Here is a 72,089-nt window from a genome sequence, read left to right as displayed (position 1 = left end):
GAAGCTAGAAGGTGGTTTTCCTCAATAAAAGCCGTGAGGCAGGTAGTGATGTGGCTTTCCAGTATCTTACCCAGGTAGGGGAGTAAAGAAATAGGATGAAAATTGAAAAGGGAAGTGAAATCGGCGCCAGGTTTTTTCAAAATGGGAATGACTTTGGCTGATTTAAATGAATCAGGGACAATTCCCTGGATAATAGAAGTGTTGAGGAGAGTTAACGGTGGATCGAAGCAAATGGTGAAAATCTCCCTCAGAATGTGGACAGTACAACAATCGGAGGGGGACCCCGACTTTACCTTCTTGAGCAAGATGTAGAAAGCTTCCTCGGAAATCAAGGGAAATTGGTCAAAAAGAGGAGGGGTAGATGGTGGTTGTGGGCAAGAAAAGGAGAGGGAAGGCAAGGGGATATTGTGTTTAATGTTTGCAATTTTCTCAATGAAATATTCATTGAGGGAATTGCAAAGAATTTGTGAGGGGACGGGCTTGGGGGTGGCTCTGTCAGAGGTTGCTAGTTCCTGGACAACAGTAAAGATTTCCTTGGGTTTGTTTGCCGCAAGGAGAATCTTAGCAGAAAAATATTCTTATTTTGCTTGAAGGATAGCCTTTTCATACTCCCGCAGGAGGGTCGTGTATTGCATTTTTAGTGCAGGGCAGTATGCGCGCCTCCAGTGGCGTTCAGCCTGCCTGAGTGTAAGTTTTTGAGCCTTGAGTTTGGAAGTGAACCATCTATTGGCCTCATGGGGGCGACATAGTCTGACCAATTTAAGAGGAGCCACTCAATCGCAGAATGCAGAGAGCCAGCTATTAATGGCAGCCACCTGAGAGTGAAGGGGGGCATCAACCAGACTGGGGGATGAGGCTGCAAGGGAAGAGCAAAGTGTAGCAAGATCCACATGTTTCCAATTCTGAGCCCAAACATTTTTGGGTGGGGGGGGGTTTATTATCAGCCCCAAGTTCGAGAGAAAAAGAGATCAAAGAGTGATCAGACCAAGAGCAGGGAGAGACTAGGGGGGAAGAGATTGATAGATTGGTTGACCAGATCGGATCAAGGATGTGGCCATGTATATGGGTGTTTCTGTGGGGTGAAGTTTAGGCTAAGGAGTGAATCTGTAAAATCTTTGGACATATGATCCTCTCGAGGGTCACTGGGCCAGTAATTAAAATCGCCCAGTACCAAAACGGAGGAATTGTTGACCCCCAAAGTGGCCAATAGTTCCTGCATTGCAGGAATAAAAAGAGACATGGGTTGGGGAGGGCGGTAGAAGAGCGTGCATGTGAGGGGAACCGCAAGAGAGACAGAGCGAGCAACTAAATAATCAACAGCGGTGATAGAGGGATAGGAAAGGAGTTGGAACTGAAGGTTGGAGCAGGCTATCAGGGCTACTCCTCCTCCGGCCTTCCCCTCCGGGTGATCAGCTCGGAGAGCATAGTATGGGTCAGGAAGAGCCGCTAAGATGTCAGGTAGGGAGTCAGGGGTGAACCACGTTTCAGTGAGAAACAGAATGTCTGGCTTGACTGTATCCAGGATGTAGAATGATTCCAATTGGTGTTTAACTGCGGAGCGGGTGTTAAGAAGATAGACTGTTGCCGCAGCCGGGGGACTAAGGGGAGACTGAGGGGAAACCTCCAGTTTAACATTCGGCGGGGGGGGCCTCAGTGGTCCGAGCGTCTGGGAAGATGAAATGGCATGGTTTGACTGAAGGATACCAAGATTTTCAATATGGGCCAGAGCGGAGGTACTATGGGGCCAATTGCCCTGAAGTGCTTGGAGTTGTGTGGAGGAATAACATAAAAATTGGGCATAGTGACAGGCCCCAGGCCCCGGTCGGCCGCGGACAGGCGCAGACGGGCTTGCCTTTGGCGCGCGGGCGCATAGGCCCTGGGCTAAGTAGGTCCAAGCATGTGAGTCTGGAGGGCTGAACTCACCCGGAAGTGTGGGGTAACCCCGAGAGCCCTCCGATCAAGCGGCACACAGCCGTGTCGGACCGGGGCTGGGGTGAACAGGCGGTTTGTAACAGTAAAAACACACAAAATGGTATTTAAAAGCAGTTATTTAAAAAATTGTCAGGAGAGCAGGAAGCGCACTGACGCAGCTAGCGAACACCCACTGCCACCTGGTGCTAGTCGCGTCGGCCGCTCATGCGCACAACCCCTGGGCTAAGTAGGTCCGAGCGCGAGAGTCTGGAGCGCTGACCTCACCCGGAAATGTGGGGTAACCCCGAGAGCCCACCGATCAAGCGGCACACAGCCGTGTCGGACTGAGGCTGGGGTGAACAGGTGGTGAGTAACAGTAAAAACACACAATGGTATTTAAAAGCAGTTATTTAAAAAATTGTCAGGAGAGCAGGAAGCGCACTTACGCAGCCAGCGACCACCCACTGCCACCGGTTGCTAGTCGCGTGCTGCTTGGACAGTTTGAAAAGATTTGCTTATATTTCCCACAATAGTCTTGGTGCCATTTTATGTGTATAAGTCACAGTTGATTGCACCATCCAAAACTCAAAGAGGTCATCATTGAGCAAATGTGGAACTGTGTGGACATCATGTGGGGATATCTGTAGTTTAATTGATTCTCCTAACTGCAAGGGAACTTAGGGCCTGATGTATGAATTGAACATTCACAAAAAGTGGTCAGAGTTTTGCAAACTGATCTATGTACTAAAAAGAATTGTCCTTTATTGACAGAAAACTTAAGTACAGGATTGTGAAGAACTCGGTATATGAACTGCAAGGCTTTGGTAATTCAGAGGGCCTATTAAGCCACAGGCAAACCTTTCATAGACTTCACACTGCGAACGGACAAGGATGGCCCAAGGTTTTTGCTTACATTGCCAAAGGGGAGCGGGTCTCCGGCGACTCCTTCCCATTTTCGAATGGCTTACCATCAATTTTGAATTGGTGATAAAATATTAAGGTTTTGCTGCTAGGTTTAGGTTGCAAAACATTAATACGTATCTTAAGGAATTGGTATTCATAGGGGACGTCCTTAACACGTCCCTTATGAATAGCGATTCCTTAATGATCCATTTAACAATTCAAAAAACCTTTTTTAAATTGTTAATTGGGTTTAATATGTTTTAGCAGTCGTAAAAGCTCAGCTTTACCGAGTCTTTCTACATCAGACCCTGGTCTTGAAGCAAATGTTGCTAGGGATTTTCCTTAGGGTTTCTTCAACTAAACAGATTTTCTTATGTGATTCCGTTATGATTTTTTTTAGAAGCATTTTACTCTTTTTATGCAGAGTGCCCACTTTCAGATGTTTGCGTCTTAGTCTTGTTACCTTTAAGTTCATTCTTTATTCCTAGACTTTCCTGTGAATTTCTAAAGAAAGCGAAAAAACTTTAGCCCAACAATTTCATGCGCGTGTTCTCTTGTGTTACCACCCCACGAAGTAACATTACATCAGAGAAAGGCAGGATGAATTAAAGGAAAGCATGTGCCTGCATAGAGTTTTTAGTCACACACAATGGAAATAATTGAAATGGAATGTCTTAATTGAAGTGGGAAACCGAAAAAGAACATTGTAATAGCAGATGGCCTTTTTTTCTCAAAACCAGCTCACTATGGTGTTTTTCTTAATTGGTACGTTGAGTCACGACACATTCTGAGATAAATGGATTGCACTTAAAAGCAACATCTTATCATAGAATGATCAAAAGTAACATGACTTGTGACCTCTCTACTTTTTTGTGACGTCGGGTTAGAAGGAGAGATTCCTTATTTCTTCGAACAGTGAGCCTCTATATGTATTATTGCAGAGCAAACGTTAGAATCTGCAAAAATATTTCAAATTAATGCCACTTCAGAATAAATTAGTATTACCCATGCATATAGCATGTACATGAGAGTGATTTGCTTCCTAGCCGGTATGTTACAAATGTTTAACTTTTCCAGCTCCGGAATGCTCTGGTGCCCAGACAGGTGTATTCAAGCTTCCTTTGCCAAACTGGACAACAAGATGACGTCCAAAGAGGTGTGGGCTGTCCACAGTTGTTCTCGTTATTTGCCAGCTGTCACCCAGAATGGTCCTATCGCAGGCACCCTTTAAACAAATAAGAATAGGGAAGTGATTTTAAAACAAAATTACAAAATCATCGTTACGAATACGATTTTCTGCAAGTGAGCCTTTATACCTCTAAAGAAATAGTCCATTTCTAATGTACTGCTTATAAAGCTGGTCGAGTATTTGTTAACTATTTACGAATTTAAAATGTCTTGAATCAGATCCACTCTATTCGTTACTCCAAAGGACAACTGTTACTATCCACCACAGAGATAGCTAAAGAATTTCAACATTTTTACTCAATTCTCTATAGCAAACCTAAGGATGCTCAAGATGCAACAATTGATCACTATCTTCACCATTGCAATATACCACCAGGTACGGAGGAGCTACGCTCTGCAATCAAATCCTTAAATTCCCCAAAATCCCCAGGACCTTATGCCAATCAAAGGAGAATTCTACAAAACTTTCACTGGTCAATTATCTCTGGGGCTTTTATCTATAGTCCGGTCCGGTATTGTGCTTCCTGTGCTTCTGCTGAAGGATCTTTTAAAGATGCAACAATTAATGTTCTCTCTAAACCAGATGAAGACCACAAACTACTTCCAAACAACCATCCCATTTGACTTATTAACCATGACTGTAATATACTAAATAATAATATTCAATGAGACCAAACAGGTTTTATGAAGGGAAGACTATCAGGGCACAATATTAAACTAGTTTGTCACGCTATTGCTTCCCTGCATAACATTAAAAATCCTAGTGGTCTGTTAGTATTAGATGCTGAGAAAGCACTTAATACATTTAATTGGAGGTTTTTGTTCAACACTATGGAAACGTTCTGTTTTGGTACTACATTTATTACAACGATTAGAGCATTATATTCCTCTCCCAGGGTAGCTATAAATGTTAATGGTATTAGCTCTGCATCTTTTCCTGTATATTAAGGGGCACGACAAGGTTGCCTTTTGTCCCCCTTATTATTTTTATTTGCTATCAAACCTTTATTATGTCACGTTTGTAACTCTGCAGAAAATAAAAGTTTTCCTGTTCACAGTGACTCCATCACCTCCATACTAATTATACTTAAACGTATTGAAGATAATGCCTTGGTTTACAGTTATACTTTCAATATTAATAAGACTGAATTTTTCACTCTTTATGATGGGCAGGTTGCCACCAACAGTCCATCGGTGATGGTCCATCCGACATCTGAGGCTGCGGTCTGACGTCACTTAATGATGTAGTCGGTCGGAGCGCAGGGATCAAAGGGAACGTCCAATTCCTCCCACAGGCTCAAGGAGCCCGTCGGAGCACTGGTCTGACCATAATCCCTACAACGGAGAGGTGTCTGTGGAGACACCACTAGAGGGATTGCGATGTACCTTTTCCCTCTGCCTTTACTTGGTGGTCCAACCACCACGTAAAGGGATTTTGCAAGCCCCTAGCAGGACCTACGTTCCCGTGGGCCTCTGCTGTGGGGCAAGGAGAGCAAATGTGCCCCCAAACATCCATGCCCCATGTGCCAGGCACCACATGTTGCCTGCCACATGGTGCATGGATGTTTGCAAAATGCCTTTTTCTGTTGCGGCTTGTGCTGTGGCCATTGTCGAGGCCGCAGCACAATCTGCAATGGAAAAAGGCATTTTCCTGAATGCTTACATTGCGATTGCATTGAAATTAGGCTGGTGGACAGTTCCATTCCTGTGGCAATGGTGTTCGGATGCTCATCCGACATCCATCGTAATCAGGCCTTTGATGTTTATTGTACAACTGACATCTTAAGTGGCACAAACTTCATATGGAACTCATCTGAGCTCAAGTATTTAGGAATTTATTTTCAAACTTCAGTAAAGGGTACTGTTCTCTAAAATGTCACAGAAATTAAGCAAATGGTTATCTTTACAAATGTCTTGGTGGGGCAAGATTAAAGCTATTACAATGTAATAACCCCATAAATAATATATGCACTGTCAATGTTACATGTGTCATTTTCAGTAACCTTTTTAAAATATATTAATACACTTCTCAATACATTTCTTTATGGGTCCCATATAAAATATCACAATTCTCTAAATTGGAAGGAGGTTTTGGAATCCCTAACTTTTGAGAAATATCACACCTCATTTTAACTTTACAGGGGGTTTGTTGGTTTTCAAAGCAAGGACCATATCTAATTCCCAAATTAGATCTAACTCTCCATTTCTCTGCAAAACTTGCCATAGCTTCTGTTGATACCCTATTTAACAATAAGATTGTGCCCCTTTAAAAGTATCATTGTGGTATAATTCTACAATCAAACTACATACACCAGTTGCTGACTGGATAGATGCAGGAATATTTTATATTTCTGACATTTGTTACAGCAATGTATTTCTATCCTTTTCAGATATACAAGGTAAATTTCACATTCCTAGTTCTGACTACCATAAATATGTTATATTATGCAATGCAATAGTATGGGGTGAATTCCGATGTCGGTTGGAAGGGCTCTGAATCGGATTTGGGTTTGCCGAATCCAATCCGGAACCCTTGTTTCCGACTGACTCGTTCCCATTTCCAAAGGACCAAGTAAGATGCCTGGAAAACGTTGTGGCTGACCGAATCGATTCTGAAAGGCAATCAGACAGGTCAAGCCTTTCCGGAGTGGATTCATACAGCTCTATGGACTTGGTTTCTGAATGAGCGAGTACGATGACCGATGCGAACAGCCTTTTCGATTTAGTTTGCCTGGAAGGAAAACGCTGCCGGAATCAGTATTTGGGGGCCTGTAGCAGGCCCCCCTTCACCCGGGGCCATCCGAATCTGGCCCGTGGGTGTACCCATGGGTCCCCTCTTCTCAACCATGCACAGTGTGACAGGCACAATGAGGTGCCCGACACTGGGTGCACAATTTTCCCCAGCCACCCCTTTCTTCAATGGGAGCCTGTGTTCATGTTCAGAACACAGGCTTACATTGAAGTCAATGACAGTCCGACCAGATTGTATCGGGGTGCATATGGATGCATCGTACTCGGTTGGTAGAACTCCCCTGATCTGGGTAGTACGGAAAGCATTCCGGAACCGATTCGGCAGGTATGCTTTCCGAACGAGATCAGAATCGAGCCCTACATGCTTATGACCCCACTATTCCTCACCCCACTGCTCAGATACAAGGCTTTTCTCTAATATTCAGAGCTTCTCTGGCCATATTGCCTCTAAAACGTATTGACCAAATGATATTTAATAACTCTTTTCATCTAATGAAATTGTGTAAATGTTTTAATCCTATTTTTGGTACTAAATATACTCAACAGCAAATCTTATTTAAAAAATATTGTTGCATATAATATCATTTACTTTAATATTGGTATATTTAATGTTGTTTAATCTACTTTTCTTTTTCCTTTGTGAAAAGAAAACAGCACTCGCGGGAGTAGGATCTACGTTTTTATTTTTTGATCCTGTGAGCACCAGACGCGTTTCGGCTCCTGCCTTTGTCAGTGGTACACTGACGCGCCATTTTTTTGAATTTTTTATACACCTCATGTGACACAATCTTACAGAAATAGAAATAGAAACAGGCCTGGCTTAGGCGCCATGTTCAAATGTATACATTGAACATATTCACGTTATATCAACGTTCAAACCATTATATATCTGGTCAATATTTGTCCATTCCGCCCTGAATGGGCTCACGCTTGCTCCTGTTTTGTATACACATTCGCAACTCATATCCGGTCAATATTTGTCCATTCCGCCCTGAATGGGCTCACGCTTGCTCCTGTTTTGTATACACATTCGCAACTCATATTATCAGATCTCTTGTCTACGTTTATCCATTACGCCCTGGATGGGCACACCTTGCGCCTGTATTCATCCTGCCCTATCCCGCTTACACACTATGCAACTTGTCCCCTTAACCACAATAAAATAATTTTAAAATTCACTCTATACTTTTACATTTACAGCATTTCCAAAATGTCAAACATTTTTAATTCTCACTGTATACAGTTCTCATTATATTTCCTTAGTACAATCATCCCAAGTGCACTGTCATTTCTTCATGACTATTAAGACCTCCTGGGGCCTTTGTTCCGATATCTATAATGTGCCTGGACTCTAGTCTCCTTAACTTTTTCAATCTGTCTCCCCCTCGAGGATTATTCGGTACTTGGTCCAGTGCAAAGTATACCAGATCATCGCTGTTACTGTTATGGTATTGTTTGTAATGCCTCGCCACTGGGTATGATGGGTCACAGTTGGTGATCGCTCTAGAGTGTTCTAAAATCCGCATTTTAGTGGGATTCACTGTGCTCCCTATATACCTCAGTCCACACGGACATACCAAACAATAGACTGTATAGGGCGTTGTACATGTTAGGAAAGACTTGATTTTACGTTGTTGCCCTCGAACCTGGTAAGATAACACTTTCTTACTGTTTCTACATGCTTTACAGCGTCCACAGGGGTAGAAGCCTGGTATTGATTTCCCAAAGGGTTCTACAGTTGGACGGGGGAGATAGCTGCTTGTTAGAGCATTTCTCAACGCTTTCGCTCTCCTATAAGTTATCATGGGTTGTGTGGGGATGTCTGTGCCTATTATTGGATCTGTGGTGAGCAGATTCCAATTCTTCCGCATTGCAGTTCGTAGCATCCCTGCCCCCTCTGAAAACACAGTAATTAATCTGAAGTTCCCCTCTTGTTCTGGTTTTCTTTCCCTGACCTGTAATGTATCCTTTCGTGGGATATTCTCCACTTTTATAAGGGCTTCTCTCAAACATTCCTCCCCATATCCTCGCAGTCTGAATCTTTCTATGCTCTGCCTAGCATTCTCCTGGAAATCTTCCTCTGATGTACAGTTACGTTTCATACGTAGGAGTTCTCCGTATGGTATGCTATGGATCAAGCTAGTAGGATGGCTTCTCATTGAGTGTAGGGTTGAATTCCCCGCTGTGGGTTTTCTGTACAGTTGTGTGTTAATCGTGCCTTGTTCTATTCTTATTTCTAGGTCTAGGAAGCTCACTTCGGTGTTACTTATTTCATGTGTAAAGCGCAAGTTATAACAGTTATCATTTAGTCTTTCTATGTATTCTTCCGCTTTGCTTTTAGATCCCCTCCATATAATCATCAGATCATCTATATACCTGTACCATACCAGTATATGTTGTGTCCACTCCTTATGTTTGGGATCCCATGCTTCATTTTCTTCCCACCACCCTACAAAGATATTTGCAAAGCTGGGAGAATAGCTTGTGCCCATGGCAACTCCCACTAGTTGTCTGTAGTACTGGTCTTGGTACAGAAAAATGTTATTATTTAGGCTAAATCGTAGAAAATCCAAAAGCATAGCATTGTGTTCTACATAGTTGGCTGCTCGTGTTTGCAGGATCTTATCCACTGCTTCTATACCATGTTCATGTCCTATGCTAGTGTATAAACTAGCGATGTCCATTGTTATCAATAAGTCCCCTTCTCTACAATCAAGCTGTTCCAACTTGCACAAAAGGTCTTTGGTATCTCTTATATAACTCCGCAACGTTTTAACATGGTTAATCAGAAAATAGTCAACATAAATGGAAATATGTTCCAAAAGGCTTCCTTGGGCACTTACAATTGGACGTCCAGGTGGCTTTCTTTTGTCCTTATGAACCTTCGGGAGGTGGTAAAAACAGGGTGTGTTTGGATTCAGGCATCTCAGATATAGAAACTCCTCCGTTTCTAATATTCCCTTTTCATGCCATTCCTTTAGCATCTCGTGGCACTTTGTGATGCTCTCTTGATAATCTTTCCTTCCCACTTTGCAATAGCAGGTTGTATCCTGTAGTTGTCTCAATGCTTCCTCATTATAGGATTCATATGTTTGAAGGACGACATTCCCTCCTTTATCAGAAGGTTTTATAATTAATTTTTTGTCACTTTGTAAGTTCTTTATTGCCTCTTGATGTTTCCGGGTAAGATTCCACTGTTTATTCGTGGGTCCTTTCTTCTCTATTTTCCTTAATTCTTTTGAGACTGAGTCTATGAAAAGATCTATATTGTCGTTTGGCATTTGTGGTACAAATGTTGATGCTGGCTTGAAGTTGGTGTCCCCTCCTTTTTGGAGTATATTCACTTGTGATAGATTCTCGAGCTGACTTGCCCCTTCCGCTCTTAATTCCTGCATGGCTTCAAGTGTCGGAATATCCTTTACACGAATTCCTTGTCTTTCTTCACTCATTTGGTTTTGAGTCGTTACTTTCTTTGGTCTCAGTTTATAGAATTTGTGTAATTTTAACTTTCTTGAGAATTTATACAAATCTATTTTTGTTTGTGTATATTCCAGCGGTTTAGACGGGCAAAAAGAAAGGCCTAATTTTAGCACGTGTTCCTCTTCTTTGGTGAGGATGCGGTTGCTCAGGTTCACAATAGTCAGATTATTAGATTCTTCCTGACTTCCATTTTCTACATGCGTCTTTTGTTGAATCTTGCACTGCGCGTTGTCGGTGGCGAGTAGTTGCTTTTTCCTCCACTCGCCGCTCCTCCGTGTGGGGCGTTTCTTTGTTGTTGGTCTGGGGGTTTTCCCCTGCCTCCTCTTTGTCGTGATTGTCTGAGGATTTGGAACTCGTCGTGAAAAGGGAGTTTTTTAGTTATTCCTGCGCCTCCCACCGCCTCATTATCTTTTCGTGCTTCTTCATTCTCAGACACTTCTGATTCTGTTGTGTCTCCTGATTCTTCCGTTCTTGTTGTATCGCCTTTCTTGTCTCTTGATCTCATAGCTTTCACCTGCGCGTCATATCGTTTAGCGAAGGTTAGTACCCTGCCCATTTCATAGTCTCCTTCGTCTCTCTCGAATTTCTCCTGTTTTCTTTTCCTGATTTTGTCTTCATATGTTTTCAACCGTTTCGTCATGGTACCTTTTAATTCGTCCAGTTTTTTCTTATCTTCCCCCAGCGCCTCTATTTCTTTCTCCAACCCTAATATTTCTTCGCGTGTTTTAGCATGATCACTCCATGCAAACTTGATCAGCAGTTTCAATAGTCCTTGGCAGAAGTCACTTGTATACTCCGCCCATTCCTCTAATAGCTGGGGGTCTGGATTTTCATAGGCGGGGACTGTGTAAAACCTTAATCCCCTTGGTACCCGTCTCACTTCCACATAATTCTGCAATGAAGTGGCTTCCCACCACTTTCTTATTTCTCTCTCAAACAGTCTTTCCATCTTACTGTATAGAGATATCGCTGTTCCTGTCGTTTCTTTTATTTCTTTTTGTTTCTTTTTGGTCGCACTCGTTTGTGTGCGTTTTTTGAATGCATTTTCTGCCGCCTCCTGGCGGTCTGTGTCGCTGTACATGGCACGTCAGGGTCTTATTAGTTGTATATGCACGGAGTTTGTTCTCTCCAGCTCATTCTCCCTCGTGCGCCGCTCCCAATAATTTTCGGGCTCCGGTTTTCGGTCCGTTGGTTCCCTCTCTTGTTTTTGGGAGCCGCGGTGCACGGCGTTTTGAATTATCGCTCCTCGTTGCGCCAAGTCGTGCACTCAAGCACGGGTGCGTGTTGCGAGCGGCGCGGCTCGCTATAATCTCCGCTACTTTCCTTTTTCCTTTGTGAAAAGAAAACAGCACTCGCGGGAGTAGGATCTACGTTTTTATTTTTTGATCCTGTGAGCACCAGACGCGTTTCGGCTCCTGCCTTTGTCAGTGGTACACTGACGCGCCATTTTTTTGAATTTTTTATACACCTCATGTGACACAATCTTACAGAAATAGAAATAGAAACAGGCCTGGCTTAGGCGCCATGTTTAAATGTATACATTGAACATATTCACGTTATATCAACGTTCAAACCATTATATATCTGGTCAATATTTGTCCATTCCGCCCTGAATGGGCTCACGCTTGCTCCTGTTTTGTATACACATTCGCAACTCATATCCGGTCAATATTTGTCCATTCCGCCCTGAATGGGCTCACGCTTGCTCCTGTTTTGTATACACATTCGCAACTCATATTATCAGATCTCTTGTCTACGTTTATCCATTACGCCCTGGATGGGCACACCTTGCGCCTGTATTCATCCTGCCCTATCCCGCTTACACACTATGCGACTTGTCCCCTTAACCACAATAAAATAATTTTAAAATTCACTCTATACTTTTACATTTACAGCATTTCCAAAATTTCAAACATTTTTAATTCTCACTGTATACAGTTCTCATTATTTTTCCTTAGTACAATCATCCCAAGTGCACTGTCATTTCTTCATGACTACTAAGACCTCCTGGGGCCTTTGTTCCGATATCTATAATGTGCCTGGACTCTAGTCTCCTTAACTTTTTCAATCTGTCTCCCCCTCGAGGATTATTCGGTACTTGGTCCAGTGCAAAGTATACCAGATCATCGCTGTTACTGTTATGGTATTGTTTGTAATGCCTCGCCACTGGGTATGATGGGTCACAGTTGGTGATCGCTCTAGAGTGTTCTAAAATCCGCATTTTAGTGGGATTCACTGTGCTCCCTATATACCTCAGTCCACACGGACATACCAAACAATAGACTGTGTAGGGCGTTGTACATGTTAGGAAAGACTTGATTTTACGTTGTTGCCCTCGAACCTGGTAAGATAACACTTTCTTACTGTTTCTACATCCTTTACAGCGTCCACAGGGGTAGAAGCCTGGTATTGATTTCCCAAAGGGTTCTACAGTTGGACGGGGGAGATAGCTGCTTGTTAGAGCATTTCTCAACGCTCTCGCTCTCCTATAAGTTATCATGGGTTGTGTGGGGATGTCTGTGCCTATTATTGGATCTGTGGTGAGCAGATTCCAATTCTTCCGCATTGCAGTTCGTAGCATCCCTGCCCCCTCTGAAAACACAGTAATTAATCTGAAGTTCCCCTCTTGTTCTGGTTTTCTTTCCCTGACCTGTAATGTATCCTTTCGTGGGATATTCTCCACTTTTATAAGGGCTTCTCTCAAACATTCCTCCCCATATCCTCGCAGTCTGAATCTTTCTATGCTCTGCCTAGCATTCTCCTGGAAATCTTCCTCTGATGTACAGTTACGTTTCATACGTAGGAGTTCTCCGTATGGTATGCTATGGATCAAGCTAGTAGGATGGCTTCTCATTGAGTGTAGGGTTGAATTCCCCGCTGTGGGTTTTCTGTACAGTTGTGTGTTAATCGTGCCTTGTTCTATTCTTATTTCTAGGTCTAGGAAGCTCACTTCGGTGTTACTTATTTCATGTGTAAAGCGCAAGTTATAACAGTTATCATTTAGTCTTTCTATGTATTCTTCCGCTTTGCTTTTAGATCCCCTCCATATAATCATCAGATCATCTATATACCTGTACCATACCAGTATATGTTGTGTCCACTCCTTATGTTTGGGATCCCATGCTTCATTTTCTTCCCACCACCCTACAAAGATATTTGCAAAGCTGGGAGAATAGCTTGTGCCCATGGCAACTCCCACTAGTTGTCTGTAGTACTGGTCTTGGTACAGAAAAATGTTATTATTTAGGCTAAATCGTAGAAAATCCAAAAGCATAGCATTGTGTTCTACATAGTTGGCTGCTCGTGTTTGCAGGATCTTATCCACTGCTTCTATACCATGTTCATGTCCTATGCTAGTGTATAAACTAGCGATGTCCATTGTTATCAATAAGTCCCCTTCTCTACAATCAAGCTGTTCCAACTTGCACAAAAGGTCTTTGGTATCTCTTATATAACTCCGCAACGTTTTAACATGGTTAATCAGAAAATAGTCAACATAAATGGAAATATGTTCCAAAAGGCTTCCTTGGGCACTTACAATTGGACGTCCAGGTGGCTTTCTTTTGTCCTTATGAACCTTCGGGAGGTGGTAAAAACAGGGTGTGTTTGGATTCAGGCATCTCAGATATAGAAACTCCTCCGTTTCTAATATTCCCTTTTCATGCCATTCCTTTAGCATCTCGTGGCACTTTGTGATGCTCTCTTGATAATCTTTCCTTCCCACTTTGCAATAGCAGGTTGTATCCTGTAGTTGTCTCAATGCTTCCTCATTATAGGATTCATATGTTTGAAGGACGACATTCCCTCCTTTATCAGAAGGTTTTATAATTAATTTTTTGTCACTTTGTAAGTTCTTTATTGCCTCTTGATGTTTCCGGGTAAGATTCCACTGTTTATTCGTGGGTCCTTTCTTCTCTATTTTCCTTAATTCTTTTGAGACTGAGTCTATGAAAAGATCTATATTGTCGTTTGGCATTTGTGGTACAAATGTTGATGCTGGCTTGAAGTTGGTGTCCCCTCCTTCTTGGAGTATATTCACTTGTGATAGATTCTCGAGCTGACTTGCCCCTTCCGCTCTTAATTCCTGCATGGCTTCAAGTGTCGGAATATCCTTTACACGAATTCCTTGTCTTTCTTCACTCATTTGGTTTTGAGTCGTTACTTTCTTTGGTCTCAGTTTATAGAATTTGTGTAATTTTAACTTTCTTGAGAATTTATACAAATCTATTTTTGTTTGTGTATATTCCAGCGGTTTAGACGGGCAAAAAGAAAGGCCTAATTTTAGCACGTGTTCCTCTTCTTTGGTGAGGATGCGGTTGCTCAGGTTCACAATAGTCAGATTATTAGATTCTTCCTGACTTCCATTTTCTACATGCGTCTTTTGTTGAATCTTGCACTGCGCGTTGTCGGTGGCGAGTAGTTGCTTTTTCCTCCACTCGCCGCTCCTCCGTGTGGGGCGTTTCTTTGTTGTTGGTCTGGGGGTTTTCCCCTGCCTCCTCTTTGTCGTGATTGTCTGAGGATTTGGAACTCGTCGTGAAAAGGGAGTTTTTTAGTTATTCCTGCGCCTCCCACCGCCTCATTATCTTTTCGTGCTTCTTCATTCTCAGACACTTCTGATTCTGTTGTGTCTCCTGATTCTTCCGTTCTTGTTGTATCGCCTTTCTTGTCTCTTGATCTCATAGCTTTCACCTGCGCGTCATATCGTTTAGCGAAGGTTAGTACCCTGCCCATTTCATAGTCTCCTTCGTCTCTCTCGAATTTCTCCTGTTTTCTTTTCCTGATTTTGTCTTCATATGTTTTCAACCGTTTCGTCATGGTACCTTTTAATTCGTCCAGTTTTTTCTTATCTTCCCCCAGCGCCTCTATTTCTTTCTCCAACCCTAATATTTCTTCGCGTGTTTTAGCATGATCACTCCATGCAAACTTGATCAGCAGTTTCAATAGTCCTTGGCAGAAGTCACTTGTATACTCCGCCCATTCCTCTAATAGCTGGGGGTCTGGATTTTCATAGGCGGGGACTGTGTAAAACCTTAATCCCCTTGGTACCCGTCTCACTTCCACATAATTCTGCAATGAAGTGGCTTCCCACCACTTTCTTATTTCTCTCTCAAACAGTCTTTCCATCTTACTGTATAGAGATATCGCTGTTCCTGTCGTTTCTTTTATTTCTTTTTGTTTCTTTTTGGTCGCACTCGTTTGTGTGCGTTTTTTGAATGCATTTTCTGCCGCCTCCTGGCGGTCTGTGTCGCTGTACATGGCACGTCAGGGTCTTATTAGTTGTATATGCACGGAGTTTGTTCTCTCCAGCTCATTCTCCCTCGTGCGCCGCTCCCAATAATTTTCGGGCTCCGGTTTTCGGTCCGTTGGTTCCCTCTCTTGTTTTTGGGAGCCGCGGTGCACGGCGTTTTGAATTATCGCTCCTCGTTGCGCCAAGTCGTGCACTCAAGCACGGGTGCGTGTTGCGAGCGGCGCGGCTCGCTATAATCTCCGCTACTTTCCTTTTTCCTTTGTGAAAAGAAAACAGCACTCGCGGGAGTAGGATCTACGTTTTTATTTTTTGATCCTGTGAGCACCAGACGCGTTTCGGCTCCTGCCTTTGTCAGTGGTACACTGACGCGCCATTTTTTTGAATTTTTTATACACCTCATGTGACACAATCTTACAGAAATAGAAATAGAAACAGGCCTGGCTTAGGCGCCATGTTTAAATGTATACATTGAACATATTCACGTTATATCAACGTTCAAACCATTATATATCTGGTCAATATTTGTCCATTCCGCCCTGAATGGGCTCACGCTTGCTCCTGTTTTGTATACACATTCGCAACTCATATCCGGTCAATATTTGTCCATTCCGCCCTGAATGGGCTCACGCTTGCTCCTGTTTTGTATACACATTCGCAACTCATATTATCAGATCTCTTGTCTACGTTTATCCATTACGCCCTGGATGGGCACACCTTGCGCCTGTATTCATCCTGCCCTATCCCGCTTACACACTATGCGACTTGTCCCCTTAACCACAATAAAATAATTTTAAAATTCACTCTATACTTTTACATTTACAGCATTTCCAAAATTTCAAACATTTTTAATTCTCACTGTATACAGTTCTCATTATTTTTCCTTAGTACAATCATCCCAAGTGCACTGTCATTTCTTCATGACTACTAAGACCTCCTGGGGCCTTTGTTCCGATATCTATAATGTGCCTGGACTCTAGTCTCCTTAACTTTTTCAATCTGTCTCCCCCTCGAGGATTATTCGGTACTTGGTCCAGTGCAAAGTATACCAGATCATCGCTGTTACTGTTATGGTATTGTTTGTAATGCCTCGCCACTGGGTATGATGGGTCACAGTTGGTGATCGCTCTAGAGTGTTCTAAAATCCGCATTTTAGTGGGATTCACTGTGCTCCCTATATACCTCAGTCCACACGGACATACCAAACAATAGACTGTGTAGGGCGTTGTACATGTTAGGAAAGACTTGATTTTACGTTGTTGCCCTCGAACCTGGTAAGATAACACTTTCTTACTGTTTCTACATGCTTTACAGCGTCCACAGGGGTAGAAGCCTGGTATTGATTTCCCAAAGGGTTCTACAGTTGGACGGGGGAGATAGCTGCTTGTTAGAGCATTTCTCAACGCTCTCGCTCTCCTATAAGTTATCATGGGTTGTGTGGGGATGTCTGTGCCTATTATTGGATCTGTGGTGAGCAGATTCCAATTCTTCCGCATTGCAGTTCGTAGCACCCCTGCCCCCTCTGAAAACACAGTAATTAATCTGAAGTTCCCCTCTTGTTCTGGTTTTCTTTCCCTGACCTGTAATGTATCCTTTCGTGGGATATTCTCCACTTTTATAAGGGCTTCTCTCAAACATTCCTCCCCATATCCTCGCAGTCTGAATCTTTCTATGCTCTGCCTAGCATTCTCCTGGAAATCTTCCTCTGATGTACAGTTACGTTTCATATGTAGGAGTTCTCCGTATGGTATGCTATGGATCAAGCTAGTAGGATGGCTGCTCATTGAGTGTAGGGTTGAATTCCCCGCTGTGGGTTTTCTGTACAGTTGTGTGTTAATCGTGCCTTGTTCTATTCTTATTTCTAGGTCTAGGAAGCTCACTTCGGTGTTACTTATTTCATGTGTAAAGCGCAAGTTATAACAGTTATCATTTAGTCTTCTATGTATTCTTCCGCTTTGCTTTTAGATCCCCTCCATATAATCATCAGATCATCTATATACCTGTACCATACCAGTATATGTTGTGTCCACTCCTTATGTTTGGGATCCCATGCTTCATTTTCTTCCCACCACCCTACAAAGATATTTGCAAAGCTGGGAGAATAGCTTGTGCCCATGGCAACTCCCACTAGTTGTCTGTAGTACTGGTCTTGGTACAGAAAAATGTTATTATTTAGGCTAAATCGTAGAAAATCCAAAAGCATAGCATTGTGTTCTACATAGTTGGCTGCTCGTGTTTGCAGGATCTTATCCACTGCTTCTATACCATGTTCATGTCCTATGCTAGTGTATAAACTAGCGATGTCCATTGTTATCAATAAGTCCCCTTCTCTACAATCAAGCTGTTCCAACTTGCACAAAAGGTCTTTGGTATCTCTTATATAACTCCGCAACGTTTTAACATGGTTAATCAGAAAATAGTCAACATAAATGGAAATATGTTCCAAAAGGCTTCCTTGGGCACTTACAATTGGACGTCCAGGTGGCTTTCTTTTGTCCTTATGAACCTTTGGGAGGTGGTAAAAACAGGGTGTGGTTGGATTCAGGCATCTCAGATATAGAAACTCCTTCGTTTCTAATATTCCCTTTTCATGCCATTCCTTTAGCATCTCGTGGCACTTTGTGATGCTCTCTTGATAATCTTTCCTTCCCACTTTGCAATAGCAGGTTGTATCCTGTAGTTGTCTCAATGCTTCCTCATTATAGGATTCATATGTTTGAAGGACGACATTCCCTCCTTTATCAGAAGGTTTTATAATTAATTTTTTGTCACTTTGTAAGTTCTTTATTGCCTCTTGATGTTTCCGGGTAAGATTCCACTGTTTATTCGTGGGTCCTTTCTTCTCTATTTTCCTTAATTCTTTTGAGACTGAGTCTATATATATATATATATATATATATTAATATGTACATATATATACACACATACATACATATATATAATATGTAAATATGTTTTTACATTTAATTAGTCATTTATAAATTTGTCGTTTGCTGGTTCTGTGAAAGAATAGGGCGAGAATTAACTTTAAATAAAAAACTGTTGCTTTTTTATTTGCAATTGATTTTGATATTAATTACCTATTTAATTGTTGATCAATCATGTTTATTTTTAAATAGTTGTTACTTTAAATATTTAATTATTGAAGTGTATATTTATTGACTAGTAATGTATATTTATTTTTATACAGGTTAATAACTAATTTGCATTTTATTTCTACGTTGTTACGCTTGTAGAATGATATAGTGGGAAGCTTTTTAAACTATAATTTATTCCTACGAATTACTATATATGTTAATTTTATAATTAATTGGCAATTCAATATGTCAATTTTGTAATTGATTGCTCGTTATTTAAATCATTTGTTATGTAAACTTTTTGTTGTATTTTTATTCATGGGTATTTCTTTGATAGGTTTGCCTAATAAACCTTGTAAAATGCATATTTATTGTTGCTTTTAATATCACAGTATTAATGTTTTATTTGTAATTCAGTCTAATTACTTGTAGCGTTTAATGGATTATTTTGGGTACTAGGAAGGGAAGTGCACTTATTTTAAATTAATTATAATCTTTTATTATTCTTCTGTTATTATGTTTTTTTATTTACATTACATTTTATTTATTTATACAGTAGACATTTTTTATTTGAATATTATTTTATTATTTTATGATGCTATCTAGTTAAGTGATTGTTTAATAATGATTAGGAGGTTACCTACAGTTGCTTATATTGGAGTAGAAATACTAACTACAACCCCTCCAAAGACAAACTCAAATCCTACTACTTTTGCTTAAATTCAAGTTAGATTAATCTGACTCCTTTGCATTCCAACACTTTTGTTAGCATATTTTATTTTTTGTTTATATTTGTATTTAATTTTAATAACACTTTTATTTAATTTTAATAACACTTTTTGAAAATAACTGAATTACTTCAATTTTACTTTTTCAATATTTTAGCTAATTTGGATATATGTGAATGTCAAGATATGTGTCAATGTAACTTTTCAAGTTATTACAGTTACTATATATCCATTTGTTTTTATTGTTTAACTTTATTCTTTTAAAAAAAAATACATATATGTGTATATTCTAGTTATACATTTAGTGCACAGTATTAACAAAAACTAGTTTTTCTGAAATGTTATTATTTAAATTAGAACACATGTATGCTTTAGTTATGTATATCTTTTTTTAATTTCATGTATTCTAAATTTGTTTAACTATTGTTTTTATACTTTTCAAAGAAAATATCTTTATCACTATCTGTATCTATCTGTATGTATCTATATGTATCTATCTATATATATCAATATATACAACACAATTTTCTCCAACAATGAGCCCACAACCTCAACAGGGCGGTCTCGGCATGCGTGGATCAGAGCACCCTGCTTGTATCCAACAACATCTCCCTTATCGGCAAACAAAGAACGCCACACACCAGACTTTGAAAGGTAACAGGCGCTTTATTTGACACACACACCAGAATGGCAGCTTGCTTTCAGATAGGCAGTCCTGATGCGTTTCGGCTCCCGTAGAGTCTTGGTCACAGGTGAGCCATACGAACGATTGGGGCATGCCAAAAGATTGTGTCTGGCTTTTCATGACTGCAGTGTCACTACGTAGTCTTAATGTCCTATAATGTCCAAGATGCATTGGGAATGTAATCTTCTCACTTATCATTTTGTTTTGTTCATGCCTGCAATTCCGTTTTCCATATTATTTCCTTATTTGTGGGGACAGTGCAGACTTTCACTTTCATGTATACAGTTTACTTTCCATGAGCTAATAAAGTTAATAAAAAATGACTTGATGCTATATTACTGTTTATCTCCTGCAGCGCCCTTCTTTCTTCCAAACTCCTTCGCAAAGGGAACAGTGTCGCTTTGCTTTTCCTTGCCATGCTTCACAGCCATATAACAGGTTGGAACATTCCGTACCTTTAACGTGGGTGTATATTGCAGGCAGGTCAGGCTCACTCCTTGACAATGCAACACAATTTTCTCCGACAATGAGCCCACGACCTCAACAGTGCGGCCTCGATTTTAAAGAGTGATGGAGAAAAGGGTCTGAGCTTCTGACCAACTCTCACAAATCCCACTGTAATGGACTTACTGGATGTAACAGGAGGGCCTCTTGGCCCCCAAGGTCCCTTTGGTCAGTTTGTGGGTCTGAAGAATGTACTGGATGGCAAAAATGTGTGTACGAATGTGTTCTTTATTTCAGCCATGTTATACAGAGAAAACAAATTATAATAAGTTTTAATAGTAAAGATTTGAGGAGTGACTGTCAGACACTTCACGTTGCATTCCTTTTCAGAAGATACTTAATACCCTCTGTCCTCTGGACCTCAGGCTGGTCTGTTCCCCTTAGGTGGTCCCACAGGCTCTCTTATAGTGCCTTTTGAGAAAAAAAAACAAAATATGATAACTGTTTGTCAGTAAGAATTAAGCTCAATGCTGCTGTTATGTGCTCAGGTGAACGTGCCCACCACCAAGGTGTTTTGGTGTGTAGTGTTTGCTTGGTGCATGTGAGGTTAAGACCCCTCCTCCTTTTTGGGCCCTTAAAAAACGTTCCACACCATTTTAGGAAACCCAAATGAAACAGTGGAACTTGCCTCCTACCACAGCCCTCCATGACCGTGGCGTACTGAGGACTTCCAAGTGGTGCTGTAAGAGCTATCTCTCTCGATCTTTGGGTCATTGTAGCTTGGCTCCTTCTCATCAGTTGCCTGCTCCCACTGTTCTGCACCCGCAGAGTTTTCTTCCAGGTTCTCGTTTTCGGACATCATGGTGGTAGTTCTGTGGTTTCTGGTCTAGTCCCCCTGGCCCGCGTTGTTTCGCATCTCAGGCTCTGATGATCTATATCTGCTGTGAGTCCTGTTCATTAATTCACTTCCACTCGCTCTCAGCATACCTTGTTCTTCTTTTATAGCAACGCCCAGCACTCTGCTTTTTCCCTGCTTGTCTAGTGTGTAACCAGTGGATGTGTTTGGATCGTACTCGGTACCCATCTTGGGTGGGACAAGTTTTTCTCCTGCTGTATTACAGTCCCTCAACATCCAAGAGTACTTCATTCCCCAACCAGTATTGCATGAGGAGCACTGTCTGCAGGGTAGTGGAGAAAGGGGGGTGTGGCATCTAAAGTCCTTACAGCAATTGTGCTCTATGGAACTTACTGGAGGTAACTGGAGGGGTAGTAGGCCCCCAATCACACTCTGGAGCCAAGGGGACTTCTAGCAGTTAGCCAGGAGTCGAGTGTGCAGATAGGTGGAGAAAGGGGGGTGACCCACACCAACCTCTCAGCAATCCTGCTGTGTGGGTCGTACTGGAGGTACCAGGAGGGATATTTAACCCCAAGGACCCTCAGCAGCCAAGTGAGCTTTGACCCCCAACCAACAGTGCACCAGGAGGCATGTTTGCAGACTGGTGGAGAATGGGGCCTTGGACACCGAAGACCTCTCAGCAATCCCACTATGTGGGGCTTACTGGAGGCAACAGGAGTTCTTTTTGGCCCCCAAGAATCCTCTGCCACCAAGGTGACTTGATCACCCCAACAGCAGAGCGCCAGGAGGTGCATTTGCAGAGTGGTGGAGAAAGGGGGCAGTGCCTCCAGCAACTTGCCAGTCTTTTTTCAATTATTATTTTTTTTGGTTTTTTGGGAAGTGGGGGCCACGTGAACCCCCTTCCCTGAGCCATTTTTTGTCCCAGGGACTTCATCCCTCGGAGCCAGCCCATTTTTCCATGGGAAGGCAGTCGCGCAACCAATGGGGACAAATATTTTTTTTCCAAGATGATTTAAGGCTGGGGGCGATTTTAGCCTCAGGGGCCCCATTTATCGATGCCCAGCTGCTGTTTTGGGTGCACTGGTCCCACCCAGGACACTCACTCGTCACTGATGGAGACTGCGGTGGGCCCCACAATGCCCCCACGGTCCCTGCTGTCACCCTGTATCCTACGGGAGACAGCATTGCTTTTGGACAGAGGGAGTTGCTGAACATGTGTCTCCCTCTGTCCAAAAGCAATTTGGCTCCGCTTTGTTATGTTATGTTATTCTCTCTTTTATAGCGCACGAATCACCGGGGGGCATCTCGGCGCTTTACTCTAGGTCACCTCATTGGCAGAGTTATCGGAGAGCAGGAGCTTGTTTAAAACAAAAATGCTTTTAGGTGTTTCCGAAAATTTAGATATGAAGGGATTTCTCGTAGAGGTTGAGGGAGGCTGTTCCAGTATTTAGGGGCGATGTACGAGAATGCCATGCCTCCTGATCACTGTCGTCTAATGCGGGGCACCTGAAGTAGCTGCAGTGAACCAGATCTTAACAGGTGAGATGGAGTGTATCTTACTAGTTTGTCCTGAAGATACCGAGGGCCTTGACCCTGAAGCGCGCCGAAAGTGAGGCAGCATATCTTGAATAACGCCCTTTGTTTGATCGGCAGCCAGTGCAGCTGACGTAGCAGTGGTCGAGAGGGGGTGCCTGCCGGCATGTTCAGGACCAGCCTTGCTGCCGTGTTCTGAATGACCTGCAGCTTTTGCAGGGCTGTGGCTCCCACATCAGCCAGCAAAGCATTGCCATAATCTATACAGCTCATGACTAAGGCTTGGGTTATGGTTCTCAGATGTTCCGTGGGGATAAAAGGAGGATCTTTCTTTCACAGTAGCCTCAGTCTGTAGTAACATGCCCCTGATATTGCGGCCACCTGGTCACGCATGGACAGGGACTGATTGAGTTTTATGCCCAGATTGTTTACACATGGCTTCGGCATAGGAGGGGGGCCCAGTTGTAACGGCCACCACTAATTTGTCCAGACCGCTTCAGCCTTCCCAAAAAGCATGACTTCCGTCTTGCTGGGGTTAAGTTGTAAACAGTTGGAAGTCATCCACTTGGCGATTGCCAAGATCCCTTTAACAAAGCGGATTCTGTCAGCTTCTGGATGTTGGCCGATGTTAAAAGTGGTACAAAAGGGGGTGGTGATGGACGGAGCATCTGAATCAATCAAACACTCACACCCAGTCAAAAGATCTGGGTTTAATCCATCACCGTTCTTTAGCCCACTCTGCCACCCCAGTTCAGACATGGCTATATGCAAATCAGTCTGACCCTGTGCCTCATGGGAACAGTCCAGCCTGAACTGCCAAGCCATGTCTTCCCTGGACCGGAAACAAGCTTCCGAGGACCGGTTTCTGGCATTCCAGCCGTCTTCAGCCCGGTTTGCTTGAATCCAGTGGCAAAGTGAGCAAGGGACTCACGTCTGAGCATACCCTGCCACACTTATGGCGGCCAAAAGCGGTACAAAAGGGGGTGGTGATAGACGGAGCATCTGAACCAATCAAACACTCACACCCAGTCACAAGATCTGGGTTTGATCCATCACTGTCCTTTAGCCCACTCTGCCACCCCAGTTCAGACATGGCTATATGCAAATCAGTCTGACCCTGTGCCTCATGGGAACAGTCCAGCCCGAACTGCCAAGCCATGCCTTCCCTGGACCGGAAACAAGCTTCCGAGGACCGGTTTCTGGCATTCCAGCCGTCTTCAGCCCGGCTTGCTTGAATCCAGTTGCAAAGTGAGCAAGGGACTCACGTCTGAGCATACCCTGCCACACTTATGGCGGCCAAAAGCGGTACAAAAGGGGGTGGTGATGGATGGAGCATCTGAAAGGCATGACTGTGTTGGCAAGTTACACTAGCGAGTATCCAGGGTTCCTCTGGAACCCACCACAGATGGCCTGGCAGACAGGACTGGATTGAAAGGGATACTTTTGCACTTCAAATTCACTCTTCGAAGCCTCTAGCACTTCAAAGGCACATTTGGGTATAAGACTGTGTTGATCTGTAACGCAACTGCTGCTCATATAAAGTACTCTGATACCTTTGGGTCGAGTTAGCGCTCAAATTCCACACAAAACAACATGCTGAGTCTCTGACCCTACCAAGGCAGTACACTTCTGGGCCTATGACTACTCTGGCAGGGAGAAGAACCGCTGTGCTGCTGAAAGGACTGCCACTCTGCATGACTATTGTTTTGCTGGGCTCTGCTTTGCTGAGCTGCCTGTTGTTCCTCTGCCTGGGTGAGAAGGAATGGACCTGCATCACTTGAACCTAGAGAATTTCTTCAAGGACTTTCTGGATTGCCTCCTGTTCCCAAATCCAAATGATTCAAAGACTTGACCCACCTGCATCTGCAAGCTGTGAGTCTGCCCTGCCAAGTGCTGCCACCCCAGTCCTGGAACCCTGAAAGTGGGCCTAATGTGCTCTACCTTCTGTGTTCCTCATCGGAACCGATGCAAAGCTCGCCACGCGGCTTCTACCGGAATTAACACCGGGTGTCACAAATTCCTACAAACTCTCACCACACAGTTCCCCAGGATCAACACACAGTGATGCCAAAGCCTCGCCACACAGCTCCCTTGGACTGACACACAGCGACACCAAGCCCCACAAAGCCCTGCAGCATAGCCTCTCGGAGCAGAAGTGCGACAGCATGAAGCCTCGCAAAGTAACGCCGCGCAGATCGTGGACTAGGATTTAAGGTACTGTGTTTACTGGCCCAAGTAGATGACTGTAGCCGGTCTGCGCTCCATCACAGTTGGCCTGAATTTGCGACTTTGTCCCTGTCCAGCATGACCAGATAGCCACAGTTTTCTCTTTGAGCTTTCATGTGCTATTTTCCACCTAAATCTTTAAAATTGCATATCTCAGGATCTACTTATTGAATTTTCTTTGGTTTGTTCATGTTTTATTGATAAAGTCAAAATCAATATTTCTACCATATTTCTAACCTGCCATGGAGTCTTTTGTGGTGCTTTCACTGTGTTACTGCACACATTGCCTTCTAAGATAAGCCTGCCTGCTTTGTACCAAGCTACCAGAGGGTGAGCATAGTATAATTTAGATTGTGTTGTGAATTACCCTGACTAGGATTCTGGTCCTTACTTAGACAGGGTGCATACCTCTGTCAACTAGAGACTCAATTTATAATAAATGAGACTATTTTGTTAGCGCAGATAGTGTATCCATCATATGCTTAGGTTCAATAGAATGTCTTGAATCTACAAGCCATGTATCTTCCAGGGAAATAGAATGTTCTGCCAGAAAGAATCAATCAGAATTTTCCATCAAGTCTAGATTGACACAGGAGATCCTTGATTAAATCTATTTGCCAGACTATTCTCTGTTACTACACTTTTGTACACAAACAAATGGTGCTCCCGCTTTGACGGTAGATTCTCTGTCAGTTCAGTGGCAAAGCAGAATTATATATGCATTTCACCCAATTCTCTTCCTTGCAAAAGTGCTTCTGAAGGTTCAGGGAAGAGGGTAACAGTAATTCTCATAGCACACTTTGCCAACATAAACACTGGTTTCCATTACTACAGAAGATGACAATTGAGCAATCATTTTCTCTTTCAGTTCATTCTTTACCTCTCAGATTTTCAAATCTGATGCAAATGTCGCTAGCAAATCTACATCTCCATCTCTGGTTCTTCAAAGATGAGCTCTCCAGCATGGTGGCTGTTCTTTGGAGGTAGCTTAAGATAACTCAAGCCATCAACTTTATCCTCCAATGCTGAGCACTAGAGAAACTTTGAAAAGTGGAGTGGAACAAAGTGTTTGATAGTGTAATCATGTAATCAATTCCAAATTCTGGAATTTTTGAGGAATGGGATTTACCGCTAACTACTATTACAGCCCAGTAGCTGGCAATAATATCCATCAGAAAATCTTGCTTTGATAATTTACAAATCTTTTCTTTAGCTTTCAGACTCATAAAGAGTTTCAGACTAAGAAAATGAGTAATTCCTAATTGTAAAGCAATCTGTTATTGCCAGCAGTGTTAGATGGGTGGCAAAAAGGACCTTATGAATCTTTCAAAGAAACAAGTATTTCTTAGTTGTCAGAGTAGGTAGCATTTTTATTGGCAATTACATCCACTAAAAGGTTGTGTGAAATAGGAGTGGGAGCCTTAGGTTTTTACCTCATATAGTAATGGTGAAACCAGAGTTGAAACTTAGATCTAAGGTGCAGAGTAATTTTCATTGTGCTCATGAAATTGTGTACTGGTTTTAGATCAAAATTCTTCCAATCCCATTCCATACACTTTGGATAGAGGCTTGTTAGTTTATATTTTTTGGACATTAAAAAATAATGTTTAATTTATTCCTAAAAATTAAGCACTTCTGTAAAAACAAATGCTCCATTTGTATTTTATGTGGATGCCAATAATGGTAAACAGTACTCCAAAGCTATGTTAAGTCGCTGGGTCTGCGAAGCTATTTCACAAGCATACGTGTGGCACGTCAAGAATTAAACTAAAAATGATCAGGGGCATTCAATCAGGTCTGGTCCTACTTATGGGCAGAGGCTGTAGATATAGCTTTAGTCCACTCCGAACATTTTCTTTTTTATTATTATAGTCTAAGTGTGTTTGATAAGTATTCTGTTGATGGGATTCTTTTACAGACCTAGTAATTATCACCTAGGGCCCCAGCGCGAGCGGTTTCTTGAGGGGGGCTATAAGGGCAGTACAGATGGGAATATAGGGGTAAATGTAGCACATAGATTTACCCCATTGAGCTTACTGCAAGACTGTGATTGACATTGTGAGGGTTCTTCGGTCCCCATGGCTCTCGAACCACAGGGAAATGTTATGCCCCTAGTAAAGGTATCGAGTGTGAATGGAGGGTGCAAGTTTCTTTCTTGGAACATCACAGGGCTGGCAAGTAAGATCGAGAATCCTGATTGGCTGGCCTTTGTGAAAGGTTTCAATGTGATATGCCTCCAGGAAACATGGGCTGTAGAAAACAATTACTACCTAGATGGTTAAAAAATCCTCTTTGTTCCAGCTATTCCGTACAGGTGAAGGAGAGCCAAGGGGGGGGGGCTTATTACCTTTGTCTCATTAGCTGTCCTTGGCATCTCTGTTACCCTATTACATGTCTCTCCCAACCTGCAAGTGATGCTGTTGTCCAGTGGCAAGAGCAAACTCCTTCTAGTACATTTTTACAATGCAGGAGCTATACACCTGGATGATAGTAACATAATGCAGCTGGGGTCTGTCTTACGGGGTAGTATCTTGAAAGCTCAGAGTTGCCATTATATCTTTTTAACAGGGGATTTTAACATTCACATGTGTGGGGATATCATGCAAGGAGGTATGGAAGCTATGGCCTGTGCACGACAAGCAGGTTTGCACAAGGAACATACTCCCCAGTGTACTGAGCTAAATTCCATCCTGCTTGAATTTGATGTAATATCAGTTATGAACAGATTGCCCCTGGGGAAAACAGATATTACTCCCACTTTCATCTGCAGAGGGTGTGAGATCATCATAGATTTTACTTTTGTATCTACCCCTTTTATTTCTTTCGTCACTGACTTTTCAGTCCAGGCGAGTGAATGGAGTGACCATAACCCCATCTGTGTTCTAACTGGATGGTCCAGATCACATGGGCATATCAAGGTGGGTGGGGCGGTGAGGGTCCCTCTTAAAGTGGTGGAAGCGGGAAGGAGCATAAAGTGGTGGTATATTGTCCAAGAGCTATTCCACGAGTCCCTTTTAACTTAGTGCCGTAGGGAGTTTGCTACGGGCCCCGTGCTCAGGCCGTGAGCAATTAGGCCCAAGATGGTTTAACTCTGCATGCTCCCAGGCTTCCAGGAACCTGACACAGGCCTTGAGTGTTAAGCCTCGAGACTCGGAGGTGGTCAAAGGTTTATGTAGAGCATACAAGTCTGCGATAGCAACTTGCAAGTCCACCTTGAAGGAGAAGGCATGGACTAATTTAGTGGAGGCAAGCACATTGCATTATAGCTCTAAGTTCTGCCGCATTATTAACAGCCCACTTTTATCTGGAGATAATGTTAACCATCTGGATGCCCACATCACAGAGGATGATTGGGTACACCACTTTGAGGGTATCTTTCAGTCAGACGCCCTGTTAACTGAGGGGCAGGAAAGGGAGGAAGCCAAGGCGGAACTCAATTTCACCACTCAAGAAGAGAGAGCAGGTATACTGGGACTGTCTAAAAACAAGGCTCTGGGGCCAGATGGGATTCCTCCAGACCTTTACATTGCCTATGTAGAAACCTGGGTGCCTGTCCTCACAGCTGTCATTTACGGTACAGTTCAGGTTGGTCGCTCCTGGCCCATATACTTAGCCTTCAAGGACCTGTCCTCAGCATTTGACTGTGTCAACAGGTCCAGGCTGTGGCAGTTGAATTCTTTCATTGGCATTGATAGCAACATTATTTTATTCCTAAGGGACCTTCACCGAGACTCAAGGGCAGTTGTCCGTTATACAAAGGACTTGAAAGTGTCCTGTCAGTTTGGTATCAAGAGGGGGGTGCGCCAGAGGTACATCTTAGCACCCTTTCTTTTTAATTTATATATAAACTCCCTAGAGAAGGCTCTATTGGCAACAAAAGCTGACTATCCCCAGGTAGGCAAGCATAGCCTGCCGGTCGTTTTATATGCAGACTACGCAGTCCTCCTGGCGAGGACAGCCAGGGATTTACAACTTCTTTTAAACTCTTTTGCCCTATTTGTGGAGGATTTGGACCTGTCGGTCAATCACTCTAAGTTGTATATTATGCAGGTGGGGGACCTGTAAGGCTAAGCAGTCTACAGTTAAATTGGGACTCTCTTCTACACCCAAGACCAATGTCTTCTCCTACTTGGGTGTAGTGTTTGACGACTCCTTGAGTTGGTGCCCCTAGCTTATTCGGAAGAAAGGGGACTTAGTGAAAGCTTCTGCAGCTGTTTTCAACTTTGCCAGAGAGTGGGAGGGAAACCAATAGGGGCTCTTTGAAGGTTTATTAAGGCAAATGTATCTCAAAGGCCTCGTATGGGAGTGAGATCTGGGTGCACATTGCGGCAGGGACTGTGTTAAGTGCTGAAAACTCGTTTTTGAGGCGGATCCTTTCTGTTCTGCAAAGCACTCCATCTTACGTTGTCCACGAAGAGTTGGGGATGTCTTTTCTCTCAATTGAACTGGCCTTCCATCCCTTGGCCTTGTTGCTTAAGATTTGGGCTAATCAAGAGAATACACTTAGCAAAGACATCCTACGGGATTGTCTTTCCCTTGACCATGTCGTGAGCATCGGATGGCTTCAGTACATAAGAGTTGGCCTCTCCAGGCTAGGCAGAGCAGAACTTTACTAACCCCCAGCTTACATGTAAGAGAGATATTGCTTATGCCAAAGAGTGCTTTTTAAGAAGGTGCCTCCGCGATAGAGAGGGAAAAGAGCTGTGTAAGCCTAGCATGCGTAAGTACATCGTGCTGAAAAGAGTGCCAACCATCGAGCCTTATTTTTTAGGGCTTAGAAATATTAATGACCCCTTTTTATATTGACAAGGTTTCGGCTCAACCTATTTCACTATATTTTGGCACATCCTCGTGGCTCCCACAGAGGTCAGTGCCTCATACCCTGCGGCTGCGACGGTGAGTCTCCTCAGGACATGATGCACTTTTTAATGTTTTGCACCTTTTATGCTGTTCCTAGAAAGTTATTTATTATCCCCATCCTCAAAAAAGCTGGTTTTAGGAGGGTGAGACCAGCTTTTATTTTTTTACAACTTCTATCTTAGGAATCTGTTTTGTACATAGTTGCTGTCAGACTTAGGGCAAACTGTGATTAACTTTTGCATTGCAATTCAGTATTTTTATATTGTGTTTAGATGTTCTGGGATGTATCTTAATTATCTTTCTGTAACCTGGAAGTTGTTTTATCGATGTCTTTATGACTTTTATGGTTTTATGTATAAAACCGAATAAAGTTAATTGATGATGATGAAGTAGTCTGTTAATTTTGATTCAGGCGTATTACAAGCTGCACCAAAGTAATTATGTCCAACGGATTTGGTTTTCCTCTGTAAAATATATATTTTTTGATCAGCTGTGGTCCATGCAGGTAACAGCGGTGGGGCGTGGGGGCGTGAGGCCCTGAGGCCATGTAAGGGTGGATTCCGAGGGCCGATGCAGAGGGGAAATTAAATAAATAATTAATTTTCCCTCTGCATCGTCCCTCAAACTATCCCCATACACGGCCCCACCGCTGATTCCTGCACGGGCCGCGGCTGTTTTAGATGGTTCGCTAAATTGTATTTTGTCCAGCTTTGGAAGCTTTGATACATCCTCAATGTGTTGAGATTGGGACAAGAAGCAAAGATGAAGGGGTTACATTTCTTTTACTTAATTATAAGCTTCACTAGCCTGAGTCCTAGTGCTACTCATCCCAGCCCTTTAAATTGCCCATCAATTCCCTTTGTCTTTATAGAGGCATCTACAATAAATGTTATGCTTTTGTAAATACAGGTCACCTCAAGGGAGTGTGGAGAGCTTTATAGTGTATGAATAATTTGAATTGGAAAAAGACTATAGGCAGTTAATTTAGATAATTTGGAAAAAAGGCTTGCTTGTGATAATAGGTTGTCATGGGCTGAACCAACACAATGTGAAAGGATTAGGAGGAGGAGCACTAGGACTCGAGTTAATCAGTATAATTACTAAATTAGCACTGGCATGTAGCTGTAAATGTATAGATGCAGATTAGTGGTGGGCAAGCCACTGAAAGCTCAAGCTAGGCTGGCTCCGGCTCAGCTTGAGATTGTCTTGGACTCCCAAGTCAAAAAGAGTCTAGCTTTCAAGTGATTTTTACCTGCCACCCACACTCTAACCTCATGCACCAGGAATTAAAAACAAAGCATTAACCTTCGATGAAAAACAGGAGAGAGAAAGCAAGCCCTATCTAGTGGCTACATTGCACAGAAACCAAAAAGCCTGGGATGGGTCCCAGCTTCCCCGCCTCACCAAAGTGGGTGATCCTAGGCAAATCTTTTATTTCACCATGCTTCTTTTTCTTCATTATCTCATATCAGAGCACCTTGAAATTTAGTATGTTTACTGTACAAGAACCTGTTTTGTATAATAGACTGTACGGATGATCCAGTTATAATCAAACCAGTGTATGCTTGACCCCAAGATAGCGACTTGCCCATCATAACAATTGAAAGAAGATAGCGAAAAGTCTACCCAGTGCCAAGTATTCATCTATTAAGACAAGGCGACTGAATCTTATGAATCCAAAAACAAAGAAGGATTTTCCCAGTTCCAAACAGTATATCCACAGCAGACAGTATATCCACTGCAGACACCCGCAAAGACGGCGGACATCTTTAACGACCGTATCAAAACGGCAGTCTAGGCTCCCGCCTTCTATTAAACTGCCTCCCCCCACCCAGAAGGTGAAACACCACACAGAACAAGGACCTCCCACATCATGGCTGGACCACACATGATACCTGAAGAAAACAGCGCATACACTATTCATTACGCCCCCCAAACCTACCTAAAAGTGCCTCACAAACCTTCAAACACAACCTTTGTAGAAAAAACCCCGATATCTTGTTTCTGGACCCTTCCTTCAATGCCAAGAAAGGCGCTATAATCAATAACCTCATATTTTTCAGAAGAACAACAGCCAAATGGCGGTCTATCTTTTCTAAGCTACTAACCATCCATGTCCATAAAAGTATCCCCTACGAAACCAGGAAAACAACAAATACCGCACCAAACCTCAGAGCCACCCTGAACATAACGTCCTAAAAAAATTGGCACGGTTCTTATTCAAGCAGCTAACAAGGACCAAGAACTATTCGACAAATACTTTCTCACCCTAAATACCCAAACCATCTCCCCACCCAACTACCCACAGGACCTATCCACACCCTTCACTCCCTCATCTCCTGTAGATCAGAGTCCCCCTCCTTATCTCCACTCTATGCTATCTCCCCTATTCCCACTACCCCCACCCTCCTCCATATCCCTATACCAACCACAGATGACACCCACCATGACACGGCCACTCTATCAAGTCAGATTATAGCCCCCAGCCAGCACATACCCCCCCTTATTATCTACTATCCCACTCCCAACCACATTTACCAACCACACTGCCCCCACAGACACCAGACCCCTCAGCAATACTACTCCCAACCCTCCCTGCTTGCCGATCCTGTCTCCTCCTCCTTATCACCCTTCTGAACAAGATTCACTCCTAACCCAGTCCTACCTCCCATCTAGGAAACTACAAAACGTCATATTAGAAATCAAAAGCATCCTACTACTCGCTGAAAAATCTCTATCCAAACTTACGCATCTTCAACACTCTATCTGAAGTCAATAACTTGATAAAAACTGTCACACTGCCTCTGACCAATCAACACTAACGCACCTGCAAACCCCCCAACTGCCTAATGGACCTAGAAATCCATACCCTTGTACTTCTTTATGAAACTCCTTCGGGCTCCAACACAACTGAAGAAGATCTCAACTACCTAATGGACTTGGAAATCCAAACCCTTCCACTGTCATACGAATCCCCTGCCTGCCACATCACAAACAATGAAGAAAAATTCTATATTCTACCAGTCCCTATCAACATAAACAGAACAACCCATCCAAAACACAGAGGAATTAACCTGAACAACCTCAAATCCATAATCCAAAACCTGAAACCCATAAGCAGAACGTAAAGAGTTCCTCAAAACCGATCCCCTGCCTTCTCTTAAACTGATGCTCAGCCTTAAAACACTCCTCGGACATCGCCGACCTCACCCTGAACATGAAAACTGACATAACCATCATGTCAGACGTCAATGACCTCACTGATCATTACAACTCCACGATGACCAAGGTCTTAGACCAAACTGCTCCATCAAAACTCAAACGAATTACAGACAAAGACAAAAACCCATGGTTCAACTGAACCCTGAATAAGGAAAGGCGTAAGCTTGGATCATCGGAACGGAAATGGAGACAACATCCCTCCCCCCTCCATCTTAAACTACTTCAGAAAGCTAGAAACTCCTATAACAAACGTATTCTACAATCTGAAAAAGACTTCTTTAGATCAGAACTAGACAATGCCAAAAATAGACCTAAGAAACGTTTTGAAATTCTTAAACAACAATCTGACAAATTGGATAAATCCTCACTCTCGACTTCGAAATCACAGCTTAGCAGTGAAGATTTCTCTTCTTTCTTAACAGCAAAAGCAAATTCCCTCCAACTTGAACTTAACACAGCAGCAACTAACCCAGCCACCCCAAAAAACATTCAAACCGAAAACGCTGAAAAACCTGAGCTACCTCTGCCAAAAAAGAACTCTCACTGGTCCACTTTCAAACTTTACAATCTTAATGACATCACCAAAACCTTAGCAACTACTAAACTCAACAACCACTTCAACAACCCAGTCCCCGCAAATTGCCTTCCCCACATCTACCAAGTCATCTCCCCTCTCTGGACCAAAATCATCAACGCATCGCTATGCACAAGGGCACATACCAGATTGCCTAAAAACGAGACAAGTCACCCCTATATTAAAGAAACCAACAGCAAACGCCACCAACCCTAATAATTTCCGACCCATAACCAACATTCCCATGCCAGCCAAGGTCCTGAAAAATGTGTTCAGCAACAACTGAACCAACATATCATGAACTTCAACCTTCTGAACATCCACCAATCAGGTTTCAGGCAAGGCCATAGCACAGAAACAGCCATTCTGCACATAGTTGACGACTCCCTCGTAGCTCTTGACCTCAACGAAACCTGTCTACTAGTCCTGCTCGACCTCTCCTCAGCCTTCGACACGGTCAATCATGACAACATTTTAAGAAGACTGGAAAACAGGATGGGTTTATCTGCCACCGTCCTTCAATGGTTCAAATCCTTTTTGGAAAACAGAACGCAATCGTTCATGGTGAACAAAAATTGGTCTCCCTCCTCATCGAACCTTCTAGGTGTACCACAAGGCTCCACCCTATCGCCCACCCTGTTCAACCTATGTGTCGAACCAATAACTGAGCTACTAAAGTAAGCGAACATTGCCTACCATATGTACGTGGACAACACTCAACTTTACATCAAGATCTCCTCCATTGAAGACATAAAGATGATGAACCTGGCACTCGAAAAGATTGTCCACTGGCTAACGACCAACTTCCTCAAGCTAAACTCGCAAAAAACAGAATTTCTTCCAATCCCCCCCCCCCTCCAATAACTCCCTGGAGACAAAGGAATGGACAAAGTTGATCACTGCTCTGAACTGCATGCTAACTTTGGTGGACTCCACCAAATCACTCGGAATTACACTAAAAAGAACCTTAACATGCAAACACACATCAACCTGTTAGCTAAAAATGCACACTTTCACCTCAGGTACCTTAGAAAAAAGAAAAGGTTCATCGAAAACCTGGACCTCAAAACTGCAGTTTAGTCCTTAATCATCTTAAAGCTGGAATACGGATACACCACCCTCGCGGGGCTTCCCAAAATCTCAACCGCCCCTCTAAAAGCCTGTCTCAACGCCTCAGCAAGACTCCTAACAGGATCTAGGAAATTTGACCACATATCACCATAACCTGAAAGCACTCAACTGGCTACCTTATGAAGCTCGAATCCACCTAAAACTGGCATGCATCACTCACAAAGTGATTCACCACAATACGCCCCAGTACCCATCCCAAAAACGTACCTTATCTGGAGGAATCAGAAATTCTAGGAGCCTCGACAACCTACTCCTGAAATCTTCACGTTTCAGCAAGAAAAAAACATCTGACAGAGCTTTCTCCATGTAGTGTAGTTCCTATATTCCCAATAGGCTCTGCGCATTGGAATAATATAAACAGCAGTGTAGACATAGGACTGAGGTCGACTAGGTCTCTACTGACTATATTAGACTTAATTAGTTTTGCCAGCTAGCTCAGAGGTCACTAGAAACTTTCTCGAATGTTCAGGAAAGATTTAACTCTCCGGATTTAGACAAGAAGGGATTAGCTTCTGACAACCGCATACACATGACAACTTTGCTCCCTCAGAATAAGAGTGTATCTCTAGAGTCGTGTGAAAACAATAGACAGCTATTTTACTCAGTCAATCGTGCACACTTAGTTTCACCAGAGTGCAGAGAAATAGAGAGACGGGTGTTTTCAATAAAAGGTGTTATTTATTGAGCAGTCTTCTTTCTCATGCAAGAGAAATTAATTGCCACAATTGCAATACTTATAAAGTAAAGTGCGTACAGTAAAAGGAATATTATGAAATAATACTGTAAAAGCATGGATATGGTTTCTTAGTCATATAATACTTTAAAATGGATAAAATATAAACATACATAAATACATTGACTAACGTGCTCAACTGGTGCTTCTAATCTACGCCTACCCCGGTGTACCTGACCTAAGCCTAATACATGGGAAGGAGTAAGTAAGTAGCAGTTTAAGTTAAGTTGGTTTTTGCCAAAGAATCTGAATCAAGAATTCTCTTAAGGGTTTAGTCAGCTCCGTACCTTGGTAATAGAATGTAGGAGGTCTGGTATCTCTCTCTCAGGACTCGATATCCCAGAAACCCGCAAGGGTGGCTGGAAACACCGGAGCTGGAATTTTCTCGGCTGGAGAAAAAGACAGCGTCTTTCTCAGTGCATCAAAAGGGAGGGGCGGCGTCCATGGGCTCTCGCATCAGCTGGGCTCTCGGGCAAGTAGATAGCCGCTCTGCTCCAAACCACTGAGCGTTTGCTTGAGGCAACGTTGGTATATTTATACCTGAAAGGTGCCGGGTTTGACATAAGGTTGGACACAAGACATCAATAAAAGATGTCACTAAGAACAGGCCGTTCTTTCAGTGCTCGCAGGAGTTATAGGACAAATCAAAACAAAAGCATGGGGAATTCCCAGGTTGCTGGAGGTTTGGTTTGTTTAAAGAACGCGTTGTACTTTCTAGGAGTCTAGGGGAGTAGCCTTGCCGTATTTGGACTGCATGGGCTATTACTAAATATGGATATGATTCTTATGCCTTTATAAGGATATTATTTATTATAACCATATAAGGGCATAAATCGGGAATATCGAATTAGGGTCCTAGATAGAAACACAACACCCACTCCACGGATTAATGTCCATCATTACTAAAAACTAAGCAATTTTAAACATATCGATGCATGTGTGTTTTCCAACCCACCCCAAAATACATAAATCGCATTTGAAATGGTATATGGTAAATACACGAAAATGAGTATTGGTACTGTACGCTTACTAAGCAGTGTCATCATTCAGTTAAATGCATATATATTTCAGCTGAATGAATTGCGAAAATTACACATGAAATGGCTCTGTATACAGAAAAGAAGGTCGAGACCATTTCATCACATATTTATACAAATGCTGTACATGTGCTGGAGGCTGAGGTAAAATATTGTCTCTAGTTATCCTAAAATAGAAGCTCTGTTCTCAAAGAATAGTTCTACTTTAAGCAGATTACCATGTGCCAGAAAAAGGGAAATATTTTGGAAGTGAAAAAATAATAATTTCGCTTTCAGGGGAAAAAAATTGTTCCAAATGTTTTCAGTAGCTGTGTTTATCAAAAACTGAAGGCCGAATTCAGAGTTCATGGAACGCTGTGTGCTCGTTGTTTTAAAAGTTATTCTCGTTGTTCAGGGGAGAACATCATATCAGACAGACTTGCAAAAAATTGGTCTACGACATCAGGTGAAAGTGGATGTATGACATTACAAAGCATGCTTTTACATCGCATGCCTTTACAACGCTGTTTTTACAACGCATGCCTTTACAACTCTTGGTGCTTTGGGGCGCTGGATAGTGAATAGTTTAATTTACTATTCCAACTCCAGTCCCCGTGGATAGTAGGGAAGGTGTTGGATAGTAAATTAAACCTATTCCCTATCCTAGAGCGCCCCCCAGCACAATGCGTTGTAATGGTTTGCGTTGTAAAAGCTGCGTCGTAAAGGCACTGCGTGGTAAAAATTGCATTGTAAAGGATGTTTCCCGGTGAAAGTTCCACCAAGTTTGAAAATGCTGTAACAGTGCATGTGTGAGAATGATTGCTATCATCGATGTCAGGATCAGCAATGCTCACAGAAGGTTGTACCTGTGTGGTGCTGCTTTCATCTCGTACTTCACCACATAATCGTAGTGGTGAAGTCTCAACGAATGCTGTCATCAGAATAGGTAGCCGCTGGGGACAACACGATGCATGAGTCATTACCGGACCTAGCAAGGTATCTGTATTCATTGGTACTGCTGATGGTAGTGTAAGACAGACGTCCAACACGCATTCTTCTCCGAATAGCATACATCGAAGCACAGGTAAGATGCAATCTTGCCAGATTGGTCTGAATGAAAGAAACCAAGTTGTACTTAGATCTCTTAGCCGGGCAAATCTGAGGACTTTAGTGATACGGTCCCGGTAGCCTATAGCTAGGATCGTTTCTACCATCGTTGCTGGAGTCTTGTCTGTGGCTTGGCTTGCCATATCGGAGCAGAAGAATCAAAAATAAAATTCCTGCTACGAGTCCCAATAGAAGAGGCACACCGCCAAAAATGGAATGCACAAAATTCGGGATAATGCCCAGAACTGTTTTAAAGGGTGCTAACAGTCCCGAAAAAATTGTCTTAAATACATGTGCGATGCCACTGGTATCAGACATGTTTATGATTTGACTTAACATTTCTACGAAATGCACAGGGCAATTTGTTGATAATAGGGAATGTATCTCTGCCGCTGTCATTGCAACTTGCAGATCATACGTTTCTTTGGACGAGGTCAAAGGCACAGTTGTCTGTAAAAGAATAGACTTCATTCTGCTTAAAGTATCAATTTGAATAGAAGAGATATTCAAATAAGGCCATATTGCCGCCTCCATGTCTGGATTGCTGTTTGGATACAATACTTGCATACAGCAAGTGACCATGAAACTAACGCTCACGAGATAGGCTTTTCCTGGCACCATGCCACAACAGCTGTGGTCACTTATTAGAACGTAGCTGCCGTTGGAAAGCTGTCTGAAAAATGGCTCTATCTCAGTTGTAGGAGTGCCGTGCAGGTGACATGAAAGGTTATTTGAAGAATTGTTTTCATTCCTGTCTTATTTAACATTTTAAAATAAAACGTTTCTGCATCACTTGTGTTAAACCCTGAGAAGTATTGGAATTTCTCATAATATGTTTTTGAGCTGCCTTTTGGCGGAGTTGGACAATGTTCCCATTGGTTATAATTTAAAACATTTCTAGGCTGAGCAGTTTTATGCAAATAGTGATCACCAAAATGATTATAACAATATAACTCTTCATAAATTGATGAACCCTGTAAATAATCATGTTCTGTAAATTTTGCTGACATCACTAAATCTGACATCGAAGTCACAAACTCCATGCAAGTTAATACCTTGACACAGAAGTGTACCGCTTAGTGATTTTTTACAATTGTTACCACTAAGATATACCTCCTTTTTCTTTTCACTATAACATTTGTGTGTATAAGGTAATATCCATGTTGACTTGATGTATCCTTTACCCAACCTTTCATACTGGCCCACTGGTATACACTCTTGGCAATATTTAAACTGGAAAGTTGTTATCGGAATTGTAATAATTCCGTGTATTATCCATTCAATGACAGGTCTTTCTGACATTGTCAATGGTAATCTCTCAAGTTTTTCAATGCTCAGAATCGTATAGTCTGCTCCTTTTTGTGCCAAACTGATTTGTTTATCAGTAAGGTTAAAGATAGAAAATAATGACCTTGTGTTGATTAAACGCCATGGTACGTAGCCTGAATGCAGATTTTGCAACGTCCAGCCAAGCTGTACAATAGAACGTAATTGGGACTGACCATGTTGTAACATTAGTAAGTCCTGCTCTATTATATCAATAGCAGATGATACGATACTGTCCAGTGAATATATTCTGGAGGACAGAGTCGTTAAACCATTGTCCACAACAGAAAGTGATTTTTCCAAATTAATACGATCAATTTCTCGTATTTTTTCTGCTGTTTCAATTTGTGTTTCTTTCCAAGCCTCGTTGTATGCAGCGTATATACCGGCCGCTATGAAACGTTTTTGACGCTGTTTGCGTGGTCCCAGTATGAAATCACGCAAGTCAGCACCGTCTTTAAGTAAAGTCAAGTGTTGCTTAATTTCAGGCAGTGTGGATTTCTGTAGCCATTCGAGGCATAGTTTCCCTACACTGTATGTTGTAACTATCCCTGGATGTTGTCTCTGGGAGTATCTTGGGTCTGGCCTGTTCAGTTTGAACCCCTGTATTTTGTTCAGGAATCTATCTTGACAGTTATTTGTGTCTGTGGGCCAGATCAACCATTTTTTCCAATCAGGATGTGTTCTGTTTTAGTGTAAAATATGGGATACGTCTATCTCCACTTCTGTAGTGCTATTACTATCAGGTATGGGCTTCGGAATAGACGGTTTATTTAAGTCTTTTATCTTGGCTAGACCAAGACAGGTTGTTTGCTGAATGGTGTCATTCAGGAATATTAATTGTTCTGGGATCATGCAGGCTCTAAATAATGCTTCTAAACCTTGGACCTGCCATTCTTTTGTACCCCAGATGGTTTTTGTTTCAATGTTGCTTTTCCAGAATTCAAAACCAAATGTAGTCATGTTTTCATAAAATGTTTCAGAATAAATCAATTTAGTATTTGTCAACATTGTTTTCATTCCTGTCTTATTTAACATTTTAAAATAAAACGTTTCTGCATCACTTGTGTTAAACCCTGAGAAGTATTGGAATTTCTCATAATATGTTTTTGAGCTGCCTTTTGGCGGAGTTGGACAATGTTCCCATTGGTTATAATTTAAAACATTTCTAAGCTGAGCAGTTTTATGCAAATAGTGATCACCAAAATGATTATAACAATATAACTCTTCATAATTTGATGAACCCTGTAAATAATCATGTTCTGTAAATTTTGCTGACATTACTAAATCTGACATCGAATTATTAATATTTTCAAAATCCCAATCATCAGAGAAAGTACTTGGTTTTACAAAGTCACTTAAGGAAACCTTAAACTGGTGTGGATATTTCAAGAGCTCAATCGGGCCATACATTTCATAATCTGTTTTGTCCCATGCTACCCCACCGGGTATTGGATTGGCTGTGATGTTCACTGATGACAGTTCTCTTTTCTCGATGTGAGATGACTTGTGAGGCTTTAGGACCAAGTTGATGTTCTGACTTGCTGTGTCCATTGTACTGTATTTTCCTTCAATGAATTTTCCCAAACAAAGAACCATGATGAGCCAAAGCAGGAGGAAAAGTACACCTAACACAATCCAAAATTCAATCCATGGAGAAATCAGATAGGTTTCTTTGAGTTGATAAAAGAGTTCAGTTACTTTGTCTTTGAAAGTTTTTGTTGCTGCCGTTTCTTCATGTTCACTTGGATCATCAGAAAAGTCATCGAAATTGATGAAGTAGCCAGATGCAGTTCTGTCAATTGTTGGAATTGCTTCCGGATTTTCTTTAATCTTTGGATCTTTCTTGGAGACATTAGTATAGTCTGATGCTACATCATTGTAGACAGGTGTTTCTTGACGAACTGTTGCAATTTGGGTTTCAAGAGGCACAAGTTCCATGGCTTTGTTGCATAGTCCTTTTTTATTCACTGCAGATTTATCAAATGTGATTAGTCTCTCAGTTTGAACCTCTTGGATTGTAGCAAATTTTGGTATTCTGCTATTTCTTGGGAGTCCACTGGGCCTACTACTTATTATTGGCCACATGATTGTGGTTTTACCAGGTCGATGGATACAGCTCGGTTCTCCTTTTTACCAGCAAGGGGCGGTAGTAAAACAGATCTTGTTCCGCTGACAGCTAAGACAGGTACTGCTTTTCTGTAAGAAGGCCCAAATTCTTTCTTCACCGCGATCTTCTCTCTGACCAGATCCCCAATCATTGGAATCCAGACAGGTCTTGCTGGGACAGGTGGTTTTTCTTCAGTGGCTGTTGGCTGTTGTTTTAACTTTATGTTACTCAGGTTTCTTCTTGTTTCATTTAAGTCCTGTAAAACAGCCAAACGGTCTTTGATGTCAAAGCATTTTTCATTAACCACTGAAGTGTGACTATCAAGATCCTGAATGTACATTCTAGTACCGAACAATAGTTTGTATGGAGTGAGAACTTTTAGAGAATTTCTTGGCAGATTATTAAGACTACGTTGGACACTTGTTATATTTTTGACCCACCCATCACTCGTACCTAATACCCTCGCCGTTATAGATTGCTTTATGTCCCGTTTTTTTCTTTCCACTACCGCATTTCCCTCAGGATGGAATGGAGAAGAGTACCGCAATGCAATGCCCATGCAGGCCATGGCCTCCTTGTAAGCTTGAGAGCTAAACGCAGGACCCTGGTCAGAATGTAGCATGCCAATTGCGTATATGCCAATAAAGACTCGCAAATCTTTGTATAACAGTTCTGGCGCCAGCCGAGCACTGGTGTCTGCATTTTAAGTGAATCTAGTCTTAATATTTATGGGATCGCGTTTCTCCTGCTGGATTTTTGCGTATAGATAGCCTTATGCTTTCTAATAGAGGTATCCGGCACTAGTCTGGTCCGGTTCACGACTGCGATCTCTGTTGCAGTTTGGACAGCTCTTTGCAAATTTGTAATGTTGCAGGCTCATCCCCGGCCACCAGTATTCTGATTGTAATTCTTTTAGAGATTTCACGATCTCTTGGTGCCTTAGACCCTCACCCATGTGTGCGTTTGCTATCAATAAGACTCTCCTGTTCGTGTTTGGAATTACTTTATCTCCCACTCCAGGGATTTGAGCAAAAGGAACGGAGTTTGCATCTATTATGTATGTATAATTGAGTGGATAGCCGGGAGGTAATGCTGCATAGTCGCTTTGTAATGAGGTTTTTACCCCGAGCATTGTTTCTCCGTCTATGTATTTTTTAGTACGCTTTTTTGTGGCTATGGAAGCCATTTGAACCGCTTCCGCTGTGGCTCTGTTAGCCAATGAATTCCCTGCAACGTGAACGCCATCACGTTGATGACTCAGTGTATGTATCACGTGAGTCTTTCGTAGTTCTTTCTGCAAAAGAACTACTTGTTCCCAAAGCTTGTTATGCTTTATTGTGGCACCTGTGTCATATTTGTAACCATTTTGAATCCAGGTCTGTATGTCATTATTGTAAGACTTGATGCAGAAATGCGAATCGCACACTATTAGTGTCGGGAATTCACGATCGGCATTTTCAAGCGCCATCTTTAAAGATCTTATTTCAGCTCGCTGAGTTGAGCAGTTTCTGAGTGATTCAGTTTTGGTAATTAATGGTCTGAATTTACCTAAGCGCCAGCGACCTTTAACAATCGCGCACGCCCCGTTGTAGGATTTTTCCTCTACATCATAGTGTTGTGCAAATCTGTCCATGTAGATTACACATGTGTACTGTTCGAGAGGCAGAATTTAGATTGGCAGAGGATATTCTTCTTCATATTCTAGATCTTCTAGTTTTTTCCTTTTCGGGTCAAAATAGTATTTCACGTCTTCTCCAGCAAGAGAATTTTCCCATTGTATCCATTTTGGATCCAATGCCACAGCATTCAAATTGCGTGGGCTTGTTAATGCCTCAAGGGTTGATTCTGCTGTTAAAACAGTTTTCTTCTGCCTTGGGCTTGGGCTTTTTCTTTTGCTACAGCAGTGTCAACCGCAGTTAGAATTTTTTGAGTAGAACTGAATTTCATTTCAGCTTGTGTGTACAAGTGAGATTTGTAAGCTATTGGTACCGTTTCTCGCTCATAAGAGGTTAGGTACGTGAATCCGCATCTTCCTGGGTAGACTCGGATTACAAAGTTGAGTACGTTTTCGCGTGTTTGCAATTTTGTTTTAGCTAACATGTCTGTTTGCAATGATCTTAAAATTTCTGTGTGTTTCTGAGTCCAATTTATTAGTTTGAAATCAGGTTTTATTAATTCCTAGATAGGTTTAACCCTCTCTGCAGAATTTAGAATGTATGTTCTTCCAAAATTCAGGACACCTAGTATTGATTGTAAGTTCTTCAGCGTTTTAGGTGCTTGGAGTACAGCACACTTCTCTAAGAAGTTGTCTGCTAGGCTTTTGCCTTCACTTGATAATTCATATCCTAAAAACAGGACAGTTAGATGGGAAATTCGTGACTTTTTAAAGTTGAATTTGTAACCCTCAGCTGCGAATAGTGGAGAAGTCTGGCTCACTGGTTAGAGGAGGCAGACCTGGAAGCAGAGGTCAGCCCGGGACCAGGGTTCAATTCCCGGCTCGGCGGGGTCTTGAGTCCTAAAATGTCCATGGACTCGACAATTCTCGCTCCGGCGCCTACTCGATTCACGGGTTCACACTCTGCGACTCTGGGCAATAGCTTGCTTAATCTCCACAACGGCCCCTCGCGGCGGGATGCCTGGCTTTCACCTTGCGGACACCCTGCCGGGGTTATCTCACAGGGGAATACCAGGACGGGTTCCCTAAGCAAGCGCTTAGAAACCGCTCGGTGATTTGCGCTATATAAATTCCTGTACATTTACATAACCCAAGTATTATGGTTACAAATGGGGGTGGGGTCGCACACTACTCACACACCGGCGGTGTCGCCCCTAAGGACTCTGGTCAATGTAGTAAAGTGTTCGCGATGCATCATCTTTCGATCTTCTGCTATCTTCGCTGTCTTCGCCATCCCTGGACACGTGTTTCGGGGTATTACCCCTCATCAGCAGGGATAGGCCGTGTACTGGGGTTGCAAGTATTATGGTGTTCACTCTTTTCAAGTGAGTCTCCAGGTCATCGTCTATGACATGGGTACTCACAAACTTTCTCTCGGGGGCCAAATTTACAGTGTGGTTTGTGGCCGAGGGCCGCACCGGTGGGGGCGGGGTCAGAGGGGGAGGGGGCGGGGCTAAAACAAAAAGAAAACTTGTGACCATGAGGTTGCACACAGGTCCCTGCAGCAGATGCCTTCATCCACTGAGCCACCAGACCCAGCATACATACATCTCTCTCTCCCTCCTGCCCTCCCTCTCCATCTCTCTCTCCCTCCTGTCCTCCCTCTCCCTCCTGCCCTCCCTCTCCCTCTCCCTCCTGCCCTCCCTCCTGCCCTCTCTCTCCCTCCTGCCCTCCCTCCTGCCCTCCCTCTCCCTCCTGCCCTCCCTGTCCCTCCTGCCCTCCCTGTTCCTCCTGCCCTCTCTCTCCCTCCTGCCCTCCCTCTCCCTCCCTCTCTCTCCCTCCTGCCCTCCCTCTCCCTCCTGCCCTCCCTCTCCCGCCCTCCTGCTCTCTCTCTCCATCTCTCTCTCCCTCCTGCCCTCCATCCTGCCCTCTCTCTCCCTCCTGCCCTCCCTCCTGCCCTATCTCTCCCTTCCTCTCCCTCCTGCCCTCCCTCTCCCTCCTGCCCTCCCTCTCGCCCTCTCTCTCCCTCCTGCCCTCTCTCTCCCTCCCTCTCCCTCCTGCCCTTCCTCTCCCTCCTGCCCTCCCTCTCCCGCCCTCCCTCCCTCCTGCCCTCTCTCTCCCTCTCTCTCCTCCTGCCCTCTCTCTCCCTCCTGCCCTCTCTCTCCTTCCCTCTCCCTCCCTCTCCCTCCTGCCCTCTCTCTCCCTCCTGCCCTCCCTCTCTCTCTCCCTCCTGCCCTCCCTCACCCTCCTGCCCTCCATCTCCCTCCTGCCCTCCATCTCCCTCCTGCCCTCCATCTCCCTCCTGCCCTCCCTCTCCCTCCTGCCCTCTCTCTCCCTCCTGCCCTCCCTCTCCCTCCTTCCCTCTCCCTCCTGCCCTCCATCTCCCTCCTGCCCTTCCTCTCCCTCCTGCCCACCCTCTCCCGCCCTCCCTCCCTCCTGCCCTCTCTCTCCCTCTCTCTCCCTCCTGCCCTCTCTCTCCTTCCTGCCCTCTCTCTCCTTCCCTCTCCCTCCCTCTCCCTCCTGCCCTCTCTCTCCCTCCTGCCCTCCCTCTCTCTCCTGCCCTCCATCTCCCTCCTGCCCTCCATCTCCCTCCTGCCCTCCATCTCCCTCCTGCCCTCCATCTCCCTCCTGCCCTCTCTCTCTCCTGCCCTCCATCCTGCCCTCCCTCTCTCCCTCCTGCCCTCCCTCCTGCCCTCCCTCTCCCTCCTGCCCTCCCTGTCCCTCCTGCCCTCCATCTCCCTCCCTCCTGCCCTCCCTCTCTCCCTCCTGCCCTCCCTCTCCATCTCTCTTTCCATCCAGCTCTCCCTCTCCCTCCCCCTCTGTCATCTCACTGTGTGTGTCTGTCTGTGTCAGCCTTCAGCCCGGGCTGATACAGCTTCCTCAGCGCGCACACACAGAAAGATCCCTATCTGGCAAGAAGTTTCTCATGACTAAAATGCAGTTTGCGCGCGCCCTTCTGATAATTACAGAAGTGTCCACACGACTGTGAGTGAATGGACACCGCATCAGGGTGATTAAGGGGGGGGTGGGGGGCCAAAGAGACAGCCGTCCATCAGTCGCACCAAAGTACTTAGCAGGTCGTTAAAAGACCATTTACATATTATTGAGGCTTTGTTGTAGTGCCCCTGCATCTCCACTCTGACAAACATCTCGCCCGGCTCCACAGAGCAGAGGCGCTAAGGGGTGAAATACAACAAAGCCTCTGCTCTGTGGGGGCCGGGGGAGCGGTGATTATCAAGGTCTCCGAGCCCAGCTCTGCTGCGGCGGTGTTTGCCAACACTAATAAATTATTTTTTTAAGCACAGGCACGATTGTCTCGAAGGTCCGCGGGCCGCCAAGGAAGGCTTGCCGGGCCGCATCCGGCCCGCGGGCCGTACTATGAGTACCCCTGGTCTATGAGATAGATGTCATCAACATAAGATAATGCTTCATCATCATATATTTGTAGTAACTCTGTTACTCTTGCTGAGAATAATCCTGGGCTATTCTTGAATCCCTGTGGGAGTCGACAGAAGTGTTTTTTCGACCCCATTATTGAGAAAGCGGTCAAATACCTGGTTTCAGGTGCAATGTTTTGACAAAAGAATCCAGTAGAGATGTCTAATGTCGTTTTATATTTTTTTCACACAATGTTATTCATCAGTGCTGCACTGTGTGAGTTTTGTACTGCAAATGTTTTGCAACAGGAGTTTAAGTGTCTGTAGTCCAAAACTAGACAATATGAATCGTCTGGCTTGGAGACAGGAAACAAAGGATTGTTCATTTGTGAGGTGCATATTTCAATCACCCCCTGATATTCAAGTTGATCTAAGATCTCCCTGCCTTGCTTTTTAGCTTCTTGTTTAACTGGGTACTGCCTTTGTGCAGTGGGTTTTCTTTTTAACTGGATTTTGTGAGGAGGAGAGTCCTCATCCCATCCTACATGATTTTTGTATAATGCAGGAGCTTGGGCCAATGCCCATTTTCTTGCAAGTGTATATTTTTTATGAATTGGAATATGATTTGAGAAGGCAGGCATAATCATTTCTTCGCCATGTGGGCACTCTCTGACAAACTCTGGTGGCCAGTCTTTCTCAGCTAACAGAATGTCATAGCCTTTCGAAAGGTTATCCCAAAAGAGACCCCTTACTTTCCTAGTCTTGTCCCCCTCTATACGTAATGTTATTTCGTATATTTTATGAGGTTTGCTAACTCTGGTATCTGCAGTTTCCACCTGAATGCATTCATTCGTGTCCACTGTCTCCAGAAGATTCATCAGGATCTTGCGAGCTATGGTCACTTCTGCTGCGCTGTCTAGCATTGTCTGAGCCCACTCTCCGTTTTTCAGTTGTGTCCTCAGTATCCTCGGCATGTTTAATATTTTAATACTGGCTACCTTCTTTCTTGGAAATTGTAATGTTTTACTTTGATGAGCAGGTTCTTTGTCTTTGGACTTGACGTGCTCTTCCTTGTGTTCTGACCGTCCTCTTCTTTCCGATTTCTGTGAGGAAGTCTGAAAAGATCGAGAGGGACATATATCAATATCTTGATATCTATCAGGTTTTCTCAATTTATCCCTATCTCTAAGGTTGTATCTTTTCTCAGAGGACTCCCTCTGGGGAAACTTGTGTCCTCGGTCTGGAGATCTCTCTCTCCGTTGAGGAGACCTTCCTCTGGACTGGAATCGTTTTTCTTTGGGAGTGGATTGTTTATTACCATCCCAACTCTTTTTTGGAGTATTTAGATTATTTTTAATATAAGTTTTATTCAGGATTTTCAGTTAGTTGGGGTTTTACTGGTTTCCCACCCAAACTATCTCGGCAAGTTCAAAAGGTTGTTCTGCTATATCTGTTTCTTTCATTTTCTGACAGATCGCCACAGATGCTGCTTCTCCTTTTATGTTGGCTAATAATATAGCCGAGACCTGCTTGAAGTCTTTCAGCAATTTCATACCCAGAGTTAAAGCAGGTTCTGGACCGTATTCATTTTGAATCTGTCTTAGCACATTTGGTATTACCGCCATAGACGGAACACCATGTGTTTTTGTGTATATCGAAGCAAAGACTGTACCCCAAGTGTCACAGTCCTCCACATGTGGTGCGATCCCCATTGGAAGACAGATAGTCAGATTTCTGTGTTTCTCAGTAGGAGTAGTATTTGGAAATACTGCCTCTATTTGAGTGATTTTTTGCGCTAACCAGAATGGAATTTGTTCCCATTTTGCGGGTATTTTACCAAGACATGATTGTATGTTCTGTGGTGTTATTTTGTTTGTGTTCCCCTAATGAGGGGTCAGCTGTGGAATGTTAATTGCTGGTTGGACTGTTGAAGTCCGCATTACATATTGGACCAATTGTCTATGTATTTTAATTAATAGTTTTAGCTGAGCTAAAAGTTCCCGGTCTGACATTTTATCAATGTCTGGATGTGGTGTGTAGCTGGCTAGAACCGGCCACGTTGCTCCTGGTCTACCTAATGGACCGAGCCTGGTGATGTGATTTTGATGTTTTAGGGTGCCTTTAAACCAGAGCAGGTGCTCTTGGTAATTTAGTGGGATTTAAACCTCCTCGAAAGGAGTGTATTCATCCTGAGGTTCCTCTATTTTGTAATAGTGGAATTCTTTTGTTACAGCGTTTGCTGCTGGAAAGTGTATCCATGAATAGAATACCTCTGTCTGCCGATATTCATGGGCCTCTACCACGAATATGACTGTACCACCTCGTGATGTCAGTCCGTTTTTATAAGTTTAAGAGTTATAGTTCTTCTTACATTTACCGGAATGATAATAGCATCCGGGTCATTGTCTTGGAGACTTGTGTCATCCGCTAGGAGTTGAGCTGCTATTCTAGCTCTCTCCGCTTCATCGTCACTTTCCACCATTTTACTGACAGAAAGGTTTTTGTTGCAGATCAAGTTTTAAGGAAACAAAGATTAGGTGCACAATATTTTGGAACACTGTATCCTTCAACGTTGACTAAACCAAAAACTATACATAGGAATCTTGCGGATATTAACCTTTTACCCACTCCAGACGTCTTTTGGAGTTTTTACGGGAAAAAAGGGTTCTGTGTGAAAAAGCACGACTGAGTTACTCTAGTGTCTTGCGTTAGATTATCGCCTTACCAAGCGTTGGGCGCCATGTAGTGTAGTTCCTATATTCCCAATAGGCTCTGCGCATTGGAATAATTTAAACAGCAGTGTAGACGTAGGACTGAGGTCGACTGGGTCTCTACTGACTATATTAGACTTAATTAGTTTTGCCAGCTAGCTCAGAGGTCACTAGAAACTTTCTCGAATGTTCAGGATTTAGACAAGAAGGGATTAGCTTCTGACAACCGCATAAACATGACAACTTTGCTCCCTCAGAATAAGAGTGTATCTCTAGAGTCGTGTGAAAACAATAGACAGCTGTTTTACTCAGTCAATCGTGCATACTTAGTTTCACCAGAGTGCAGAGAAATAGAGAGACGGGCGTTTTCAATAAAAGGTGTTATTTATTGAGCAGTCTTCTTTCTCATGCAAGAGAAATGAATTGCCACAATTGCAATACTTATCATAAAGTAAAGTGCGTACAGTAAAAGGAGTATTATGAAATTATACTGTAAAAGCATGGATATGGTTTCTTAGCCATATGATACTTTAAAATGGATAAAATATATACATACATAAATACATTGACTAACCAACTCAACTGGTGCTTCTAATCTACGCCTACCACGGTGTACCTGACCTAAGCCTAAAACGTGGGAAGTAAGTAAGTAGCAGTTTAAGTTAAGTTGTTTTTTGCCAAGGAATCTGAATCAAGAATTCCCTTAAGGGTTTAGTCAGCTCCGTACCTTGGTAATAGAATGTAGGAGGTCTGGTATCTCTCTCTCAGGACTCGATATCCCAGAAACCCGCAAGGGTGGCTGGAAACACCGGAGCTGGAATTTTCTCGGCTGGAGAAAAAGACAGCGTCTTTCTCAGTGCGTCAAAAAGGAGGGGCGGCGTCCGTGGGTCCTCGCATCAGCTGGGCTCTCGGGCAAGTAGATAGCCGCTCTGCTCCAAACCACCTTGTGTTTGCTTAAGGCAACGTTGGTACATTTATACCTGAAAGGTGCCGGGTTTGACGTAAGGTTGGACATAAGACGTCAATAAAAGATGTCACTAAGAACTGGCCGTTCTTTCAGTGCTCGCAGGAGTTCTAGGACAAATCAAAACAAAAGCATGGGGAATTCCCAGGTTGCTGGAGGTTTGATTTGTTGAAAGAACGCGTTGTACTTTCTAGGAGTCTAGGGGAGTAGCCTTGCCGTATTTGGACTGCATGGGCTATTACTAAATATGGATATGATTATTATGCCTTTATAAGGATATTATTTATTATAACCATATAAGGGCATAAATCGGGAATATCGAATTAGGGTCCTAGATAGAAACACAACATCCGGAGCAGCACCAAGAATATGGAACTCACTCCCTACTTACATCAGGAAAATCTCCTCTACTCCACTGTTAAAAAGAGAAGTAGAATAATTCCTGATGTGCAAATTTCTCCCGTAAACTCTCACAGGACCATTCCAGTTCTACACCCTCATACTTGCCTCTTCTCCCCCACCAAGGACTCCCTCGTCCCTATTACCTGTTGCTCAGAACAACTTTGACGCCTGTGCCCCTTCGATCTTTGACAAAACGTGCTGATTTTATGTATTGCTTTATTTTGATACTTGTTTTATTCGTTCTGTGTACTCATTGTAAAGCGCTCTGATAATTTACCCTGGGTCTGGTCTGCGCTAAAGAAAACTCTAAAAATAAATAAATAAATAAAATATTAAGACTAGGCCACAGGCAATGTACAAATGACAATTAATGAGATAATCATCCAGGGTGAAATGAAGATTTCTAAGTCCATATTTAAAAACTATCACTTTTAATAAATGCATCTAAATTAAGTGTTATGATCTGACGTACTAGGGTGAAACGCTTCCACGTGTTAAAGTTATACTTTTTTAAGAGACTTTAACATATGTTTGCATGTCGTTTGTTGGATGATAGTCATGTCATACATTTTCATGATTCTTACAGCCAACATAGACCCTTGGCTCGTCTCTGGCTCGGCTGTACCTGGTAAACGTTTGGCTCGACCCCTTCTAGTGCAAATGTACAATTTCTGTCATGCATTTGTACAGGAGTCCAACTAGATCACTGTGGTATTTCCTGCTTTATATTGAGGGAAACGTGTTTTTATGCATGCGATTTTATATAGCGCGGACTTTACCCGAAGGTGTCAGAGCGCTTGAGATGCACAGTGTTGAGATGTGTGCATGTCTCCCATCACTCCAAAATCCTAGTGACCCCCAGGTGCTCTTTAAAGTGGAAGGGTCGGTGCTGAGACCGCTGCCAGGATTAAGAAACTGCCTATCATAAGACGCCGCAGAACAGGATCTGCCGGAACTGAAGAATGGAAAAGTCCCGAGTGCCTGAAATCCCTGCCATGCAGCCTGGACAATGGATGCCACGCCCCTTACTACAGGTCGGCTGTGACTAATGCTGTGCGAGTTTAAATACAGAGAAAGACACATTCCAGCGATAGCCGCTCTCATAGGAAGTGCCGAGTGACACTTAGCCGTGAGTCCCGTTCACACATGTGGCTCAGAACGCGTGAGAAAGCATGGATTTGTCGGTCTCCCTGCCCGCCTGCATGTGGAAGGCATGGAAACAGCACAGTGCCCTTTTGGTAGGCACCCACCTCACCTGCATGTCTGTTGTTGCTTGCCGAGTGACAGTCCCATTCATTACCCCCCCACCTACCTAAAAGTGCCTCACAAACCTTCAAACACAACCTTCGTAGAAAAAACCCGATATCTTGTTTCTGAACCCTTCCTCCAACGCCAAGAAAGGCGCTATAATCAATAACCTCATATATTTCAGAAGAACAACAGCCAAATGGCAGTCTACCTTTTCTAAGCTACTAACCATCCATGCCCATAAAAGTATCCCCTACGGAACCAGGAAAACCAAAACTCCGGCACCTAACCTCAGAGCCACGCTGAACATAGCGTCCTACAAAAATGGCATGGTTCTTATTCAAGCAGCTAACAAGAAATTAGAACTATTCGACAAATACTTTCTCACCCTAAAAACCCACACCATCTCCCCACCCAATGCCCCACAGGACCTATCCACACCATTCACTCCCTCATCTCCTGTAGATCAGAGTCCCCCTCCAATATCCAGCACCTATGAAAGTTGCATCATCAACTCACCTACCTTAGAACCCATACCAATTACACCCTCTAATAGAAACATCATCAGTTCCAACATCATCTCCCCTCCCGTTACCTCCAATCTCCGACCCTCCTCATCTCGACTCTACTCTATCTCCCCTATCCCCACTACCCCCACCCTCCATCCATATCCCTATACCACCCACAGATGACACCCACCACGACACGGCCACTCTATCAAGTCAGATTATAGCCCCCAGCCAGCACATACCCCCCTCATTATCTACTACCCCACTCCCAACCACACATACCCACCACACTGCCCACACAGACATCAGGCCCCTCAGCAATACGACTCCCAACCATCCCTGCTTGCCGATCCTGTCTCCTCCTCCTTATCATCCTTCTGAACAAGATTCACTCCTAACCCAGTCCTACCTCCCATCTAGGAAACTACAAAACGTCATATTAGAAATCAAAAGCATCCTACTACTCGCTGAAAAATCTCTATCCAAACTTACGCATCTTCAACACTCTCTATCTGAAGTGAACAACTTGATAAAAACTGTCACACTGCCTCTGACCAATCAACACTAGCGCACCCGCAAACCCCCCCAACTGCCTAATGGACCTAGAAATCCATACCCTTGTACTTCTTTATGAAACTCCTTCGGGGTCCAACACAACTGAAGACGATCTCAACTACCTAACGGACTTGGAAATCCAAACCCTTCTACTGTCATACGAATCCCCTGCCTGCCACATCACAAACAATGAAGAAGAATTCTATATTCTACCAGTCCCTATCAACATAAACAGAACAACCCATCCAAAACACATTGGAATTCACCTGAACAACCTCAAATCCATAACCCACAACCTTGCAACCCACAAACCGAACGTAAAGAGTTCCTCAAAACTGATCTCCTGCCTTCTCTTAAACTGACGCTCAGCCTTAAAACACTCCTCGGACATCGCCGACCTCACCCTGAACATGAAAACGGACATAACCATCATGTCAGACATCTATGACCTCACTGATCATTACAACTCCACGATGACCAAGGTCTTAGACCAAGCTGCTCCACCAAAACTCAAACGAATTCCAGACAAAGACAAAAACCCATGGTTCAACTGAGTCCTGATTGAAGAAAGGCGTAAGCTTAGATCATCGGAATGGAAATGGAGACAACATCCCTCCTCCCTCCATCTTAAACTTCTTCAGAAAGCTAGAAACTCCTATAACAAATGTATTCTACAATCTGAAAAAGACTTATTTAGATCAGAACTAGACAATTCCAAAAATAGACCTAAGAAACGTTTTGAAATTCTTAAACAACAATCTGACAAATTGGATAAAACCTCACTCTCGACTTCGAAATCACAGCTTAGCAGTGAAGATTTCTCTTCTTTCTTAACAGCAAAAGCGAACTCCCTCCAACGTGAGATTAACACAGCAGCAACTTACCCAGCCACCCCAAAAAACATTCAAACCGAAAACGCTGAACAACCTGAGCTACCTCTGCCAAAAAAGAACTATCACTGGTCCACTTTCAAACTTTACGATCTTAATGACATCACCAAAACCTTACAAAGGTTCAGGTGACAAAATTTTTGATAGACAGTCAAACTTCAAACATAAAAGAGGAGGAGGGGGAAAGGGAAAATTACGAAGAAGCCTATACATACATTGGACAGATTTACAAAGACAATTATAATTTATTATACATAAACTTTTTTTTTTAAATGATGTGTCCTTTACAAATTACGGCCACAAAAAGTGTATTTGTTGTTCCTTCTTTATATACAATGTCTGTTTGTTAGCCACTTGTTTGGCCTGTGAATTGTTTGTGTCTGTCATGCCAACATTCTTCATGAGCGTTTTTTGTTCTTTTGTATTATTTAAAAAAAAAAAGTTTATGTATAATAAATTATAATTGTCTTTGTAAATCTGTCCAAGTGTATGTATAGGCTTCTTCGCAATTTTCCCTTTCCTCCTCCTCTTTTATGTTTGAAGTTTGACTGTCTATCAAAAATGTTGTCACCTAAACCTTTGTTAGATGTTCGAATCTAGTGTCCCTGTTTTAGGGTTGTTGGACAGTCCCTGTAGTCTGTTAATGATCACCAAAACCTTAGCAACTACTAAACTCAACAACCACTTTCACAACCCAGTCCCCTCAAATTGCCTTCCCCACATCTACCAAGTCATCTCCCCTCTCTGGACCAAAATCGTCAACGCATCGCTATGCACAAGGGCACATACCGGATTGCCTATAACGAGACAAGTCATCCCTATATTAAAGAAACCAACAACAAACTCTACCAACCCCAATAATTTCAGACCCATAACCAAAATTCCCATGCCAGCCAAGGTCCTGAAAAATGTGTTCAGCAACAACTGAACCAACACATCATGAACTTCAACCTTCTGAACATCCACCAATCAGGTTTTAGGCCAGCCCATAGCACAGAAACAGCTATTCTGCACATAGCTGACGACACCCTCTCAGCTCTTGACCTCAACGAAACCTGTCTACTGTCTACTAGCCCTGCTCGACCTCTCCTCAGCCTTCGACACGGTCAATCACGACAAAATGTTAAGAAGACTGGAAAACAGGATGGGTTTATCTGGCACAGTCCTTCAATGGTTCAAATCCTTTTTGGAAAACAGAACGCAATTGTTCATGGTGAACAAAAATCGTTCTCGCTCCTCACCGAACCTTCTAGGTGCACCACAAGGCCCCACCCTATCGCCCACCCTGTTCAACCTATGTGTCGAATCACTAACTGAGCTATTACAGCAAGCGAACATTGCCTACCATATGTACGCGGACAACACTCAACTTTACATCAAGATCTCCTCCATTGAAGACATAAAGATGATGAACCTGGCACTCGAAAAGATTGTCCACTGGCTAACGACCAACTTCCTCAAGTTAAACTCGCAAAAAACAGAATTTCTTCTAATCCCCCCCCCCCCCCCAATTACTCCCTGGAGACAAAGGAATGGACCAAGTTGATCACTGCTCTGAACTGCATGCCAACTTTGGTGGATTCCACCAAATCACTCGGAATTACACTGGAAAAGAACCTTAACATGCAAAATCACATCAACCTGTTAGCTAAAAACGCACACTTTCACCTCAGTTACCTTTGAAAAATGAAAAGGTTCATCGAAAACCCGGACCTCAAAACTGCAGTTTAGTCATTAATCATCTCAAAGCTGGAATACGGATGCACCACCCTCGCGGGGCTTCCCAAAATCTCAACCGCCCCTCTAAAAGCCTGTCTCAACGCCGCAGCAAGACTCCTAACAGGATCTAGGAAATTTGACCACATATCACCACACCTGAAAGCACTCAACTGACTAGCTTATAAAGCTCGAATCCACCTAAAAATGGCATGCATCACTCACAAAGCGTTTCACCACAATACGCCCCAGTACCTATCCCAAAAACGTACCTTATCTGGAGGAATCAGACATTCTAGGAGCCTCGACAACCTACTCCTGAAATCCTCACATTTCAGCAAGAAAAAAACATCTGACAGAGCTTTCTCCGGAGCAGCACCAAGAATATGGAACCCACTCCCTACTTACATCAGGAACATCTCATCTACTCCACTGTTCAAAAGAGAAGCAAAATCATTCCTGATGTGCAAATTCCTCCCGTAAACTCTTACAGGACCATTCCAGTTCTACACCCTCATACTTGCCTCTTCTCCCCCACTAAGGACTCCCTCATCCCTATTACCTGTTGCTCAGAACAACTTTGACGCCTGTGCCCCTTCGATCTTTGACAAAACATGCTGATTTTATGTATTGCTTTATTTTGATACTTATTTTATTCGTTCTGTGTACTCATTGTAAAGCGCTCTGATACCCTACCCTGGGTCTGGTCCGCGCTAAAGAAAACTCTAAAACTAAATAAATAAATAAAATAATAAGACTCTAGGTCACAGATAGTGGATAAATGAAAATTAATGAGATAGTCATCTAGGGTGAAATGAAGATTTCTAAGTCCATATTTAAAAACTATCACTTTTAATAAATGCATCTAAATTAAGTGTTATGATCTGACGTACTAAGGTGAAACGCTTCCACATGTTAAAGTTATACTTTTTTAAGAGACTTTAACATATGTTTGCATGTCGTTTGTTGGATGGTAGTCATGTCATACATTTTCATGACTCTTAGAGCCAACATAGACCCTTGGCTCGTCTCTGGCTCGGCTGACTGTCCCTGGTAAACGTTTGTCTCGACCCCTTCTAGTGCAAATGTACAATTTCTTTCCTGCATTTGTACATAAAGTAAAGTCCACATCTGTAAAGCGCACAATCACCCGTAAGGGTCTCTAGGCGCTGGGGGGCCGTCGGGAAGATTAAGCGAGCTATTGCCCAGAGTCACATGGTGCTGGGCTAACCTGCCGCCGGAGCCGGGGAGCGAACCGTGGTCCCCAGATTCCAGCGTCAGTCGGCCCTGGCCGCAGCGCCACACATGAGTCCAATTAGATCACTTTGGTATTTCCCGCTTTATATTGAGGGAAACGTGTTGAGATGTGTGCATGTCTCCCATCACTCCAAAATCCTAGTGACCCCCAGGTGCTCTTTAGAGTGTAAGGGTCGGTGCTGAGACCGCTGCCAGGATTAAGAAACTGCCTATCATGAGACGCCGCAGAACAGGATCTGCCGGAACTGAAGAATGGAAAAGTCCCGAGTGCCTGAAATCCCTGCCATGCAGCCTGGACAATGGATGCCACGCCCCTTACTACAGGTCGGCTGTGACTAATGCTGTGCGAGTTTAAATACAGAGAAAGACACATTCCAGCGATAGCCGCTCTCATAGGAAGTGCCGAGTGACACTTAGCCGTGAGTCCCGTTCACACATGTGGCTCAGAACGCGTGAGAAAGCATGGATTTGTCGGTCTCCCTGCCCGCCTGCATGTGGAAGGCATGGAAACAGCACAGTGCCCTTTTGGTAGGCACCCACCCCACCTGCATGTCTGTTGTTGCTTGCCGAGTGACAGTCCCGTGTATCTATTTTTTTCAGCATGCGAAGAAGTCTGCGAAGCTGCATCACTCCACGTGGGTAAGTGCCTTATGGGGCTTAAATGGGCTGGTGTTGGTGTATCTGCAGCACTGGGCTCATAGCATGTTCATAAGTATCGGGGGCACCCCTATTTCTGTGTTAATGTAGGCGCTATTTCTGGAATGCCATGAACTTGAAAATCTGCTCCATGCCTTCTTGGTTTCCAAGATCAAAGGCAGTTTCATCCCGGGGGTGTGTCCTTATAAGTGTGCATCCATTGTATACCCCTCACCCCTGCTCCCTCCCCCGCCTACTAAACTGCAGGTCTGTCACGCATTGAAATATAAAGGAAGTGGGCTGACTTGCGTAGTTCGGGTCGGGGCTAGCAGAGGTGACATTGCCGGAAGTGCAATTAGTTACAGTGTTTGTTTGCAAACTTCAAACATTGTACTCTTGTGTGACTTGACCTTTGGATTACTGCGGCATGGCGGGTTCTGCTACGCCCGATAAGAATACTGATTCTAAAGAGCTTTGTATTAATTAGAATCTGTAAAAGATGCTTTTTAGTTGTCAAATCACTCATTCTCTTTTTAAAGATCTTTGTCAGTATCCTACAATCACTGTCAGACCCACTAAAACCTCTTTGTTATAATCTTGTCATGCTTGGCCAGTATTGTATTCAGAGTATTGTAAATGCATTTATTTAGCGCTTACTACCCCTGACGAGGCGAGTATGTATAAAATTGATCACCCATATTTGAGTGGGCGGGATCGGAGGGGCGCGACGTCGCCATACTTTTTATGATTTAAGGGAATCAGTTCCCCTACTTTCTATTAAAAAAAATAATTGTCCTGGGACAGTTAATTCGAGAGCTGAAATGCTTAAACCGAAGTGGAAGGCTGGCAGTCTCCTGTGCTCTGAAACCGAGGGAAGGACAGACTGCTAAACAATTCTTCTTGCCAGGTTCCTGCTTACCTGAAAAAAAAGTAAATGTGCACAACCGGCCAATCTGCGAATGTAAAGGGAGTCCGTAAGCTGGCATTGGCTTTAATTAATTATGGAATCACTTGATGATTCCTCAGACAAATGCATAATTTTTTAGAAGTATCTGAGCTGTGAAGTGTGCTTTTTAAAGGGGTGTAACACAAGCTGCTGCACCACAGGAGCTGTAGGGGCCAGTGTTAAGCCCCTAGCTATTCTCTACTGCTCAGACCAGGATTCAATTCTGTGGCTTTCTGGGTACAAATATGGACCTCTGCAGGGCATCAACTAATAAGGTTTCATAATGTGCAAAAATGCATTTCCCACTGGTTAACTTGACTTGCATTTCCTCTACATTTGAGTTCTGCCTTATTTTATGTGCAGTAACCTGAAGGTGAAAGACCGAAAAAAGTTACAGTATATTTTGTTTTTTAGCAGCACCTGTGACTTCACCCCACACTTACTCACCTTGCCTCCATTGTGCACATCACAGTTTCCTTACTTTTCTTAATGCACTTCGTCCGCTGTTTATCACGTATTTCGTGTATTGGCTCCCAGGATTGCTCCGCCCCATTGTTTGATGTGTTATCCCCACCTCCATTGGTTGACTTAATAGCCCCACTTAAGTTCGGTCTGGTTGCAACCCTGCTTGAAGGGCGGCTACAAGGTGTTGATGCATACTTCAAGTAAGAGTAAGAATGAACGGTAGTGACACCAGGGGGCAGTAAAGTGAAGAATAGTGATTGCACTGGGCTCTGTATTGTATAAGTTCAGGGCCTTAAATGCACATTTAGAAGCATATGCACTCTCTAACCCAATGTACCTGTTTTACAATTGATAGGTGCAGGAACTCTCTTTGGAAAAGTAATGGAAAATGTAAGAATTTCAGGTACCCAGTACCTGTCACGATCTGCCTATTTAAAACACGGATTGAATTGTATTGTATCCTATTGTGTTGTAAAATCTACATACAGCTCGACACCCCTGTCGAGGTCATTACACGCTCATCTGGTGGAGGCAGCTGTAGGTTGTTTAGAAATTACATGAATTTGGGAAGAAAGGACGGTATGCCTTCTTTGTGTTAATCATGCAATGTTGCTGCTTACTTTTTCTTGAATTACTTAAAATAATGAGGATAATACTGATACTACTACTAATAATAGTGATAATGATAGCAACTGTAATAATAGCTGTAGTTGTAATAGCAACAGTAATAATAATGGTAGTTCTATTTTTCTGCTGCTGCTACTATTACTACTTCTTCTGTTACTACCCCCAATATTAGTAGTAGGCAATACCAATAATAATAAAAATACAGTTTTAGTTGGTAGCAGTTGCAATAGTAGTAGTTTTGTTGTTAATAATAGTAAAATTAACAACTACAGCAATAATAATAAAAATAATATATAGAATCATAGATAGGTAACTGTGAATAATAGGGATCTGTGGTCTGAATGACATCAAATACATAACAAGAGCAAAGCTGGAGTTGTCTATAATATCACACAGAACGATTGCACCAAGAATCCCAGAAAATATAACATGGACATCCCTCCCTGTCTCAAATGTAACAAATATATACCTGACCTTTAGATGTTCACCCCAATCCCTTTGTGTGCCTTCCCTTCCTCCACTCCCAAACTTGTGCTCATTGCTGTCTATAAGTGCAGCGGGCCAGCGGTGCACTGACAGACTTTCAGACAGCTGTTTGAGAGCAGCCTACTTCACTGTGAATTAGCAATAGTGGAAAACACTCATGTTTCCCGCTGTTTCGATGTCATTGCAGTTATTAACCAGATTTGGAATCAGTTCTTCACGCTAGTGGCCAGGGCAAGCTCTAGGGTGGTGCGACCAGTGCCACTGCACCGGGTGCTGACTTCGGTGGGGGGTAGGGGGGGCGCGGTGTTTGCAAGTTTATTGTGGTTTTAAAGCACCTGCTATAGTGTTCCATGCATCCAGCAAATTCCAGGTAACAATAAAAGTATCAAAACAACTATGGTGATTAATATCTTCCTGGAGAGAAATCGCAGTTTTGACTCATTGTAAGGTAGTGCAGAGGGTTAATAAGCCTGATGCAAGGAGCGTGTACCATGCAGAACACAAACTGCATATAATGTAAATAAGTCAGTGGGTTACTACTTTTAAAAGAGTTATCCTTTTTGTTACTTGCAATTTAGAAGGTAAACCCCTAATATAGAACAGGGAGCTATTAACTCTCATGCAAGAGCAGCATGCACATTGCAAAGTATAGATTAGAGCAAAGATTAATGTTGCAAAAAGGGGTAATTTGGGTAGAAATCAATTCTTATTATTAAAGAGAACCCCCAACTATGGTGTTCGTTTTTCAATTTTGAATTTATACTTCTCTAGACCAGGCACTCCTACGGTTCACTGACAGAATATCGATGGTAAAAAAATCGATGGTAAAAATATCGAAAAAAGTATATAGTTAGTAAAAATATTGACTCCTTATACTTAAACAGGTAAGTACAGAAATATTGAATCAATAGTATTGAAGTTAAAAATATAGATGTTACAAATTTTGATATAAAAATACAGATACAATTAAGTAATATATATTAAAAATATAAAATTGTAATATTATCTTCATCAAAATAAAATAAATGTAATATATATTTTAACTAAATATAAAAATTAAACTTAATTAAAAAATATAAACACACAAACATAATAATTAATACATATACATATATTTACTTTAACATATTTTATTAACTATTATCTTTATTTAATTTTTAAACTTTTAAATTATAAAAAATAAAATATATACATATATCAATAATTTAAAATGAAAAATATTCTATATTTAATTAAAATGTTAAACATTTAAAACAAAATTAAAATGTACATTTCACAACACAATAAATAAAACAGTAGGGAAAATATTGGATGGCAAAACAATTAAATGTACTATTCCAACTGCAATAAGTGCAACAGTAGGAAAAGTGTTAGATAGCGGAGGGGTACAAATTACTATTTCTGCTCCGAAGAGTGCAACAGTAGGGTAAGTGTTGGATAGCGTAGGGGTAACATTTACTGTTCCCACTCCATTGAGTGCAAATGTAGGGTAAATGTTGGATAGTAGAAACATTAAATATTGCTTTTTCCGCTCTAAAGAGTGCAACAGTAGGGTAAGTGTTGGATAGCAGAGGGGTAAAATTTACTATTCCAACTCCATTGAGTGCAAATGTAGGGTAAATGTTGGATAGTAGAAGAATTACATTTTCTATTCCAACTCCAGTGATTGTAAAAGTAGGGAAAGTGCTGCATAGTGAAGGGGTAACAATTACTATTCCCACTCCAGTGAGTGCAACAGTAGGGAAAGTGCTGGATAGCGAAGGGGTAAAAATTACTATTCTCCCTCCAGTGAGTGCAACTGTAGGGAAAGTATTGGATAGCGGAGGGGTAAAAAATACTATTCCCACTCCAGTTAGTGCAACAGTAGGTAAAGTATTGGCTAGCAGAGGGGCAAAAATTACTATTCCCACTCCAGTGAGTGCAACAGTAAGGAAAATGCTGGATATTGGAGGGGTAAACATTACTATTCCCATGCCAGTGAATCCAACAGTAAGGAACGTGCTAGATAGCGGAGGGGTAAAAATTACTATTTCCACTCCTGTGAGTGCAACAGTAGGGAAAGTGCTGGATAGGGGAAGGGTAAAAATTACTATTCCAACTTCAAAGAGTGCAACAGTAGGGAAAGTATTGGATAGGAAAAATACTAATTACTTTTAAACAATAAAACAAAATCATCTTAAAAATAAATAAACAATATTCTAAAAATATACAATTAAATATATTAAACATATAAAAAGAACACATATTATAATGTTAATTACATACAAATATGATATAAAAAATACATTTATAAATAATATTTATTTAAAAGGAACAAATATTCACGAACAAATTATTTAAAAAATAAATGTATTTATTATTTCCTACCCTATAACTTCACACCAATAAAAAACACACCAACATTTTTATTGAAATGTATTTACAGTTTGTAAACTTATTTCGGTTTGTTAAAAAAACACAAAAGTTAAAGCAGCATTTACAAAATGGCAAGTAACTATATCACGCATTATGTATAGCAAAGAAACTTAATATGTAGTTGTCACCCTGGACACGACAAATTAAAAAAATAAATAGATAAAAAGTTGATAAAACGGATCAATGATTAAAAAAACTTAAAAAGAGAAAAATAAGTATTGGCTTTGTAATGTTTTAAAAACTATTAACAAATTAGCTACATTACAGGAGTGTTCTTAATTGATCGACATAGTAGACAGTTATAGAGAACTCATATATTTCCATCTAATCACCCATACCCAACCCAGAAACTTGGCAGTAGCCACCACAATCGGCCCTTCAACAGAAGTTTTTAGGATTCTAAAGGCCTCTCTGCTAGATCTAGTACCAAAATTTTTCACATACAGGTTTAAGCCAAGTACGTCTAGGATTAGTATATGCTTCAGAGACAAAGAAAACATGGGCCATGGTTTCACTTGCATCAGGACAAAAGGGACACACACTAGACTTAGTGTTGCCCCACTTAGAAGTAAATTAATGTATTGGCAAGGAACCTACCCTAAACTGATGGAATAGTTTCCTGTCATGTGTAGATGTAATAAGGTCCCAGTATTCCTCCAATTTAGGTTCATGTTTAAGATCAATAAAAGCCTTGTCTAGGAGCCATTTGAACAGGAAGCAAATCGTTTCATGGTAATTTGTTTCCAAAAGACAATGTATTTACATAATTAACATAATCAAAAAAGAATTTAAAATATATTATTAATAAAAAAAGCTAACAAACATGAGTGCACATACTTTAACACTATATTATCCACAACATACACCTAAAATAATGACACAATTACGACTATTAATTACTAAGTAATTAAGTTAAATGAATTAGGAAATAATTAATAATTCATCAATAAAAATTAATGACTTCCCACTCTTCCCACCATTTATACCTATAAACACTACAACCCACACACCTAAAATTATTGACACAATTACCATCATTCATTACTAATTAATTAACTTAAATTAATTAACAACTAATTAATAATTCATCAATAAAAAATAAATTACTTCCCACCCTTCACACCATTTACACCTATAAACACCACAAAATACACCTTAAATGATTTACATAACTACCATAATTAATTACTAATCCAGTGGTCTATTAGGATGGCGGTGGAAAATCACCCTGACCGCCATGGTAGCGGGAAAAGACCGCCCACCAGGACCGTGGCATAACCGCCGGTCTAATTAGTATGCTCTGCCTTCGAAATCTGACCGCGGCGGTACGATTGCAGCCATTAACATTGTGGCGGTTGCTGCTGCCAGCAGCAGTTCGGCAATGTCAAAAGGAGCATGGCCTGCATTTCCCTGCACTGCGTGGCAGGCACTGCACTGTGCCTTCCACCTGGTACAGGGACATGTAGGGGGGTACCATGGGTAACACCCAGTGCACCAACACCCCGCTTCAACATATTGGGGGCCCGCAATGGGCCCCCGGTACCTGCCTCCGCCAGCCTTACATTGGCGCTTCCTCCGAAGCGGAAAGGCTGGCTACTGCCAGCATCATAATCATGCCAGCAGAGCCTGGCCCTGCACGGCCCCATTTTAGCGGTCCAGTTCCAACCACCAGGCAAGCCTGCAGACTGCTACCGGCGGAAAAGTGCGGGCGGAATTTCTCACTGCTGCAGTCAACACCGCCATGCTAATGTGACCAGCGGTTTTCCGGGTTTCGATCGCGGTCAGATGGCCTCCACCAGCCCTCCATCCACCATCCTAATAGACCCCTAATTAATTTAAATTAATTAACAACTAATTATTAAACAATTATTAATACATTAATTTACACATGTAACACTACCACATCACAAGTAAACAAGTATGAATAAATAAAAATTATTCAATACATTTGATATAATTAAATTACTCCTCCCCACTCTATTCCCCTACAAACACACAACCCGCTACAGAACTATAAACGCAAAATTCAAGATTTTTTTTAAATTAACTAATAAAATGTTAACACATATAATAAAAATACAAACAATTCATTAAAAAACAATCATCACACACATATAAAATATATACTAAAGTACATAACACTAATAAAAAAAAATCGATATTTATTTCAGCTTAATTTTTACAAACGATATTAAACACTTCGAAATTTTTAAAATTGATATTACTTACCTAAAATCGATATTCTTGACCATGAGGATTTTACTGTCGATATTCCTGACCCACAATATGTTTACCACAATATTTCTGCAATTCAATATTTTTACCTTGATATTCTTACTCTGCACCATTTCCTATATACTGATTTACAAACGCATGATTGATTATCTCTGTGTAATGTATGTGTGATGCAAAGGGCTCTGACACCCTACACTGGTATAGTAAGTAAATATGTTTATTGCTTGATTATTTAAAATCTTTACAAGAAAAAGCAATAAAGGTACAACACTAATAATAGTTATTTAAAATATCAATAAAAGAGTATATTACAGATCATTTTTTTGTATACAATCAAAAAACAAGGATGCAAAATTAATTCGTCAAAGAAGGCCTTGGAGAATGGCGAGGCAAATAGGGTGAAGGGTATTTTATTGACACTGTCCGAATAGGTGACTATTTCTTCAGTCAGGAGACGATTATCAGTCTGTTGTCAGGGCATATTGGGGTATTAAACTCTGGTGATGTTTTGCTGCCTTTATGAGTGCCTTTTCCACACCATAAATGTACTTTACTGTTCTGACCATAGAGCTTGTGTCTGATGAGTTGAAGCAGGTCAGAATAGCTTCCCTGCAGGTGCGCACCCCTTGCTGTTTCCATTGGGGGCGCAAAAGTTTCAGGCGAATTTCTAGTGTGGTTGCACAGATGCAGATGGTGTGGACCAGGTTTTCAACTGCCAAGCCACATAGCCTGCAGGCCGTGTCACTTGCTTTCCTCATCCGGGGCTTGATAAATGGTAGACATGGGTACCTGGAATAGTTTTTTTGTCTTGGGATTTAGAGCTTCCGCGAGGTACAACTGAGGTCTTTGGTATGTATAGCTGTTCAGTACTGCCAAGGTGTGTTGGTGTTTTGCTAGGGTTGCCCTGTTCTCTAACGATGCTGACATTTTAGATGATTTTGATACCGCCTTTTTGAATTGATCTTGACTTGCTGAGGTCAGCCACAGTCTCGCCAGGCTTAGCATTTCTATAGTATCATTGTGATATTTGTAAGAAGGCGAATGTGGCTTTTTTGCAATCTCCTCTCAAACATAAAAGTTGATAGAGCTGTTGATTTGTGCTGGTGAAGTACTTTGGGAGAGATGAAAGATTTGCCTCTATATGCTAACAAAGATTGTGTCCAGGAGCAAGGTTTCTCTTCCTCTCATCGCTTGACACCCATAGGCTAGGATTGGTACTATTTTTGCTTTAGCAGTTTCAAGAATCGGGATGTAGGAGTGCCACATTTAGATGTCGGAACAGCCCTGCCGAGCCTGCTGCGAGCGCTATCCCTTTCTTTTTGATCTCCTCTTCATGAGACTTGAAAGAACCATCACTGTGAAATTTGAGGCCAAGGTATTTGTAGCTGTCTATTTCGTCTATTCTGCTCCACCCCCAGATACCAGCTGGTCTTCCCTTTAAGAGCCTTTCTCCCAGATATCATTATTTAGTTTTTTTTACAGTTTATTTTCATCTTGTTGGTCTCAGCGAACTCCTCTGTCACTTTCATGAGACACTGCATCCTGACTCGTGTTCTGCTTAGTATCACCAGATCATCAGCATAGAGGACATTAGATAGCTGAGCAGAGCCTAGTATCAGGTCGTGTGAGTTGGTGGAATCAAGTATTGGCGAAAGATCAGCAAGGAATACATTGAATAACAGCGGTGCTAATACACACCCTTGTTTAAGCCCTTTGGTTGTCGGGATGGCCCTTGAAAGTTTGTCTCCGTTCCCCTGTTTGATCCTTACTCAAGTGTTGGAATATAGGGTTTCTATCGCTCTCAGGCAGTAGGGTGGGATTTGCCAGATTTTCAGTTTTTCCCATAGTCTATTCCGGTGTACTCGTTCAAAAGCAGCCTGAAAGTAAATGTAACAAAGGTAAAGGGTAAGCTTTGAGGCCATACAGTGGTCGACTATGAGTGAGAGAGTAATTATATTTGTTATGGTCCCTGTGTTCCTGGTGAACCCTTTTGGTTGTGGGGGATGACAGAGTTCGAGTCGGCCCAGTCCCTGAGGTGCCCAAGTAGGACTCTGGCACAATATTTGGCTCCTTATCAATCAGGGCTATCAGCCTATAGATTCCTGGGGTAAGTTTATTCCCTCTATTGAAAATTGATGAGATGATGGAACCTCTCCAGGAGGGTGGGATGATCCCCCATTTGGCCCTGGAGCCCGAATGTACTGCCCCTTAGTTATTTGTCGCTGCACCTCTTCAAGCTTAATTTGAGTGATCCTTGGCTTGCCTGCCCCCCGATTCTGTGCCAGTCTGCGATCCGGTCCTATGTTGTCTGGTTCGTTCTCGTGCAGATTTAGATTTATATCTGCTTGACAGTTAAAATGGGCTGATAGAAAAGCAGCCCAATCGGATTCTGATACATTTGAGCCTAACTTCCTATGGGTGGGAATTGTCAAGGAGTTTACTGTGTGCCAAAAGTTCCTCGTGTTGTTATGCTTGAGGTCCCAAATAAGTCTTGCCTAAAAGGTGTTGGTGTTTTATTTTTTGATTGCCCATTTTGCACTCCTGAAACCCCACTTTGCTCCTTTCAGGGTGGCACTATTTATTTAATTTGAGGAGTTGTGTTGGACTGCTCTCAAAGCCTTATTGACTTCCTACTTTAGATGTTTTAGCCTAGCCATCCTATATGAGTTGCAGCTAGGTGAGAGGGTATGTTCAAGATGCCTTATTCTGAGGTTCACTTTGGTGGGGAACTGTTCTGTATAATTGGTAGGGAATTGAACGCATTTATCCGTGATTGAGCATTTGAATTGTTGGGAATTTTTCCAGGTGACAAGTTGCTTTGTGTTCCAGTTTTTCGATTGTGTACGAAGTCCACTTTATTCTTTTTAAGTTAATTGAATATTTTGTTCCGGCTAAGTCTACTGAATGCTTATTCTCGTTGAAGACATAATCAGTACCAACTCCTGAGGTAAGTGGTCACTTTCCGGTCTTGAGCCCATTTTGTATGAAAGAGCTAGAAGTAGCAGGGGGAGAGACACTACTGTGTGATCTGTTAATGAGTTCCTACGTTGGGAGTGTAACAAAAAGGCTGGAGGGATATTTTCATTGATGTGGCCATTTAGGACTCGTAACTCCAGATGCTCCAGTTTCCCGACCAGGGTTGGCCCATTTGGTCCTTCCTCCTTGTGCCTAGTTGGATTTGTTTGGGGATGTCATAGTCCCGTTCCTGGGTCTCAGTAACTTCACCTTTAATGGTGTGGCCTGTTAGTGTCATATTAAAACAGCCTGCCAATATTAATGGAATTTTTGGATTGTCACCTTCCAGGTCAGCGATGAGGTTTTCTAGCTGTTTTGACAGCTCTGTGCGATCATTCCTCATTGGTGGTATGTAGATGTTTATCTGCGTAAAGCGCTGGTTTTTCCCCATGATTGTAAGGGTTAGATGTATTGTCTGAAATCTATCATGTTCCGACGTTGGAGCAGTGTAACTCATTGTGAGTACTGTTGATAAGTATACTCCTAGGCCACCTTTGCATCGTCCAAATTTTGCTTCCCTATTAGCTAGGATCAGGATGTGGGAGAATCCCAGAATTCAGATGGGTTCTGGTGTCCAGGTTTCCTGAAGGGCTAATATTGAGAAAGATTGAAAGTATCCCAGTATATCAGGATTGCTGATCTTTCAGCCCATGGATATTCCACAAGCAGAGGCTTACTTTAGAGGTGGTCTATTTCGGTCCAGTGCTCAAGGCTGTAATTCAATTGATTATTCAATCTATTGCTGTTAACTGGTTGATGGTACTCGCGACCCATCTCGTGACACATCCCCATTCATTGGTTATCTCCTCCACCCTCTGATGAGTCTGGGGTGGGTATATGGGTCCTTTATCTGGATTAGGAGAGGTACATGGCGCTCCAAATGTGTAGCTCGTGCAGGTCTCCGTTTTGCAATCAGTGCGTTTTCTATCCATGGAAGTGGTAGTGGGTACCCAGGGTCAAGATGAATTTCCACTAGGATCCCCCAGTCCATGAATTGTTTACTTTTGATCTGTATTTTTATAGCGGTGTCTGCCGATTTCCAGGGGGACTTTAGTTGAGTTGCTGTGTTGTCCTATTCCAGGGTCGATGAATTGGACCGATTCAATTTTGGCTGATCAGTCCCATGCTAAAAACACGATCTGCCTCATGAGTCTGAGGCTGTTCCCGTGGTTTAAGATGTCGTCCTTTCCCCCTGAACGGTAATTTGGATGAAGCAGGGTAATGCTTGTGAGCCCCTTGTCACAGTTTCTTTGGGCATCCTACTCTAGCTGCTCTGGGTAGTTTGGGGCCCAACCCTCTTGATGATCGATTACATGAACAGGATCTGCAATTTGTCTTTCAAACCCAGGTGGTACCCTCCCGCTCCTGTTACTCACATCTAATGCAGATGAATTTTGAGTTGCTGCATTAACCACAGGTGTTTGAGTAGATGCTGTTCCTTGTGTGCTATTAGTGGTCATCCATGCTGGTCCACTGTTCCTGCTCCTGTTTACTATGTGATTCCCAAAAAGGTTTAAATTGATGAAGTCCTGACAGGCCTGAGGCATGTGACAACAGTTTAGCCCTGTTTCAGTGTTGCCTATTATCCTTACTAGATGGGGTGTTGGGTCGTATTTGATTGAGCACAGACACGAGGTAGGTCTTGTATATAGTTTTTTAATAGGATGTGGTCCAAGTGCTACTCCCCAATACTGTGCACCCTTTTTGTCTCCTTGGCTATCTGTGCTGGTAGGTATTAGTCTACTCTCACCCCCTTTGTCTTCGTTGGTGTGCCCTACTTGTTGTGCATTGTCATCCTTGACTGCATTTGGCAGGCATGTCTTAGGTGAATGGTCTAATGAGGTCATTGTGAAGTTTTGACCTTGAGTCCCATTGGGGGACACCATTGATGTTGAGGTATTGTGCTGCGGTTAATTTATTCACAGGAAGAGTTTTTAGCTGGGGGTTCACTGTGGACGTCTGTGTTTCTTATGTTGGGCTGAGTAAACAAAATATGGTCTGTCAGCCAAGTTGGTTTGGACAATTATTTGTTTTGAGATTTCCTTTTTATGCTCCTTTTGTGCTCTTTCCTGTTGAGCCGGTGGATTCATGGTTCTCCTTTTTAAGTTAATTGGTGTTGTGAAGGGGCAATTGTGTTTCCTCCAGGTCCAATGGTTGCTTCTTCTTTTTTATCTGATGAAGTCCCTGTCACGTTAACTTTGCTTCCTAAGCTTCTGTTCCATGTGGAAAACTCTTCCTGGGCCATACCTTGACTAATGACTGGAAATGGTTGCATGTCTTCATGGGACAGTTGGTAGTCACCTCTTGAGGATAAGCCACTGTTTATTTTTGGTTATTTTTGTGGCTTTTAGGTACTCTAGGAATTCCCCCAGGACTTTAGGAAGTGAGAATAATTCCTTCAGAATTGGGGAACATGTACATTTTGGGGTAAGGTTTGTTGTTTTATCTTAAGCTCTTTTAATCAAGTTGTTCAGGTCGGCTATTTTCTGGTCTATTCCAGACACATAGATTGCGACTGCATTCAAGACCCTGATTTGAATATGCATTTTAAGTGAGTAGTATGTTAGTGTGTTGACCATTGTTTGGATTGTACTCAACAGAGAAGGGCAGGTCCCATTTCCCAGTTGGTCCAATGGATCCCCGACGGCTGAGAGATGTGGACTCCCTTGGTCGGAGTAGTTGAGTCCTTATTCAGCTTCTAATCCTTTGCTCCGTTGTTTTTTTTTCATAATTTGGGCTACGGAAAGTGTTTTTCTCACACTCTATACTTGAACTTCCAGAACTTTTCTAATCCTTAATCTTATCTTGGGGTGAGTTGTCTGGTCAAAGGGACTTTGCCTTGTGTTTAGTCTGGGCACTGGATTTGATTGCTGTTGATCAGGCTCGTAGGGACATGAATCTAGGCTTCCGGGGTAGATTTGTGAGCAGCGGCTTCCAGAGTCCAGGTGGAAGCTCAGGGCTGCCACTACAGGACTGATATGGTCTTCCCCCTTTGTGGTCCGTGCTTTGGTGTTGGAATTTAAACTGGTCTTACATCGTTGACTTTCAATTAAGGTTAGTTCTTGTGTGCCAGGGCAGTCGTTATTACCTGCATGGTGGCTCAAGTGTGCACTGACGACGATATTCAAACAATTTTTGTTTCCAGTTGAGACTGAGACTGAGGCTGGGTCAAGATCTCAATTGGGGCCAATTGCTTTATGATTGTCGGTGTAAGTGGGACCCCCTCAATGGTTTGAGGGGTAGTTGAAAAGATGGCGCTGGCTGCGACTTTCAGTAGCTTACATTTTTCTGTGATCCTGGGCTAATCCCTTGAAGTCCTTAAGCCCCCGGGGGCTATGTCAATGCTCACAAGAGGTGTTGTACTGGCTGGGGTCTTTTTCCATTGGTTACCTCCCTGTTGTGGTGTCCTTCTTTACTTTTCTGACCTCATAGTGGGGCAGTTCCTTATAGCCCTTGTATCCCATTGACTGAGCCCTTTCCCTGTCCCCCTGCTGGAGGAGGCAGTTGGAGCAGTCTGCTCTTTGTTTCTGTTGAGCCGCTGTGTCGTGTGTGTTTTTCCAACCTAACTTGCATGGATCCTCAGATCAGTTGATGAGGTGGGTTGACCGGGTGGCAAGCTGGTTTTTTTCTAGGACTGTCTCATGTTGGCTATGTAGCTGAATCACTTGAGGCTTCCTCTGATCAGCAGGGGTTGGCATGATAAGAGGCAGATTGAGTGGGGCCGGTTGTTATAACAGTATTAAAGCATGTTACGCTGTGATGGTGTAGCAGTACGGCAAGTGACGCGCGGTGGTAGGATTGACCCGCCCCCTCCGAATGCGCAAGCCATGGCGACCTGAGCCGGCTGCTTTTCCTGTTCTGAAGAAAGGAGCCTCTTGCCTCTACCCGCCTTGCCTGCTGCAAATATGCCAGCCACCAGCAACCACTGTTGTGCACTATAAGAGCACTATGGGAGGCAGCAGGTGTCCAGTGGTTCCAACAAAGTAGACAGGCAGTGGTGAGGTGCAGCAAAAGGAGGATGGGAGGGAAGGGAGAGGGAATGGAAGAGAAGGGAACGGAAGGGAGGGGAGTGCGGTTGCCTCCTCTGCTGCTGCCTCCCCAATGTGACCACATAACACTTGGCACACAGCGTCGCTCACCTGTCTACCTGCCTGCCCGTTCACTCGCTTTCCTGCCTCGGGGTACTTTGGGGTCGGGCACGTGCAATACTCCACTCGGCGCTAAATATTCTTCCTTCCTCCTGGAGACACGGGAGTTCAGACCACCACTCACTGCTCTTTCGCAGCTCTTCCTCGTTGTGGCTCGGGAATACGCTCTTCCAATATGGTCAATCTTGCCACCCATCCCACCGCTGCATCTCTTCTCATTGCTCCTGCTCTCGTTCTGTATGAGTGCCACTATATAACTAATTATATGCATCTGAGAGAGAGTGGTTATGGAGACTTGATGGGCGCTGTTAAAGGTGGTGGTGAGGGAATCCGTGGTGGAGATGGTCATTGGGGGACGGATACAAACATTGTTGCAACATGTGCCACCAAAGCTAAAGCCAGCTCTGCTAGTGGCGTTCAGTGAGAGCCATGCATAGCAATAACAATAATGATGACAATAATAATGAAAAGAACAAGAAGACGGAAAGAACAACTTCTGGCACTATAACATTAGTTATCACAAAATTCCTCTTCGCAATGCTATATATGGCATGTGTTATTGTGACCACACAGATCTATACAGAAAACCCTTAACAGAATTCTGGGCTTACATGCACAAATGCTAACTCAATGATACCAATGTTGAGTTTCGATCTTCTTTGGAGTGATAACCCAATTCAAGAGAGGAATCTTTCCATGGCACATGCTCTTTCAGTAGGAGGAAAGCCTGGAAATTGGACAGAAATAATAATCACAGATGTGTACC

This window comes from Lissotriton helveticus, chromosome 4_1, assembly GCF_964261635.1.
Source record: "Lissotriton helveticus chromosome 4_1, aLisHel1.1, whole genome shotgun sequence".
NCBI lineage: Eukaryota > Metazoa > Chordata > Amphibia > Caudata > Salamandridae > Lissotriton > Lissotriton helveticus.
The sequence above is the reverse complement of the archived record's forward strand: the minus strand, read 5'-3'. Positions refer to the sequence as shown.